The sequence below is a fragment of the Camelina sativa genome, chromosome 17 (genome assembly GCF_000633955.1).
Source record: "Camelina sativa cultivar DH55 chromosome 17, Cs, whole genome shotgun sequence".
In the NCBI taxonomy this organism is placed as follows: Eukaryota; Viridiplantae; Streptophyta; class Magnoliopsida; order Brassicales; family Brassicaceae; genus Camelina; species Camelina sativa.
The window spans coordinates 26714575-26786663 of NC_025701.1; the positions used below are offsets into that span (position 1 = coordinate 26714575).

Below are 72089 nucleotides of genomic sequence, written 5' to 3' on the forward strand. Positions count from 1 at the left end.
CATACCTTGGCCTTACCTGAGGGCTCTGGAGTGTGGATTGATGACTCTTCTGTTTGGGAACAGGTTTCTGTCTTAGAGCATCAGTTTTGGACAAGCTTTGTCGCGGTCGTGGAGGGGTGTCGATCGATACCCTCTTGGTGGCATCGATCGACACTGAGCCTGATGCTCGTGTTGCAGAAACTTTTTCAACAGAAAAAGTCTGCCCATCAATAGTAGGAGCCCTTCTCAGCTTATCCATCTCGAAATTCAAACTCAAACCATCCACATTCAGTGCTATGTGTCCCTTCTTCACATCAATGATGGCACCAGCTGTAGCCAAGAAAGATCTTCCTAAGATGAGAGGATCTTTAGGCTCTTGATCATACTTCAGCACCACAAAGTCAGTGGGAATCATGAAGTTGCCAATTTTAACTGGAATATCCTCTAAAATACCTTCAGGAGTTCTTCAGGAGCGATCAGCCAAGATAAGAGAAATCTGAGTTGGCTTGAATTCTGTCATCCCAAGTCTCACAGCAACAGAATGTGGCATCAAGTTGATGCTAGAGCCAAGGTCACAAAGTGAGTGAGAAAACCTTCCTGCTGAGATTGAGCAATCAAGTACAAAGCTTCCAGGATCTGGTAACTTCTTAGCAGTCCTACATTGAATGATTGCACTCACTTCCTTAGAGACAACCACTTCCTGCTTTCTCTCCTTCTTCCTCTGAACAGGCTGGTTCAACAGAATTGCACTGACATCTTTTGTAAGAAGTGCTCCTTCTTCAGGGCTCAAACCATTGGATACCATTCTCTTCACATACCGCTTAAGAGGTGGTGAAAGCTTTACTGCATCAATTAAAGGCATCTCAATCATCACCTTGTCCATCATTGCTTTGCATCTAGCTTCCTCCATCTCTTGCTTAGACTTTCTTGGCTTGGGAAAAGGAACCTTAGGCTTGTAGACCCTTTCAGCAGCTGGAACCTGAGATTTTGCAGTTTATGGGTTCGTCTAAGAGGAGTGTCGACCGACACCCAGGTGGTGTCAATCGACACCATCATCTGAAACCGAGAGATTGGTCGATTTCTCTTCTTTTTCTGCAGAAGCAAGTTCACCATCATCTTCATCTCGCACTGATATGGCATTGCAAGCATGTTTGGGGTTTGACTCAGTTCTTGCTAGAAGAACACTCTCTTGTCGTTTAACAGACCCAGCAGTCTGTGCAACTTGAATCTCCAGCTTCTTAACATGAACATTCAATGCATCAATCTTCCCATTCAGCTCAGTGTAGACATTGTCAATCTTCCCATTGAATGTCACTGTCAATTGCTCCTGTCCTTGCAAAAGCTGCTCAAGCATGGCTTCCATTCTACTCTCTGAAGAATTCTTAGGAGGTGGAGACTGATAAGATGAGTTCCCATATGTCCTTCCAAAAAGGTCTTGTTGCCGACAAAAGTGAGTTCTTGCAAGCTAATCTGCTGACTCTCCCCAGACTTTCATCAACATGCAACAACATCTAGTTCAGCTGACTCTCCCCTCATCTTTTTATCGCTTTGATGTAGCATAGTGAAAGTAACTTAACATGAATATATGGTTATATATATATATCATTGGAGTTAACTCTGCTTCTCATATTTTTTTATTTTTATGAAGAGGATAACATCCCAATCAAACACATATAAACCTTATAAGAAGATAAAATCAAAGCAACATTCTCACAACGGCTCTAGTCACACTAGAGATGTTTTGCATTGATTTGGTTAAACTAGTCAACGGAGATTTCCCTTGAAACCCTTCTTCACAAACAGAAGCTTCTACCCCGGCGTCGATCACACCATCTTCGCCAAATTTAGGGACTCCTTTAGAGATAGCTTCGATGGCTTCGGGAACATCAGCATTTAAGATCGTTTTGTATCTTCGACTACATTGGTCTAAAGCCTGTTTTAGTTCCGGTCTCTTTTTATATAGACCGTTGATTTCGTTTAAGGTCTTTGTCGCCAGAACCTACAAAAAAAAATTTATAAGATAACCCCATACGTTTATATTTCAACAGAAATTACCTCACATTTTTTATTTGTAGTTAAACTCTCCCCTTAATTCAGATAATTCTGGAAAAATAAAGCTACATAATTGGTGGGATAGAAACGACAAACGAGCTTTATATACACTATACTGAAATTGAAAACAATATTACTACGACATGAAAACACAAAAAAAAATAACACCCTTAGGCTTAGGTATGTGTTCTAAACAAAAGTAATCAAAAACTTCTTATTTATCAAAAACAACCCCTTGTGTTACTTATAGTCTTATAGACAAAAACGTCTTAGTGATAATTACTTTTTCGTAGAATAACGAAACTTATGAGCCTTTTTATAAAAATTTAAGAGATCAAAGTTATAGAATAGAATAAAATTAAATATTACATCTAATAATATAGAAAAAATATCATAATTTAAAAAACAACCACAAAACCTTTAGTCAAGATTTGATTCTTATAATAAGACTTGAAAATAATCTGAGATAATTGGTAATATCTATATAGAAGAAACTAGATGAGAAAAGGAATTGAAAAATACCTTGATTTTATCGATGAGGATGAGAGCGAGGCCAGAGATGTCGGCAGAAGAGCCACGTGGGTCGGAGTTGAGTAGAGAGACACAGAGATTGAAGTCTGGTGTCTGTTTACATGTTTGATCTATCATACTTCCTTCACTCATCATCATCATCATCATAACCATCACGATCATCTTCATCTTCTTCTTGTTGGATGATGATCTTTATATGTAAAAAGATGGAGGTTTCGCTTTTTGTTTATTTATAAGTGTGTGTGTCTTGTCTGTGTAGTGCCCGTCTCCAGTATATATATAATTGAATTGGTGGTGTGCCTTTACCAAAATCTCTTAATAAGGATAAAAAAGCTATATATCATTTCTGATATTTTCAGGTAATATACTTTTATTTTAGTATATACCACCAAATTGATATTGTCCAATCAAAATTTAATTTGAATGTTTTTAGATTTCTTTAGTTTGGGTTATTAATCTTTTTAGTTTCTATAGTATCCAAGAACAAATTTGGCAAAAACACTAATATAAATTATATATACATTATATAATGTCTAATATTATGACCAGACTGAAATAAGATCTTACTATGAAATTATAAATATGCCAAATTAATATTAGTCAAGTGATCATGATATGGAAAGTGTATTTATGCCTAAAACCATATATGTATTTAATTTCCTGCAATGATTTGAATTTCAAAATTACTATACATTTTTTTGGTTTTCAAAATTTCAATATTGCTTTTTAATTAAATATATACTATTTATTAAAGTTCATTTAAAGAATTTTTAACGTTAATTTTTGAGACCGAAAAGTAACTAATAGAATAAACTTGTAGAACATATATTGGTTCAGTCTTTATGATTCTAACTTACAAAGCATGCTGCATGCTAAAACGTACAAACTAGAGACAGTAACGTAAAAACCTTTTTCTTATTAATTAAAAATAACTAATAGAATAAACTAGAGATGTTGCAATCACGTAAAAACCTTTTTCTTATTAACCTTTTTCTTACAGATGTTGCATGGGATTTGGGAAGCCTATTTTTTGGGGGTCTTCTTTTGAATATTATGTCATTCTGCTTCACGATTATACGCTTCTCTTGACTATTGGGTATTTTTTGGGTTTTTTTTTTTCTTTTTTTCTCTGGACATACGCTTTACGGCTTCTTGGTGGTATTATGGTTTTCTTAGGAAGGTTTGTAATATCGTTTACTTTTCAATTTTATATTTTCTCCAGGGTGGGAGGAGATGTATTTGGGTGCTTTTATCCCCATAAATCTTTATTTATTTCATGAATATTGTGAGTTGGAATTGTCAAGGCCTGGATAATAAGGCTACAATTGGTAATCTTAGGGATTTATGGTCCAAACATCGGCCAGATTTTTTGTTCCTTATGGAAACCAAACAACCTACTTCTATTCTAGAAAAGTTTGTTGGTCATTTCGGATATAAGAATCTGAAAACAATTGATCCTATTGGTTATAGTGGTGGTATGGCTCTTTTTTATAATCAAGATGATTTTCAGGTATCGATTTTATTTGAATCTAACAGATTAATCGATATTGAAGCGGTTTTCAAAGGCCGGATAATCTATTTAACTTTCGTTTATGGGGATCCCGTCCCTAAGAATCGGGATATGGTGTGGGAACGCCTTCTCAGAATTAGCTCTAATCGGTCCACCCCATGGTTTTTGGTAGGGGATTTTAATAAGCTGACAGGGAACCATGAAAAACAGGGGGGGAAGCTACATCATCCTTCCTCTTTTCTTTCCTTTAATGGGATGATTCGGGATTGTGGCTTTTTGGAGTTTCCTTACATTGGTGATTGTTTGTCTTGGAGGGGTTGGCGGGACAAAAAACCTATACGTTGTCGGTTAGACAGAGCTTTAGGGAATGAGGATTGGCATGATTTGTTCCCGGATACGGTGACGGAGTATTTACCAATGATAGCCTCTGATCATAAGCCTCTAGTGGTTAATATTGGGGCTAAAAGGCTGCGGGGGAAGAGGAGTTTTATGTTTGACCGCCGCTGGATTGGTAAGGCGGGGCTGATGGATGCAATAGCATCGGGGTGGGACAGGGATTTGGATCAGGACCCAGATAACTTCGTGCAAAAAGTTGTGAATTGTCGGAAGGCAATTTCTCAGTGGCGTAAATCACAAGTCCCATACGGTAGGGAAACTATTGAGGATTTAAAGCGGCAGTTGGAGGTGGCTCTGGCAGATGACTCAATTCCTCCTTCTACAATCTCGGAATTGCAGAATCGTTTACGCCAAGCGTATGGGGATGAAGAGATTTACTGGTATCAAAAGAGTCGGAGTAAATGGATGAAATTGGGGGATAAGAATTCCAAATATTTTCATGCCTTAACAAAGCAGAGACGGGCGCGTAATCGGATTACTTGTTTGTTTAATAAGGACGGCATCTGGTCCACTGAGGATGTTGATATCTGTCACACGGCAGTCTCATATTTTGAAGATTTGTTCACTTCAACAAATCCGGAAAATTTTGAGGAGGTCCTAAGGGAGGTCAATACGGTGATTACTGCCGAGGATAATGAGAGGCTCACAGGACCCGCTACGGAGGCTGAGGTCAAATCTGCTTTATTTACGATGCATCCAGATAAAGCCCCAGGTCCAGACGGGATGACAGCTTTATTTTTCCAAAAAGCATGGGGTATGGTTAAGACGGACCTTGTGGACTTGGTTAATAGGTTTTTAGTGGAGAGAGTTTTTGACAAGGACCTCAATCGTACTCACATTTTCCTTATTCCGAAGGTGGCTAAGCCAACTCGAATGGTAGAATTACGTCCGATTAGCCTGTGTAACGTTGGGTATAAGATCATTTCAAAGATTTTATGTCAGCGACTAAAGAGGGTTTTACCTGGTCTTATCTCCGAGACTCAATCGGCTTTTGTTCCGGGTCGGCTGATCTCAGATAATATCCTTATTGCTCAAGAGATGTTTCATGGCTTGCGTACGAACCCCTCTTGCAAAGGGAAATTTATGGCCATCAAAACAGACATGAGCAAGGCATATTATAGGGTTGAGTGGGATTTTGTGGCAGCTTTGTTACAGAAGATGGGGTTTGCAGAGTCATGGGTTTCATGGATAATGTTTTGTGTCACTTCAGTAGAGTATAGGATTCTTATTAATGGCCAGCCGAATGGTTTGATAGTGCCGCAGAGGGGGTTGCGACAAGGTGATCCTTTATCTCCTTATTTGTTTATCTTATGCACAGAGGTGTTAATTGCTAATCTACGGAAAGCAGAGAGGGAGAAGCTTATTACAGGGATAAAGGTGGCGAACAAATGTCCGCCAATTACGCTTTTGTTGTTTGCCGATGATAGTCTTTTCTTCTATAAGGCGGACAGAGGACAATGTCAGGTTATTTTAGATATTCTAAAACAATATGAGTCTGTTTCGGGCCAGCAAATAAATTTTAACAAATCCTCGGTACAATTTGGACACAAGATTGATGAGCAGACAAAAACCAAGCTCCAGGATGTTCTCGGGATCACGACTTTGGGTGGTATGGGGTCCTATCTAGGTTTACCAGAAAGTTTGGGTGGGGCTAAGACCAAGGTTTTCTCCTTTGTTCGGGAGCGGATTCAAAGTCGGACGAATGGATGGACGGCAAATTTGCTTTCAAAAGGGGGAAGGGAAGTGATGATTAAATCTGTTGCAACTGCTGTTCCAACGTTTGTGATGTCTTGTTTTAGGTTACCAAAAACAATTACATCCAAGCCTACCAGTGCGGTGGCAAATTTTTGGTGGAGTACAAATGGTCAGACAGGGGGCATGCATTGGCTTGCCTGGGAGAAATTATGTGTTAGCAAACAGTTGGGTGGCCTTGGTTTTAGGAATGTGGATGACTTTAATTCGACATTATTGGCCAAGCAACTATGGCGTCTGATAGATGTTCCAGAGTCTTTGTTTGCCAGGGTTTTCAAAAGTAGGTATTATAGGAATACGCATCCGTTGGATCCAATTAGGTCATACTCTCCCTCCTATGGATGGAGGAGTATATGTTCTGCTCGCTCTCTGGTTAATAAAGGGCTTATTAAACGGGTTGGCTCTGGGGACACCATTTCTATATGGTCAGATCCTTGGGTACCAGCTCAATTCCCGAGACCAGCTTCCAGCAAGGGGCCGTTAAAGGACCCTTCTCTTCAAATGAATCAATTAATTGATCGACAAAATAATTCTTGGCGTCTGGATATGCTCAATGAGCATTTTGATCCACTTGATGTTGCATTAATCAGGGCTATTCCGTTGGGTGGTAACCAAAGGGACGATCCTTCCGGTTGGCACTTCACGAAAACTGGAAAGTATACAGTCAAATCAGGCTATCATACTGCACGTCATGACGTGATTCGGACTTTTGCGGCCACTGGTTCAGGCCCGGAAATTACCCCGCTACTCGCTAGTGTGTGGAGGGCTCGTTGCCCACCTAAGATCCAGCATTTTATGTGGCAGGTCTTATCTGGTTGTATTTTGGTTTCGGCAAATTTGGGACGACGGGGTATTGCTTGTGATGTACGGTGCGTACGATGCGGCGCGGATTCAGAGACAATAAATCATGCCATCTTTGTGTGTCCTCCGGCCCGTCAGTTTTGGGCACTAGCAAATGTGCCGGTGGGACCTAACTCCTTCCCGACGGAATCAGTATATGCAAATGTTGATCACTTTTTAGGGCAGCAGAATCCGGGAGCCCATATTGCAGCTTTTCCTTGGCTTATGTGGTTTATTTGGAAAGCACGGAATGCACGTGTCTTTGAAAATATTGCCGAAAGGCCAGAGGACATTGTCAGGGTAGCAGAGGGTGAAGCTGCAGCATGGCAGCAGGCTCAGATAGAGGATGATCTAGTGACTAGTCCCACCTTTCCAGAAGTTTCGGAGTTGCCAGTTAGGGTGCCTACGGTTTCCCTTCCTTCGGTCTTTTCAGGATATCGATGCTTCATAGATGGATCTTGGAAAGCAGGGGATTTGTATGCAGGTGCTGGTTGGTGTTGTACCTCGATCCAGCCAACGTTGCCGTTTTTGGGGGCCAAGAATTTCCGGCGAAGTCTATCTCCATTACATACTGAAGTTGAAGCTTTCCTTTGGGCGATGTGCTGCATGATCGGCCATGACTTCAGAGAGATGGCTTTTTATACTGACTGCTCAGACTTGGTGAAGATGGTGTCTTCTCCTTCCGACTGGCCAGCGTTCTCGGCGTACCTTGACGACATCAAGACTGATAGGGAGGAATTCTCTTCCTTTTCTTTATCTTTAATTCCTAGAAATGCTAATGTAAGGGCGGATTCTTTGGCACGCCAAGCGTGTACATTTCCGCACCAAGTTTTGTTTGTAAACGATTTTCCTGCCAATTGGCTCGTTTAAACTGATCTGTTGTTGACAAAAAAAAAAAAAAAAAAAAAAAAAAAAAAAAAAAAAAAAAAAAAAAAANTTACAAACCTTTTTCTTTTTTGTTATACAAAAATAAATAAATAAAAAATAACTAATAGTCATGACAAAAAAAAAATCACAGCTCAATATGCTGCTACCAATGTGAACCCCGATATACAACACTACAAACTTTTCAACCGAAACACATCCATAACTTTTCTGGTATGAATATAATAAGACCAATTTTTTTTTACGAATATTATATGGTACATAAGCAGTAGATAAAAAACAACAGACATAAGCAGTTTTGTTATTAATGTTGGGCCAAGTATTAAAGTTCCATAACTTTCCAACAAGAAAATGTATGAGATGTCGCCATGTGGATCCAATAGTCCCCTTTAACGTGCTACACTGCATCGTAAACAAGAATATGCTTCAATCTATACTAATCAAGGGGCTAACTTTTCCTTAGCCGTAGTTTCGCCATTGGTAATGCTAACATTTGCGAGTTATTGAGGTACATAGTGGAGCCATTACATCATCTATACGGAGTATAAAATAAGATAAAGTTTAAAGTTATATAAAGCAAACAATTATTTGAGTTATTTTAAACGTTTCATTTGACAACATATGACCGACTTAGGCAATTGTTTTGACAAAAAAAATATAATCATATCATCTTCTTCTTCTTTTTTTTTTTGTCAACATATCATCTTCTTCCTTTATTTATTTTTCGTGCTTTTGGGGTTTGGCCAAACGCTGAAAGATAAGTTCAATACGAGAAGTCCTTTTCCTATATTGATATACATACTCAATCATTCAACTTCTGCTAATTATATAATTGTTTTCAACCATACATAGAGCAAAAGGTGCATATACGGCTATAGAAACTTCGAGTGATAGAAGCTTTGTATAAAGGAAAATGTTTATTTTTCCAGACGTATGCTCACTAGATTTAATATTTTAACTTTGTCAAAAATTGGGTATGTATTTGGTGTCTTGGACTTTTCAGAATACGTACTAGCGGACAATTTAACTTGTAACAAAACATTTTGTCCATAACTGATCTGTTCAGTAACAAATATCTAGAAAAAAAGCATCAAGTTATCCCAATCTATCAAAAACAACGTGTTCATCAATTAATAAAACGGTTCCATAGCTTTAATAAGTAGTAAATGATCCGAATCTATCAGAAAAAAACATATGTTCATAAATTAACTTACATTCACTCCCAAGTCCTTCACATACATATATATATATATATATATATATATATATTCATATATAAAACAATGCTTCTAATGTATATGAATATTGAGTTTAGTTTAAACTACAAAACTTTAATATATTTTTTTATTGTTAGGGATAGATCCCTACCCTAACAAGAATCCTAGCCCAGGAAAATCCCAATATAAACCTCCTAAAGAAGGAGGGGTATTATGGTCTTTTAAATAGACGAACCGACACGATTCCCTATAAGTACAAGCGTACGGCTTTTGGAGGAGGAGATCGCGGAAAAAGGTAGAGAATTGGTACAGTAAGTACAAGGTTTCAACCCGTCTAGCAAGAGTCGACGAGCTTGTAGCTCGTCCATTGTTCCCGTTCATTCTTGTAACTCGTCTAAGTTGTGTTGTAACCCGTCTTTTGTGCCTCGGCACCGATTAAATAGAAGAGAACTTCGACCTCCTTTAACCGAATTAAAATATTCTAATTGTGACCGATCTGGACATCAACAATTTGGCGCGCCAGGTAGGGGGAATCAAGTCGAATTTCTCTGACAAGAATTGAAGAACGGACCTACGACGACTAGACGAGATGACAATAGCCAATAAAGAAGGAAGCAAGGAAGCTGGTTCGTTGGGGGGAACGACAACTCCAGCAATGGATCAAACGGAGCAAACAGTCCTCCCAACACCGGACGCTCCAAGGAAGGTCGTGACAGTAGAAAGCCGGGAGACGTTCGTCATAGCAACCAACTTAACGACCCCGATGACCATAGAACCAACACCGGTTCCTACGCAACTCACTTTGCTCAACAGCCAGCCCGTCTCCAGTATCGACGAGCTATTCCGCGGAATCTTAACACGTTTTGACCAACAAGAAGAACGAACCAACAGCCGGTTGGACGCACTCACCGCAGCCCAGGCCAGTTCCCAAGACGACATCAATCACCTTCATGCTACTCGGTAGAACCCAACGGCCTTCCTCCTAAACGAATCAGCAATAAGGCCACAGGTGCGAGTCAGCGGGCTCGAACAAGGACCTACCATGCGAGTCAACGAACAGGGTAGCGGAGCGTCGAGCGAGGAACTGAAAGAGATCAGAAAGAAGATGTGCGAAATGGAGACGATATTCCACAAAGCAACAAGCAAAGCACCAGAGGTCGACCTCGTACTCGAAGCGACTCAGCGAACACCATTTTCCTGAAGACTCGCGGCTACACCAGTGCGACAAGCAGTTAAACCAAAGCTAGGCTATTATGATGGTACTGTTGACCCACGCGACTTTCTGCTGACCTTTGGAGTAGCTCTTGGCCCCTTACAGTTCAGCCCGGCAGAGTATGACGCCGGAGCATGTCAAGTTTTCGCCGAGCATTTGACGGGAACCGCCCTGAGTTGGTTCTCGTGACTTCCATCCGGGTCCATCGACAGCGTTAAAGATCTCATCACAGAATTTCTGAAACAGTTTTCTGTGCTAATAGAAAATAAGAATTCGCACGCCGATCTATACGCCTCGACTCAGGGACGCAATGAGTCACTCCGGTCATTTATCACACGTTTTAAGGACATCATCGTCAATGTCTCAATCCATGGCACAACAGCCATCGTCGCACTTAGAAACGCGCTGTGGTACGAGTCCCGATTCAAGGAAGAATTATGAAACAATCCTTCCCGTTTTTTTTTTTTTTTTAATACCTTAATTTACTAGTGGTCCCATACCCACTAACATCCTAACATCAATCAATAACCGCGGATAATCAAATAAAACAAATTCCATTAAACCAAAAGAATTCCAACATTCAAATCCAATAACCAATAACATCAATCAAATAAAGAGATAACCAACAACTAACATCCTACAATGTTCCTTTGACTTAATCTAGCAACCTAACAACAGCTAGACCACAATCAATCAAGTCTCTAGAACATCCTCCTCCTCATAGCCCTTGATTCCACGATCACACTTTTCCTTTACCTGCACACCACAAACAACAATTGAGATGCGTAAGTATTATCATAAATACTTAGTGAGGCCATCCTCCCATCTACTGGGTTATACACACAAGCAGATGAGACCCTCAAGTTCAAGCAAAACAAACAACACACAACAATACATCAAACCAGAAAAACAAGTCTCGGATAAGACTAGTGTCGACCGATGCCAAACGGTGTCGATCGATGCTACAACAAGGTGTCGACCGATGCCAAACAGTGTCGACCGATGCCCATCAAATTGGTGTCGACCGATGCTCCTGAGTGTCGATCGATGCCTCCTCTGCAGACACGATCTGCGCGAATCCCAGCGACGAACTCCGACTCCAATCAACCCAAAATCGACTCCAATCAAGTCTATCCATCTCGGAATTCACTAGAAATCACACAAACAACGAACCCAAGCAACAAAACAACACAAACCACAAAGAAAACACACAAACAAGAGAGATCTCATGCTTAGATCAACCATGGTCAAGCACTCACCTCAAGAACAAGAAGTTTGGATTGAGAAACGTGGAAAACAACACCTCCAGAAGCTTCCCCTTCGATTCCAGCAACAGCTAACCCTCCTACAGCCTCAGATCTCTCCAAAATCACCAAGAACAAGCCCAGAAATCTCAGAAAACGTTTTTCTCTCTTTTCTCTCTTTCTTTTCACTCAACGGCGACAAAATGAGACTCTGAAACCCTAAAATTCGTCCTAAGACACTTATAACTCGACTTAGGGATTTTAATTGAACCAAACCGAACCAATTCGGCAATTAAATCAAACCGGTCGAACCCAGAAATTAGTGGTGTCGATCGATGCCACTAGGGTGTCGATCGACACTCCTTCCAAAATCCCAAATTCTGGTTCGCGGATGTTACAATTCTCCCCCACCAATACGGATTCGTCCCCGAATCCCGCAATACCGTCCATCTGCCAAGGACCTCCGTGCCACCGTCATCACGGCCCGCACGTCCCCAGACCGGACTAAACACCATCAGTCAAGGTTTCCCGTGCCACTGTCGCAACAGCCCGCACACCTCCGACTGACCCTCGAGGTCTCCCTCTAGCCAATATACTCGCATCATAACACTATTTGCTCACAACTCAGTGCTTCCCCCGTCCGTGGTCGCAACCAACGAATCATGCCGGCTCGCTATCAGGCCAACCGCCTTAAGCTACGGCATCCAGGAAGTCACACACACACACTCCCCCCGCTCTCGGGTCGCAACCCTCGAGACATACCGGCTCACTGCCGAGCCTCGGCTCACAGCTACGGTATCCAGGGAGCCTCACATATCCCGCTCTTGGGTCGTCACCCTCAAGCGCGCTCTCGGATCGTCATCCGAAGCAACATACCACTCCCACTCTCTGGCCACAAAGTCCATCGAGCTATCGGTATCACGTGAGTTGGGCCCACACGGCCTAGAGCAAAACAAATACTGATGCTAACGAGTATCTCCCGGCTAGATCTACCTCACATTTCCACAAAACATTCCCATTTTAGAAACTTCCTATTTATGGAAACCTTCCTTTTGTGGAAACTTTCTATTTATGGAAACTTTCCAAAAATAGAAACCCGAGCTATTTCTCTTTTCCCATGACAACAACAGTCAAACATAAAGAAAAATACTCATCGTATTAATCTCAAAATGCCATAATCGTTACAATCTCAACGAAATTACATCAGAAAAACCAAAAATACAACAACCGGAGCCAACAACCCGCATCCCGAGCACCACCTCATCTTGATACTTAGTCGCACAACCAACCACCCCTAAGCGACCAAATATCAAGAGAGATGGGCTGGAATACTCCGTACCCGCTCCAGCCACGGACTACAACTCGGACCCGGCTAGACAAGCTCAAGCGGTCTGCTTCTCAAACCACTTCTTAAACCTTGCCTTCATCCTCGCCTCGGGCTCCCAAGTCTGCTCCTCTACTCCGTCACAGTCCCACAGGACTCTCATCAAAGGAATCTTCTTCTTCCGAAGTTCCTTGACTCTCCTCTCGAGCACCCTCACTGGTCTCGCCTCTAAAGTCATGTTAGGCTGAAGATCCTCAGGAATCTTAGCCAACAACTGATCACCCTCGTGAAGACACTTCCTCAGCATCGACACATGAAATACCTTGTGGAACGCACGCATAACCTCAGGCAACTCCAGCCGGTATGCCACTGGTCCCACCCGCTCAACCACTCTGAACGGACCCATGTACCTCGGACTCAACTTAGTCTCTGTCAATGACCTGTTCGGACCCCGCAACATGGCCATCTTGAGGTACACTCTATCACCAACCTGAAACTCAAGATCCTTTCTCCTCTTATCAGCATAGCTCTTCTGCCGATCCTGAGCCTCCTTCATGTTCAGCCTCAAAACCCGAATCTTCTCCGAGGTCTCCTGAACAAAATCTGCACCAAATATGCTCCTCTCCCCCACCTGAGTCCAACATAAAGGTGTACGACACGGCCTCCCATACAGGGCCTCATAAGGAGCCATCCCAATACTAGCCTGGTAGCTGTTGTTATAAGCAAACTCCACCAAGCTCAAGTGATCTGCCCAATGACCACCCCAATCCAGCACACACATCCTCAATAAATCCTCCAAAATCTGGATCGTCCTCTCTGACTGACCGTCCGTCTGAGGATGATAGGCTGTACTCATATGCACCTTCGTGCCCATCTCTGCCTGAAACGCCCTCCAGAACACCGAAGTGAACTTGGAATCTCTATCAGACACAATACTAGCAGGCACACCATGCAATCTGACTATCTCCCTCACATACTTCTTGGCCAAAACCGCTGCTCCATCAGTTTTCTTGATGGCCAGAAAATGTGCAGACTTAGTCAAACGGTCCACAATGACCCAAATAGCATCAAACGTCCTCGACACAGGCAAACCTACCACGAAGTCCATCGTGATCAAATCCCACTTCCACTCTGGAATGGGTAAACTCTGTAACAAACCACCAGGAACCTGATGCTCCGCCTTCACCAGCTGGCAAGTATCACACTTCGCCACCCAGTCAGCTACGTCCTTCTTCATCCCGACCCAGTGATAATACCGCTTGAGATCACGGTACATCTTGGTCGCCCCTGGATGAATAGAGAACTTGCTCGAATGAGCCTCTCTCAGTATCTCCTGCCTCAAATCCTCACCCTTGGGCACACAGATCCGACCATGCACAAGGATAGTACCATTAGCAGAAACCTGATACTCTGCACCCGCAGCCTTAGAGGCATTCACCAGCCCCTCATCACTCTCCTGAGCTAACCTCACTCTGCTCAACAAATCTGCTCTATCAACTGCCTCCAAACCCAAAGGTTCTTGTGAGATAGCACACAAACTCAATGCACTAATCTCACCTACCAACACCTCCATATCCTGCTCCTGAGCCGAAGCCACCCGCTTCCGACTCAAGGCATCTGCAACCAGATTAGCTTTACCAGGATGGTAAGCTATGTCCAAATCATAATCCGCTACTAACTCCATCCAACGCCTCTGCCTCAAATTCAGCTCAGGCTGAGTAAAAATGTACTTCAGACTCTTGTGATCTGTAAATACCTGTACCTTCCCACCATACAGATAGGATCTCCAAATCTTAAGAGCAAAGATCACTGCTGCCATCTCCAAATCATGAGTAGGATAATTAGCTTCATGCTTCCGCAACTGCCGCGAAGCATAAGCTATAACCTTCCCCTGCTGCATAAGTACACAACCCAACCCCACTCTAGAAGCATCTGTATACACAACATAAGGCTCGTCCTGCTCAGGCAATGCTAACACCGGCGTGGTAGTCAACATCTGCTTGAGACTTGCAAAACTTGCCTCACACTCTGGTGACCACACAAACGGGACATCCTTCCCTGTAAGCTTAGTCATCGGCTGAGCCATACTCGCAAAACCCCGAACAAACCTCCTGTAGTAACCTGCTAACCCCAGGAAACTCCGAATCTCAGTGGCACTCTGCGGCCTCGGCCACTCCCTGATGGACTGAATCTTCTCTGGATCCACTGAAACTCCCTCAGCTGAAACAATATGACCCAAGAACCCCATCTCACGCTGCCAGAAACTGCACTTACTCAGCTTAGCAAACAACTTCTGCTCCCGCAGCTTCTCCAACACTGCTCTCAGATGTACTGCATGCTCCTCAGGACTCTTAGAATATACCAGGATGTCGTCGATGAAAATGATGACTGACACGTCCAGAAACTCCTGGAACACGCTGTTCATCAATCTCATAAACGCAGCTGGCGCGTTTGTCAACCCAAACGGCATCACCACAAACTCATAGTGCCCATATCTCGTCCTGAAGGCTGTCTTCCTCACATCTGCCTCATGAATAGGGATCTGATGATAACCTGAAGCCAAGTCGATCTTGGAGAACCAAGTAGCACCCCTCAACTGATCCAACAACTCATCAATCCTCGGGAGAGGGTACTTGTTCTTCACAGTAACTCGGTTCAAACCCCGGTAGTCAATACACAACCGAAAACTCCCATCCTTCTTCTTAACAAACAACACCGGAGCTCCCCACGGTGAACAACTAGGACGGATAAAACCCTTGCCCAACAAATCCTCCAGCTGCTTCTTCAGCTCTGCCATCTCTGCTGGAGCCATCCTGTAAGGAGCCTTGGATAACGGCATCGTCCCCGGTTCCAGCTCAATGGTAAAAGGATCCGACCGAGATGGTGGTAATCCCTGCAATGACTGGAACACATCCTCAAAGTCCTCCACAACCGGAATACCGCTAACCGTAGACTTCCCCACTGACTCTGGCATAGATATAGTAACCAGATAGGCCTCACGGCCCTTCTCGATCATCTTCCCTGCCTGAACGGCTGAGATCACGAGACTCCCCGAAGTCGGTCTAATACCCTGAAAAACCAACTTCCCTCCTGGACGCTCAAACTCCACTCTACCCCGATAGCAATCCAAATGCACCTTATACCGATGCAACCAATCCATACCAAGAATGACGTCATACAACTCCACTGGACTGATAAGCAAATCCGCTGGCCACGACTCTCCTGCGATCTGAATATCAACTCCTCCAGCTCGTCCAATAACCCTCAGAAACTTGCCTCCAGCAACTCTGACAACTCCTGAACGCTCTCCAGAATCCCCTCTGATCCCCGCACTCACGGCACACTCCGGAGTAATGAAGCTATGAGAAGCTCCAGAATCAAACATAACATGGGACTTAAACCCGCCCACCAACAAGGTCCCTACACAAATCTCATGTGTTGAGAACCTAACACTTGACCACAAGCAAAAACAAATATAATCTGAACTATTGAATTGACTAAGTTCGAATCTCAGAAGTTATACCTGTGATCGCTCCTGCACTAGTGCCACCGGGCTCCTGGGTCGAGTACACCTGAGTCGTCGGCTCAATCCAACCCACCGGCTGCACACCGTGCTGCACACCCTGCTGCACCCCTGGCTGAGCTCCAGCCTGCAACACTGCTACTGCCCTCTGCTGCAACTTGGGACAACGAGGCTTGATATGCCCCGTCTCTCTGCAGTAGTAACACACTCGAGTATCGGTCCGCGGCTCCGTCACCGCCCGCTGCTCTGTCACTGCCCGCTGCTCACCTCTCTGTGGACAGCTAGTCACCTTGTGGTCCCTACTACCACACCCAAAGCATCTCGCACCCCTGTTCCTCGACCTCTGCATAGCATCAAACTTCTGCTTCTGCCCTTGCGCAGGCTTGCCGCCCTTGCTAGGAACAGAAGACGGCTGAGACTGCTGTGGCTGCACTGAAGAACCGACCACAACCACCTGTGACCTCAAGTCATCCTCTATCCCAGCTGCAACCTCAACCAACTCCGCTCTCGTAGCATAACTCCTCACTCTACACCGAGTCCTCAAATCATCCCGCAGAGCCAACAAAAACCTCCGCACCTGAGCCGCCTCTGGCTCCCATGCCCTGCCTGCATACCCTACAAGCCGACTGAACTCTGCATCCAGCTCCCGCACTGTACGGTTCCCCTGAGTCAGACCCAAGAACCGTGCCTCCATACGATCAAGAGCCTCCTGAGGAAAATACTTGGAGTTAAACTCCCCCACAAAATCTCCCCAAGACATACCCCTCTGCACCCTCCGTGCTGTCACCGACCTCCACCACACACGAGCATCTCCTGACAAGTAAAACACTGCCAGATCCACCCTGTACCGGTCGGGACACCTAAGCGAAAGGAAAATATCCTCCATCCGCTCTCTCCACTCATCCGCTACACTCGGATCGGTACTTCCTGAGAAATACCCTGCTCCCACATGCCGCAGCTGCTCCATCATCCGAACATACTGAGCATCCACTACCTCGGCCCCCGGCTGCACACCTGCCTGCAAACCCGCTGCAGGCTGCACCACTGGAACCTGTCCACCACCCACTGGCGGCACTACTGGATCCTGCCCACCAACCACTGGCGGCACAACTGCTGGAAGTCGCTGCAAAGCCTGAGCTACCTGAGCTAGCAAGTCCATCAAGACATCCTCCCTGCCTGGAGCACCTCCCGCTGCAACCCCCACACCCGGGGCAACACCGTGACCGACACCGGGCCCATCCGCCCTGCCGTCACCCAAACCAGCCTGGTCTCCAGACACACTAGGATGAACCTGTGACTCCGCCACCTCCTCACTGGCCATGCTCTGGGTCACACTCACACTGGCCTCAGGAACCTGACCTCGTCCCCGACCCCGACCACGACCACGCCCACGACCACGACCGCGACCAACAGCATCCTCACCCCTAACCATCTGTATCATCCAAGAACAGAAGGCTAAGCAAACAATAATTCTAATACACAAGAAACACAACTTACCGTGGAATCACAATACAGGCTCGAAGAGGATGTTCTAGGACTTCATGCCACACTCAATTGACCGACTCACACAATCAATCATAGCATGGAATCCTAAACATCAACAGCAAAAGCACAATGAACCCTAGTCCTAGAACCGTAAGGGCTCTGATACCAAAATGAAACAACCCTTCCCGTTTTTTTTTTTTTTATACCTCAATTTACTAGTGGTCCCATACCCACTAACATCCTAACATCAATCAATAACCGCGGATAATCAAATAAAACAAATTCCATTAAACCAAAAGAATTCCAACATTCAAATCCAATAACCAATAACATCAATCAAATAAAGAGATAACCAACAACTAACATCCTACAATGTTCCTTTGACTTAATCTAGCAACCTAACAACAGCTAGACCACAATCAATCAAGTCTCTAGAACATCCTCCTCCTCATAGCCCTTGATTCCACGATCACACTTTTCCTTTACCTGCACACCACAAACAACAATTGAGATGCGTAAGTATTATCATAAATACTTAGTGAGGCCATCCTCCCATCTACTGGGTTATACACACAAGCAGATGAGACCCTCAAGTTCAAGCAAAACAAACAACACACAACAATACATCAAACCAGAAAAACAAGTCTCGGATAAGACTAGTGTCGACCGATGCCAAACGGTGTCGATCGATGCTACAACAAGGTGTCGACCGATGCCAAACAGTGTCGACCGATGCCCATCAAATTGGTGTCGACCGATGCTCCTGAGTGTCGATCGATGCCTCCTCTGCAGACACGATCTGCGCGAATCCCAGCGACGAACTCCGACTCCAATCAACCCAAAATCGACTCCAATCAAGTCTATCCATCTCGGAATTCACTAGAAATCACACAAACAACGAACCCAAGCAACAAAACAACACAAACAGCAAGGAAAACACTCAAACAAGAGAGATCTCATGCTTAGATCAACCATGGTCAAGCACTCACCTCAAGAACAAGAAGTTTGGATTGAGAAACGTGGAAAACAACACCTCCAGAAGCTTCCCCTTCGATTCCAGCAACAGCTAACCCTCCTACAGCCTCAGATCTCTCCAAAATCACCAAGAACAAGCCCAGAAATCTCAGAAAACGTTTTTCTCTCTTTTCTCTCTTTCTTTTCACTCAACGGCGACAAAATGAGACTCTGAAACCCTAAAATTCGTCCTAAGACACTTATAACTCGATTTAGGGATTTTAATTGAACCAAACCGAACCAATTCGGCAATTAAATCAAACCGGTCGAACCCAGAAATTAGTGGTGTCGATCGATGCCACTAGGGTGTCGATCGACACTCCTTCCAAAATCCCAAATTCTGGTTCGCGGATGTTACAAATTATCTCTGTCGCACGTAGCAACCATCGCCGACGCACTACTACGAGCCGCGAAGCTTATCGAATTGGAAGAAAAAAGGCCGTCAACGCCAAGAAACATGCGGCCGACAAAAACATCGTCACCAAAGGCCAGCAGTCGTAGCAACAAAGGTCAACCATATTGAGCCACGACAGCACTTCACCAAAAATCAAGATCGAACTCGTCGAACCTTTGCGATCAGCGAAAATAAGTACATCTGAAAGGAAGGAGGTGAGAATAGTACGACCCGATATTACGATTACCACCAGAGTGCCACACACTTGACCGAAGAATGCCATTACCTTTAGAAGGTCTTGATGGAACGATACAAGAAAGGCGCGATAGTTGTTGAGCCCGGTAGAAGCAAAACGGCTCGGCCTGGACGCAGCGACGCTAAAGGTACCGAAAGTATCGCTCGCAAATTCGTCAAGGACTCTAAGATACTCGCCGACCAAAGCGACGACGAGATGGAAATCCAGGACGACACCGGTCATGAAAAACGACCGCACACAGATCGTAAGCCTGATCAACGCCCTTCAATGATAAGACGAATAAACATGATTATGGGCGGACTAGCAGGATACAACGACTCGGTCCGATCGATCAGAGATTTCACCAAGAAAGCCAAAATGAAGAAATCCTAGCCTGCAAGAGCCGAATTTGACGGCATGCCCATTTCTTTCGACAACAGCGACCTTGAGGGTTTGGGTTTGCCGCACAACGATCCACTGGTTGTCGAGCTCCTGATCGACGAAAGCGAAGTGACAAGAATACTGGTCGACACTGGAAGCTCGGTCAACGTCATTTTTAGAGACGTCCTAGCAAAGATGGAGGTCGATGAAAGTGACATCATGCCAGAATGCCACTCTCTAACTGGCTTTGACGGAGATCACCTGATGTTAGTTGGCACCATCACCCTGCCAATCTTCGTGGGGGGGGGGGAATAGCTAGATACTTTAGGTACGCAGTTATTGACAAACCAACGATCTATAACGTTATCCTTGGAACCCCATGGCTCCACAAGATGAAAGCAGTCCCGTCGACGTACCATCAATGCGTCAAATTCCAGACCTCAAAAAGAGTATACACGTTGCGTGGTAACCAGCAAAGCGCAAGGGCCTGTTTCCTGACCGAGCATAAGATTCGTACCGGAAAGAAGTTATAGCAATCAAAGCAACGAGTCGGCGATGGCAGCACGTCGCCAATAGACGGAAAGCCAACCCCGTCCAACAGGGCGTTGCCGCGGTAGAAGAAGTAAATCTTGACGAGAATGATAAGAAGCGATGCGTGAATATCGGCACAGAGATAACTTCAGCTATGCGCAATTAGTTAGTACTTTTTCTCAAAACCAACATCTCGATGTTTGCATGGAGCGTGACCGACATGAAAGGGATTGATCCAAATGTCACAACCCACGAACTCAATGCCGATCTAATGCATAAGCCGGTCAAACAGAAGCGACGCAAGTTAGGTCCCGAGCGATCACAAGCAGTAAACGACGAAGTTGAAAAGCTCCTCAGTGCCGAATCGATCATAGCAGTGAAATATCCCGAGTGGTTAGCTAACCCGGTAGTCGTCAAAAAGAAAAACGGAAAGTGGCGAGTTTGTGTAGATTTTACCGATCTTAATAAGGCCTGCCCAAAGGATAGTTTCCGATTACCAAGGATTGATCAACTCGTCAAGGCAACCGCAGGCAACGAGCTGTTAACCTTTATAGACGCCTTCTCCGGGTACAACCAGATTCTAATGCACAAGGACGACCAGGAAAAGACATCGTTCATCACGGACGCGACGCTCGTTGCGCGAGGTTAAGTGATTGGTTCGGGCAATAAGCTATTTCTTAAAAAAAGGAAGGGGGGATGAGAACAAAAAAAAATGAGCGAAAAAGGGCTAAGGACCGAATCGGCTGAACGAACGAACCTCAAAGGAGGCCTGAGCAACGTCAACAATCGCATGAGCTTCCTTCATCTTCTCAGCAGGAAGAATGCGACCGGCTCCGAAATGAATCTTCTGAAAAAGCTCGGCGCAAGCTGAAGAGTCGTCCGGGAAAGGACGAGCCCCAGAAGTGTGGGAAAAACTCCAGCTGAAATCAGACGTCTTCAGTTTCTTTGGCGGGTCAGATCGCTCTTGGTCTGCGCCCTCCTTCCTCTTCTGAGGACCTTTTGTAACCTCAGTATCACGGCCAGAAGCCTCGTCCACCTTCCTCCTCGGAAGTGTCTCGGCAGACCCAATGTGGCGATTTGAGGGAAGAGGGTTAGAGAGCTGTTTCGATGGAGTATCAGACGACTGATGAGATCGAGAAGGAACCTTCTTGGTCGAACTGGCGCCTGAGTAAGAGGCAGCAGGACGAGCATCTGGTTAGGGAGTCGAACGAGGAAGAGAGGACGGTTCTGACGCTCGGCGGTAACGAGCAGATGCGTTGGGGACATTCATATTCAGTTTGCCCATTGTTCCGGCTAAAGTAAGGGACGACAAAAACAGTGTCAGATCAAAAGCATAAAAAAAGGTAAGATAAATCGCACACAAGGACTACCTTTCTTTCTCGAGAGAGCTGGTGCTTTTCTCGGACGACCTCTCTTTGATTCGGTACCCGGCCAAACGTAAGGGCAGAAGACCTTGATCGCGTCGATCTCAGCTTGGAAAGAAGAAGGATATGGAAGCAAACACCTTGGAATAACAACTACAAAAAAAAAAAGAGAAGGGTTAACTGAAACCAAATACCAGCAAAAGACAGAAGTAATCAAGCAGGAACGGTCGGCTACCGGGTGAAGGGTTCCACCCAGAAAACAAAGGAATGGACGGATCCTCAAGAACCCCCAGGACAACTTCTAGAAAGAAATACGAGCCTTTCAAATTATACGTTTTTCCTTTGGCACCTTCGACCAGAGTCATCTTCTTCGACGAAGCCAGATAATAAAGCCCAAGAGTTTTTGTCCGATTCGACGGGTTCAGACTTGTCAGCTCCTCCAAATGATCACAAGTGAGCTTGATTCCTGCGGCTTCGGCCATAATCAAAAGACCCATGGCGTTTCGAAAGGTTGCTGAGGCAAATTGAGAAATGGCCGCCTTACGACGAGCGAAATACGTCATCAGAAAAGAAGGGTCCCAGGGACGTTGAGCTGGAGTCAGGATCAAAATATTAGGTTTAACGGTTAACTTCCCAATACGAACCGCTTCAACGGCCTCGTCAATATCCAGCGTCGATCGACGCATGTGAGAGAAAATATTCTCAGTCGGCAGAGGGACGTCGCTCATTTTGGGAGAAGACGGGTCATCGGTTAATGGCTTGTCGATTAGAGAGGGGATCCTGCAGGGGAGTCCCGACGAGCTGGAAACGGCCGTCTCAGAAAAAAGACGATGCTGGGTTTCTTCATACAGAGCTATGTCAGAACCCGCCGACGACGAATCAGAAGAACTCCGAGAACGAGCCCTACGACGAGCAGGCCTAGCGGAACCATCGGATTCAGAAGAAGTGGCTTGCCGAAGATGACTCTCGGCGGAAGGGTCGGGAGACATGGATCGGGGGGAATTCATAACGAAAAGTGCGAAACACTAACAAGCAAAATAACGACGAGATAATAAGAAGGGAGAGTACCTGAACGATGAGAGCACCAAAAACTTGATAAGATGATAATGAAAGAAGAGGAGGGGTGGTATTTATAGGAGAAGAAGGAAGGATCTAGAGACGCAATCATTACAGCACGCGCTCGATGACGATACAACTTCCAGACTTCACGCGCGTCAAGCGCCGCGCATAATGATTCGACCTCAAACATCGAAAACTGTTTTCTCACGCGCGACCTTTCGTTTTCTCAATCCTTGTCCGAAGATTCACCACCTCGGAAGCGACCCTTCGTCTTCTCACAAACGGTCCTTCGCCTAAAGACTGCGAACTAAAGGCGAAGGGGGGGGACTACTGTTAGGGGTAGATCCTCACCCTAACAAGAAACCTGGTCCAGGAAAAGCCCAATATAAACCTCCTAAGGAAGGAGGGATATTATGGTCTTTTAAATAGAGGAACCGACATGATTCCCTATAAGTACAAGCGTACGGCCTTTGGAGAAGAGGATTGCAGAAAAAGGCAGAGAATTGGTACAGCAAGTACAAAGTTTTAACCCGTCTAGCAAGAGTCGACGAGCTTGTAGCTCGTCCATTATTCCCGTTCATTCTTGTAACTCGTCTAAGTTGTGTTGTAACCCATTTTTTGTGATTCGGCACCGATTAAATAGAAAAGAACTTCGACCTCTTTTAACCGAACTAAAACATTCTAATTGTGACCGATCTGGACATCAACACTTATTCAAGCTGTTTTCCATAAATAATTCGTTGAATTGAAATGGACATCTTTTAGTCCATATCGAGAGATATGTAGTACTCCTTAGTTTGCCAACTTTTGTTTTTGGATTTAACGAAACAGTTAAAGTAACATAGTATACAAATACATCACAATTTATAGTGCAGACTCAACATTTCCAGGTGTCTGGTGAAGTAAAGAGATATTTGTAGCTCAAGGTTTTATTTATTTTTTAAATCAACGGATGCAAATGTTAGCCCTTTCCTTTAAATAAATGAGTGGAAAATAAGCTGAAGGAAATGTAATTGAGTGTATCAATCAACTCATGTCCACTATTTTTCCCCTAAATGAAATATAGCTGATGCATTGATGGTGGGGAATGGATTTAGATAGAGATTTTTTTTAGAATACCCTAGTACTGTGTTTGTTTTTTTATTTATTTATTTTTTAAAAAAATCTGTTATTATTTCTAATTTTTTACTTTAATCATGGAGTTTTATTTTAATTAATGTGTCATTGCCAAAAATAAAATACTCTAAATTTGTAAATTTATGATGGAGACTCTTTTTAAAGTAGAGAATTTGTAAGGGTTTATAAGATTTTATAAGGTTTTACAAAGATTTTAAAAAGTATTACAAAATATTTATAAAGTTTTTAAGAAATATTTATACACTACTTATAATATTATATTCATATATAAATGTAAACTGTGCATTTTTTATGATTTTTATATTGTTACATATCTATTTAAATAGATATCAAAATTTTAGAAACATTTTCGATAATATTTGTAGAAAATTTATTTAAAAAAAAATAGTTTGTGAAAAGGGCATTTTTTTAACTTCTCAATTTAGATAACATAAAACATCCATTGGATAATTTTCCTTTTTGGCTAAAAATTTCATAATAGCTATTAGTTTCAAAAAATGTAAAGAACTAGATTTATATCCGCGGTACACCGCGGATCAATTTTTTCTGTTTAAAAACACATAAAATAAATGAATAATTTATTTGTCTATATATGTAAATAATTTGTTTTATATTTTTAAGTTTTAAAATTTATAAAATCTAATATATTGTGTAATTTTGATTGTCTGTATCGATTTTGCGACCGCAGGTTAATGGGTGAATATAATATTGTTGGTCATATGATTCCATTGGATTAACTATTAGTTTAATTTTGATTNTTTGGGAAACCATTTCAATAAAATAGCTAAGAAATATATTGAGAGATATAATAAAGCAGACTTGAAATTTGGATGGAATAAAATATACTGTAACTATAATTCTAAATAGAGTTGAGCAATGAAAACGTTAGGCCAAAATTGCGTTAGCTATATAAGTTCTATAACATATTGTGAGCTAGCGTTTATAACGGCATTTGTTATTAATTAGACTCCCTTCTGAGCGTTGTTTTTCACTTTTTAACTTCCCATTTTCAATTATGAACTATATTTATACCTGCGGTACACCGCGGATCAATTTTTTCTGTTTAAAAACACATAAAATAAATGAATAATTTATTTGTCTATATATGTAAATAATTTGTTTTATATTTTTAAGTTTTAAAATTTATAAAATCTAATATATTGTGTAATTTTGATTGTCTGTATCGATTTTGCGACCGCAGGTTAATGGGTGAATATAATATTGTTGGTCATATGATTCCATTGGATTAACTATTAGTTTAATTTTGATTTTTTTGTATTTTGTATTTGTATTTATAATGTATATTAAATATAATTTTGATACTGTTGTTTAAAATAAATAGATGAGTTGACCTTAATTTGACATCCAATTTTTATTTGTGGGAATTATTTTTTTTTGTTCATATAAATATCTGTTATATTTTGCAATATTTGTTGAATTGTTTTTTGTCAATCATTAAAGAAAATAATAATGGACCAGAATACTTTAATCCAAACAATTAAACTTGATGGGTTTTATTAATGTCCAGGCCCATTCAGAGATTGTAAACATTTACCGACAACAATTTATTATGGCCAGAAAAAAAAAAAGGCAACAACAAAAGAAAAACGTAAAACAAAAAAAAAATGGTTGTCTCGAGAGAAAAGTCGATTTGACAACATAGATCAGATTCAGAAGATGATGGATCAGACAACATATATTTTCCAATTATGAAAACCCAGAGTAAGATCCATCATTTATCGAGATTAATCGACTTACCGATGTCTTCTTCAATTGATAAGTGAGGTAATCTCGTAAACAATGTTTAGATTCTGATCAATTATTTCTATTTCTGATAATAGCTCAAAAATTGTTACGATTCCTGCTAATCTTCTTCTTTTATGTCTGATTCCAGCGTTTTAGTAGAGCTTGAAAATCTACAAACGAATATGGGTCTTCTATATGTAGGTTAGAATCTGAATCTGAATCTAAATCGTTTTTGATTTTTTTTTTCAATTCATGTTTACATAGTCAAATATTGAGGTTTATATTGAAATTTATGTTTGTCCTAATTTTGTGATTTTTTTTGGTGAATATGAGGAACTCGAATGACGACCCACTCATAACATTCAAAGGCTTGCACCAAATTTACATCTTGGTGTTCTTCTTCGCCATCTCTCATATCTTCTATAGTTTAATCACCATGATGCTTAGCAGACTCAAGGTATGCGATAAAATCTATTTCTGATATGCAAATGTGTTTGATTGAGTGAATTAAACAATATTTTGGATTGGCTGTTGTGGCAGATTCGTGGATGTTCTGACTGTGGGAGAAAGAAATATTATGTCACGCATTATTGACTATGAGTTTTCTATTGGTACTTTGTTTCATAAGATTCTCTTTTGAATGATTTGCTCAAAAAAAAAAAAAAAAAAAAGATTCTCTTTTGAATGTTTTGTTCTAATTTTACAGACTGGCATTTGTTTTGTGTGGTGTAGATCATTCAAGACTTAGACTCACTCATGAGACTTCTTTTGTGAGAGAACATATAAGTTTCTGGACAACCATTACTTTCTTCTTTTACGTCGTAAAGATACCATTTCTCTCAATCTTCATCTCTTATAAAAATGCATCAAAACTTTCCTCATTTGATTGATTTTTGCTCTTTTGGTTACAGGGATGCTTACTAAGGCAGTTATTTGTATATGTGAGAAGAACCGAGTACTTCACTCTGCGTCATGGATTCATCTCTGTGAGTTTGATAGTTTTGTATCTTTCCATTTTCTTCTCTCACAATCTTGATATGTGATACTACTAATACTGTTTTGATTCAGGCTCATTTGGCCCTACTGTTAAAGTTCAACTTCCAGAGTTATATCTAACGATCTCTCGAGGACGATTTCAAGTTGGTAGTTGGAATAAGGTTAGAGCAAAAATCAAGTTAAAACAAAAACTGTGCTTCTTTATCTGATCTTATATAACTGTTTCTTTTGCTCCGGTTTGACCCACCTTATTTATATTCATCATTTATTTGATCTTAGTTAAGGTAAGGAAGCTAGCATCAGAAACAGGGTCACTGTCCATGACCATAGTTCCATTGGTAAATGACATCTTGTACAGATGCGTGGTTGGTCTGAATTGACCAGTTGCATAGCTGAGTGCAAATGTCTCAATGAAAACCCAGTTACCAATAGGAAGTCTATTGACATATTTGTTTAGCAATTCCTTCTTCACAGATGCATGAATCTTTTTACTCTGCATCAATGAAAGACATAAGATGCATTAGTAATAAAAAATAATTGTATGTTTCGAAAACGTAAACAGTAGACCTTACCATCGAGTCTGACAACACCAACTCAAGTGTTTCACCACCATTTAGACGCCATGAATGGATGACCTTGACTTGAGCCCTCCATGAGGTTTTGTAGGGGCGAACGTCTTTCAAGAAAGCAAAGGTAGCAGCCATAATGTGAGTGATGTTTTGATGTGTTTGCTTATGTTTAATTTTCGTTTAGGTGGGTATTATTTATAAAGAACCGATTAGGTCATAGAATAATTTTTGTGAAGATATCAAGAAGATATGATGAGACGATAATTAGAGAGAAAATCTTGTTTTCTGGTTTTTTATGGAATCTTTAGGGGATATGTTATATTTTAAATTTAATTTTGTTTAGGTTGATTGATATATGAGTAGCGTAATTGTTGGAGCAGATTTTTGGAAATCAAGCAGTTTAAACAGAATTCTTGGAGAAGATTGTAAGGCAAGAAAATCTTTCTCATTTAATTGTTAAGAATAAACGGGTGAGAGGAGAAGGTATAATCGTGTTCTGTATAGTGTTACAACTTTCGATAGAGGCTGGGCTTGGCCCAATTGTTTTTTGTAATCAACAAATCATGTGACCCAAGAAGAATAATTGTAATAGAAGGTATTAAAGACAGTGGCAGGGTTATAAATAAGTTGGAAATCCAGGATTTATTCTATAAATGTTTCTGAAAATGTATATATAGATACTGTCGTTATGTCATTAAACTGTGGTGCTCAAGTGTTTGAAGTAGTTAAAGCTACAACTCTCCAGGTCAAGCATTCATAGTTGTACTTGTACCGATTTTATATTTTCTCTCTTTCTCACACACGACAACATTCCTAACAAAAAAACAAAAAGAAGAGAATGTGATCCGTATATTACCTTCTTTTGTTCTTTATAAATTGATGTTTTAGAGTTTAACTTTTAAACCAATTACATTCAGCAAAATCAGTTTTTCCATTACTCCATTAGTATTGTTTAAAGTTACGAAAGAAACTATCCAAATTATAATTTATGCCTTTTAACAAAAAAAAAACTATCCAAATTATAAAAATGTGTTTTAAAGAAAGTTTTGTGTTTTTTACATTTTGTATCAAACCCAATATCCAAATTATCAAATCTATTGTTTAAGTATATGATATTGGGCCTTAATTATACAGCATATTGGGTCTCATTTAATTTACCTACGTTTAGAAACTAGAATATTCGATTGAGAGAGAAAATAAAAAATAAAAGTGGTTTTAATTAATTATTCGCACAAGCCGCACGTGTGAGTGATCCTAAAAAAGAAATAATGAATTATTTTATTTTAATTCAGGTTTGGCCCGCCGCTGTGGTTCTTGAGGCATCTTTTTACCCTTACTCATCAAAACCACATTGTTCTCTCATCTAAACCGTCGGATCACAATCCACGTCATCAATCCTCGTGAAATTAACATTCAACGGTTCAGATCTAATCTCAAAGACGGTACTGCTTCAAGCTCATGAGTCGAACCTTCTCTAACCCTTTCTCTTTCTTCTCCTTCTCTAAAAATTCTCCAGGAAAATCGAATTATTTTCTCGGGAAAAATCTTGTAAACTTCGCTTCTTCGTAGAAAGATGACTGATGGTAAGGACTTCAAAGACAAAGAAGAGCCTGAGATTCAAGTTCTAAGCGACGACGATAGTGATGAAGAAGAACAAGTTAAAGCCGGTGGTGAAGGAGGTAGCGACGACGACGAAGGTGAAGAAGATGGAAGTGAAGGAGATGATGACGACGATGATGATGATGATGAGGAAGAAGATGAGGATGACGATGATGATATTCAGGTTTTGCAGTCTTTAGCTGGTCCTCCTGTACAATCAGCGGAAGATGAAGATGAGGAAGGTGATGAAGATGGAAACGGAGATGACGATGATGATGATGATGATGATGATGATGATGATGACGATGATGATGATGAGGATGAAGATGCTGAAGATGAGGTATCAATTTTTGAAAAATTTTAATCAATTTTATTGGATTTGTTTCAATTGATTAAGGGTTTTTGTCTCTGAGATGAAAATTGTAGATCTAGGGTTTTATATATATGCTTCAATAGTTTTGAATCCTCTGTTTGAAGGCTGGATCTGTTTAACCTAGACACCTATTAACAGAATCTTTGAACTTTTCCTGCAAATTTTTTATCTCACTGTAATTAGAAATTGTTCTGTTTTATCCCCAAATTAGGGTTTATGCTTTCTTACCCTGAATAAAAAAGTGGGTTTTGATTATAGTTTATGTTTTGTTTCTTTCTCTTTACTCAAATCAGATTAGAAAGTGTTAAGAATTTAGGTTTCCATGTTCATCTTTCTAAGTCTATACCTTTGTGGTACTGATCTGAGTTCTTCTTGTTTCTGATAGTAGAAACTGTTGTTTGATTTAGTAAAGTTTGGTTTTAAGGTTTGAAACTGAGATGGTGTTTATGTTTTGGTTTTGTCTTATGGGATTTGTGTAGGCGGATCTTGGAACAGAGTACTTAGTGAGGCCAGTTGGTAGAGCTGAAGATGAGGAGGATGCAAGTGATTTTGAGCCAGAAGAGAATGGTGTTGAAGAGGATATTGATGAAGGAGATGACGATGAGAACGATCATTCGGGTGGTGCTGGGAAATCAGAGGCTGCTCCTCCAAAGCGGAAGAGAGGTCCTGAAGAAGATGAAGATGATAGTAGTGATGACGATGATGAGAGACCTCCAAAGAGGTAGTATTCAAATCTGATAAAGACAACACAATGAAACCAGAGAGAGCTTTTATGTTTTCTTTTTAAAAAAAATTTGGGTGTTGTGAGATTTGAATCATTGGTTGAGGTTTATGTAAGTTTATTATGGAGCAACGAGAGTAGTTTTTAAGTTTTAAGTAGGGCTCTTTTTTTTTTTTTTATGCATTGCTGTTTTTTCTTTTTCTTTTTTGTACCTTTTTTTAGTGAATCAATAACCAATGAATGTTTCTCCAACAATTTACCTGTAGTTTCTAATGCTCTTTCTTTAGAGCTTTCTTTTACATTTTGTGTATCTCTTCTAATTTAGAGTAGAGTTCAAAACACTAAGGTATTCAAATCTTTTCATAATAAGATCATCTCAACCAGACTTAATTCTATGTGAAGAGCAATGGTCATCGTGTTTAGAACGTAGGAATCGCAAGAAGTCTACGTTACATGGCAAAAGTAGAGTAAGATATTAGTACCATACACAAGTTCTCGAAGTGGCATGATTTGCTTTTTGTTGTTGCCGACAATTACATGGATGGATATACAAAAAGTCATGTTCACATATGAATATCATGTAGATTCCTACCACACCTTGTTTATGTGGATATAGGTCCCCTTAAGTTATATATAATTGATTAATTTGGATTTGGATTTCAGATCAAGTTCACAACCGTGAAGTAATATGCAATCACTATAAACATTAGTTGACATGTGTGTATGTACTATTGAAAAGTATTAGAGACTTGAACATCTTCAAAAATGATAATAACACTAACAGACTGAATTTTTCAAACATTTTAATTTTGAAAATTTTATTCTCACATGTATTAAATTAATACGACCACTATTATTTTGTAATCTTTCCTATAATTCCAAAGGAAATTAAACTCCAGCTACCAAGGCCCGGCTTAGCACATGTGCTGGAGGTGCAAGAGCACAGAGTCCAGGATCCAAAAAAAAAATTTTGCATGTTAATTTTTTTTTTATATATATTTGGGTGTATTTCATAAAATAGCACTGGGTCTACATAAACTTTGAGCCGGCCCTCCATCAGTAATACAACTTAGCTATATCTCCATTAGCTCCTTTAGGATAAAATCCACCAGGAATACTCTCATTTCCACTTCCATACACAATTCGTAGAATCTCCTCAGGTGTTCTATCGTAAGAGAGAGATGACTCATCACCCGCCAATACATTTCCAATCACTTTTCCTTCTGCGCCATCGGCCTTACGCACCATCAATCCCTCATCTTTTAGTCCTGTTTTTCCCAATTTGTTCCTTAACTCTGAGATCTTATTCGTGAAGGCTGCGACCGTGATATTATAAGGATGTACTATTTTTGAAGCCCGAGCATTTAACATTGCTCTTATCACTGCGTCCTGGCCTGATTCTACTCCCAAAAGTCCTGCTACTAACTGAAATAGAGGTTGCGAAATATGATGTATACATGATGATATTTTTTTAAAAATCAATTAAGAATGAACTTATCTCTACTGTAAACTGTGGTTCTATTACTTTGTTTTTTCAATATAACAATTTGAATTATTAACATCTTTTGTAATTAGATGAAATTATAGTCATAACTCGTAAAGAGAACTTTCACTGTAAAAATAAAAAAAAATAACTCAGAATTAAAGATAATAATGTGTATTTTATGAAATCTTTACCTCAAAATCGATAGAATATCTCTAAACACATACTGATGTAATAACACGTTAGTCAATTTTATAAAAGCCTAAACTATGAAAGAATATACAATAATGATGTATTTGGCGAATCAAATATCATGGTCTAATAAAGAATCATTCTGATTAGTTGATAATTTTGTGAAAGATTCCTATGAAAAAGGTTATTTAAATCTATTCCTAATTTATGTCGAGTAGACCTTGTTGTCTTGTTTACTTTACAATGTGGTTTTTTAAATATATTCCAAAAACCTTAGTTTGTTGTTGTAAGATGAGATTATACCAATTAATAAAAGATTTTTTTTTTTGTCTAGATTTGTTACCTTTCTTGAGGATGGACATTTCAGTTTAGGGTTAGCGCCAACGTAGCCGGTGAGACCAACATAAGGGACCAAATATGAAGCAATGAGGTAATTGTAAGAATTGGCATAAGGATTGAATGGTGGCACAAATTTTTTTCCAAATGCTTTATCCATCACATTAGCAAATGATTCTTTACTCAAATCAAGTTGTGGTCTGGCAAATCCTTTCACCCTTTTCTTGATTGCCCTGCCAAGTTTAAGTTTTTTTGGAGATGATGTCAATGCGATATATATACATGATAAATTAAATTAAAGAATCTCAATTCTCAAATCTATGAAAACAACACTGTACAGTCATAATTAACTACACTATATATACAAATATAATCATTGTACCTCAAGTGGCCAACCTCTTGCCAAGCAAACTGCAAAATAACATCTCTTGTCAAAGGATCAAGATTAGCTTTCTGAGCTCCAAGAGGACTTGGCCCTCCCATCGTTAAATTAGGTGCAACTTTATCAAGGCCAAATCCCAATGCTCCGAACAAGAAAAATTCAGCTTCAAGATACTCCAAATTCAATGGAAACTCCAATAGTTTCCTATCCTTATTTGTACAGCTCTTTTCCTCCTTATGTGGAGAACTCATAACTTGAAGATGATGAACGTTGAAGAAGAACACCATCACCATCGAAACCAACAAGCTTCTTCTCACTTTGGTGATTGCCATTTTAAAAATATTTTGGTTATGTTTATTTATTTATTTTTTTTTATGATTTGATTTGGTTTTAATTTGGATTGAAGGTGAAGTATTTATAGAGTTTTAGACTTCAGGACTTGAGGTCATAGCAAAAGAAATCTGCTCTTTCCACGTGGCCGTTTAGGTGCTTGTTGAGACTAGATTAGATAGAGTCAATATTCAAATCTTATATACTGACTGAGATTAGTAGACTAAAGGGAGCTGTATTCAACAATATATTTTTAAGGGGGGTGTATACCAAAGTGATTTGTGTTAAAATAGCTTATATAAAAAAAACAAATCTTATGTTATTCAATGTTACTAAACCAGTGATTTGAAAATATATCTTAAAATCCATAATTATTGAAAACATTTTGAGGATTGCATTTTTATTGACTTCAAGGGATTGTAAAAAATCTCTTTAGTTAAAAGTACATAAATTAAAGGGGTTTTATTCCGTCAAATATTTATAATGATTTGATTTTTAATGACTTTTAAATATGTTTTTGATGATTCTAGGAAAGATGTTATGATTTATCCTTTTAAACTACCTATAACCTTAAAATTTAGATTTTTATATTTTTTTTTACTAGGGGAATCCTCTCGAATTCACTTAAGTCCTTTAAAATCATTAAAAACCAAATCGACAAAGTGTTTTAAATAAAAATAGATTTTAAAATAATTTTTCAAATCCCTAATTCAATAATATTGGATATCATTTCATTTTTTTAAATATATGATTGAATATTACATGATTTGTTATTTTTACATAAATCAGTTAAAGTGTTTGATTGAGTACATCCCATAAATCTCATAGTAGTAGGTGAGAATTGGGATGGTTTTACAAGAAATCATTAAAACCAATATCACTGAAAATCATAATAAAATTCAAATCATTTAAGATTTATTAGTATTTCATATTTTCTGAAAGAAGCTTGCATGCTCGACTCTAAGTCGTAACTATTATTAATATCTTCCTTTTTGAATTTAAATTTTGAGATATACAAATGTGACAACCCTTCACGTTTTGAAGTAGAAATAATGTATTAATGATATTTCTAAAATTTTTATTTTTCATTGTGGTACAGTCTTCAAGACAAATTGTTTCTTCTATCCAACCATTGAAAGTTAAAAACAAAAATGTAGCCTGGTGTAGTTATTAGGTATACAAGTATAAATTTAACTAGTAAAGTTTTTTTTTTTTTTTTTTTTTTTTTTTTAAATTTTGANAACCCTTTGCTTCATTCAATCAAAATGTAAAGTCGTTACAAGTGCAGAGAAGGAGCAAGAGCCAAAATTTGAAACAAAACAAGAACAATACAAGAGGCATTCCGAAGATGGCGGAGAAGGCAACTCCGGTGAGTGAGAGGTCGGTAGGAGCAGCCGGTGGTCTCGGTTTGAGTTGACGAAGAAATCTAGGTCCACTGGGGAAAATCCTAGTTTCATAAGAGATTGTCAAAGTAAGAGGTGGTTAACCATGTTCCCTGAGATTTGCGAAGAGATACTCTTCTGTACGTGATAGATCAGTGGGAGAATACGGTGGTCTTGGTGTAGATCAGAGATAAATTTTATTGGGTTTTGAAAAGAGTTAAAAAGGGGAAACAAATGGGGAAAAAGCTTAAAAAAGATCGGACTAAAGAGAACAAGGAATTGTCGAGCAGGAGAGAGGCGAGCAGATCCCGACGCCGGCGAGCAGAAGCCTCACCGGCGCCGGAAAACTTAGATGGAAAAGTCTCCTCGATAGTCGTGTCTGGGAGCGATTGTTAGTTTACTTTTTTTTTTAATTTAACTAGTAAAGTATATATGATAAAATACTAATTTTTGACTCCAGTTCGTGCTCTAGCAAAGCGGAAAATAATATCTTTTTTCAAAGGATCAAGATTAGCTATCTTGCTGAGTTCCAAAAAGACTTAACCCTCATTTTCATTGTTAAGGAGTCTTGCATTTCTATGGATTAGTAGTATTCTATTTTTCTTTGTTTTAAGGAAAGAGAAAAGACTCCTTAGAAATGCAAAATGGAATTCCTAAAGAGTTTTTTTTTAGTGTTTTCCTATTATTTATTACTAGATGTTGGCTCACGCAATACATGGGTTGTGGAGTATTTGGCACTCTTTTTTTTTTGTCTTCCCCATTTTCTCTTTGGTAATTTTTTTGTTTTAAGTAGGAATAAAAGCATATCGAGGCTATAAAGTCTCATGTATATATATACCATATCTTAATACCATTTAAAACCATAATCTTAAAAATAAATTGTCCAATCCATACAATGTTATTGTCCAAGCATTGTTAATTTATAGAGGTTTTACTTTATTTGTAGCTCTTAACTATATAATATGGGTAAGCCTAATCGTTTTTTTTTTTGGGTCAAAATACGAAATACTTAATTGAAACTTAAGGTAGCGTACAAGGAAGGTGAAAATCCTTCTTAATCATAGCATCTGCTTGAAGATTCTGATTGCGAAAAAATATAAGTGAAAGAGCAGAAATCAAATTTTGCAAATAGAACAAGGACATCATGGAGAGTTCCGTGAAGTTCATTTAACCGGATCTTCTGGTTTAGGGCTTGGACTAGAGATTGCGAGTCGGAAGCGAAAGAGATAGATCTGATGTTCGATTCGATTGCAACTCCAACAACAGCAAGAGTTGTCAACGCTTCGTCCATCAGCGGTGAGCCAACATGATTAGCAGTTGTTGCCCCTCAGATTTTGATTAGGTCGTACGGATCTTTGAGAACACAGCCGAGACCCGATGTTCCATTGTCCTTCAAGGAGGCATCTGTGGAGCACTTAAAGGTATCACGTGGGATTCGGTAAGGGGCAGCGGGTTTGGAAGGTCGATCAGATTTTGAGCTGGGAGACTATGCATTCTGCCATTCTTTGGCCCTTGCCATGGCGAGATGCAGGGATTCCTCAGCCGTGATTCGTTTTTATTGAAAATAAGTTGGTTACGGGAGGTCCATATCGACCAGAGGATCCATGGGGATAAAGGACCTAGTCTGATGCTTGTTGGAGGTAGGCTGATGAGTCTATTTGTCTTTGTAATTCCATCCTCCATGGAGGTGAACTCTTCCGCGGATACTTGAAGGTTAAAAGGTGCACGAGACCAGATAAGCTTCGCATAAGGGCACTTGAAGAATATATGGAGGGTAGATTCCTCCTCGTTACAATGTGGACATCTGGCTGAATCAGTGATGTTGCGATGTTGGAGATTCGCCCCCACCGGGAGAGCATTCTGGGCAGCTTTCTAGAGAAGAAGTTTTTTTTTCGGGGAGGTCTTGAGAGACCAGACGTTTCTCTGCCAGTTAAAAGCTGCAGTCACCTTGTGCTTGACCATTACCTTGCACTACTCCTGCAGATGATTTACTTCTTTTCTTCTGGTTTGACTTTGAGGGGTCAGATTTGGAGGTACTAGTTGGTGTGGGGGACTTACGTGGAGAGCTTTCAGTAAAGTTTCTTTTCTGTGTGTTTTGCGCCACGAAGAATTTGGTTCGGTTTCCCGGTTTGTTTTTGGTTGGGAGGTCGGCCTCGTCCTCGCTTGCTGGCTTCACATGTGGCCTTTGGTTGGATTGTAGATACTATTGGAGGGGTGTTTGTATGAGTAAACTCCTCTTGAGTATCTGGGGAGGGTAATTTCAGTTGAGATGCAGACTTCCAGTTTGAGGCTAGTTTAGAGTTGGCAGTATGTTCCATGAGATTTTCTGAATCACTTTGCATGACTCTCAACCTCCTAGCAGCACTTTCGACTAGGTCTAGGCAAGAGATATATTGGATGGTTACCTCTTGGAGATCATTCATAATTTGGTCCCTGGATGGTTGTTCCGTATCAGTTAGTAGGCAGACAGGATTTTGAAGGGGTCCGTCTTTGCCTTGATCCTTAGTGGGAGGAGGGGTAGCAGGGTCCAGACTTTCATATCTCTCTCCAATGGGGGTCGACGTGCTCTGGAAGAAACCGAGGGTTCACCATTTAAGTCTGTTGTGGATATGGTTTTTTCTCTCCATTGATAGTTGCTGATCGGATTATCAGAGGAACGAGGGCATCTATGGTGAGACGCCTCCTCCCGGCTATAGGAGGGTCAAGGTAGGTGCCTTGGTTTGAAGGTTCATTCATTGTGATATCTCTGGTTACAGGACAGTGTTCTTTGATCTAAGAATATCTGTATTTTGGATTCATGTCTTCATAGGTCCTCTTTCTTGAAGTTGAAATGGAGCGGGGTTGATTAGTTCTCTCGGAGGTTTGGGGTTGTCCTTTCAGATGTAAGAAGTTATCTTGGGGAGTGTAATAGATTCTGGACACAGATTTTTGCAAAGACTGGGGTAAGGTTTGAGTTGGTGTTGGACTGTTCTTTTGCCTTTGGTTTTGTAGACCTGGACAAAGGCTCTTATCATGGGTAAGACCTGGAGCAATGATTTTTGAGTTTTTTATATTCTAGACATATAAGAGCTTCACTGCCATCCGTGAACTCAATGATTGTTTCCTTCATGATAGGTTCCAGACCATTCAGGAGGATTTTAAGGAGGACAGTGGAGGGGATAATTTCCCAGTCTAGAATTTTGCCTAGTGCTTCACCGATTGAGTGGACGATTTCCTTCTTCCAGTAATGCTTTGGTAAGCTTTTGATCTCGAGCCAGAAGGGTATTAATGACGGGAAGGAGGGAGAGATAACCGGTTTCCATCGTTGGAGGATGAGCATCTAGTAGTCAAAGTGATAAGGTCTGTTTGCTAGAACTTGATGAATGTCCTCCTCTGTTTCGAAGGTGAACTGGTAAATACCTTGTCCTAGATCTGCTCCTGATGCCTTACCATGCAGGTTCCAGCGGTTGAGGAGAAAAGGGAAGAGAGCCCACATTCTTTGGACAGTAGGGTTTGTGAGTCGTCCAATGAGGGTAAGGGAGTTCTCATGGATCAGATCTGAGGTGTCCAGGTCATGGGCTCTGATTCTCTTACGTGGTGGTGGGGAGAATCCGGCCACATACAGTTTTACCATTTTAATGGAAAGCTTTTGCGTGCCATTTATGGAAAAGCCGGCCACACACAGTTTGAGGCAGACGCCCAAGTTGAAGGTCCTTCAATGGAATTATATTCATATTAGTTAATGGAGGTTAGGAGAGTTGGAAGGTGTTTAGAATGAAATATGGAAATATTGACAATATATAGAAGGAGCTGATTTTGAATTATATGAATATGGGAGTAACATATGAATTAATAAATGCGGTGTCAATAAATTTTGGTAGTACTGATTTTCGAATATAATGAGTAATGTTTTTGCAATAAAGGGGGTCAATGAGGTTTTGCGAAATAAAAAATTGTGGAGTATATTCTCTAAGGCAATCGTGAGGAGAAATTTTGTTTTTGGATTTTAATGAGTTATGGTTTCATAGCTTTTTTTAAGTTAGTCGTCGAGTAATATTATATGGAGCAATTAAGGAATAAAATTAAGAGAGGGCGTTGACTAATTAAGAGGATTCTATGGAGAAATTGTAAAAGAGAGCGTGAACTAATTGATAGGATTCTATGGAGCTAATACGCTCAAATTAACTTTAGAGCTACTCTCTCAAATTAAGAGATCACTACAGTACTTAGGGATCAAATCTACAAGTACCTCTAGACTCACACAATAGATTTCATAATCTTTTAATTATGCTAAACAAAAATATTAATTTAAATAGCAATGCAAAAACATAAAGTAAAAGAGTTGTAAATTCATATGGATTAAACGCTAGGCCTAGGGAAAATCTAAAGAAATCATGGAAAATCAGATCAATTTAATTAATCAAGCAGGATTCAACAATTAAACACTGTTTTTGAACTCTAAACACAATTATAAAATAAATCACTTCTTACTGCAAATATTATCTAAGTTTTAAAACCCAAATATTCAAATCTCTTTGCAAAATTCAAGTTAAAAACCAGCAGTAAAATCAAGTTTAGATAAAGTTCACAAAATCACTAATTCAAATCTCTTTGCAAAAAGTAATTTTGCTCACCAAAGGTTTTTATCAGAAAAATCAATTATATTCTCATATCAATCAATAATCCTAAGATCTAAATCCAGATGACTAATCAAAGATCTAGCATTAAGAACAACCTACGGTGAAGAACAATAAATATAATGAATCCAAATAATCAATCAATCTAACAATCCATGAAATCCCTAATGAGAAATCCTAAACCTAACAAACAGATCTACTCAAACATAATCAATGAAGAACACATCATAGACTCAATAAATTGCATTAAGAAATCAAAAGAAGAAGTAAAGGAGTTCTGAATCTTCTCTGCAGGAGTCTTGACTCTTGATTCTTCTCTCCAAAATCTCTCTAAAAATCTCTAAGGGTTTTGCAAAAAAAAAAGTTTGGTTTAAACAATGACCTAGAAAACCTATTTATGGAAAAAAACGTTTGTTTCCAGTAGTGTTCGCCCTAGCCGCACTCTCTCTGGCACAACCACCGAGGTTCGCTTCCCCGGCGACGCTGAGTCCGATCGGCGTCGCTGGGGCTTTTGTTCTGCTTCCTCTTTGCCCCCTCTGTCTTCTTAGCTCCGTAGATCTCGTTTTTAGTCCTCCCGGAGTCCTTTGCAGATCCCAGATCTCGACTCTGAGCATGCGTAAGCTTCGTCCGCCCCCTCCCTTCCCTCGGTATCTGGTGTTTTCTCTCGCTGCTCTTGCCCCGCTGAGTTCCCAGTCACCGCCTTCCCGGTTTGAGATTTTCAAACGCCCTAACAGACTCAGATTCCGCTCCTCTCACCGCCTCCTCTCGCTGTCAACATCGACATCTCTTCGCTCCTCGGATTTATTTCCTCTCCCCCAATGTGCTATTTGGATGGAGCTGGACGGGAGCTCTGTCTTGACGCTGGAAACGGTGAATTGGACGCAGATATCTCCATCCCCGGCGTTCCCTGTTTCACCCGTGATATTGCTTCGACCCAGGTTTGTGCTTCATTCTGTTCTTGGAACCCTGGCAATTAGGTTGCTCTGTTTAATACATGGATTATACATGATTTGGAAGCTACTTCGTCCCTCTAAAACTGGAATGAACCCAACCCCTTTAGACCCTGGTGTCTATGTTGTGTTTGGCCAAGCTCGACAGGATATCTCTGATTGTAGAACTTGCCTACCCAGAGCTGCACTTAACAAGTCTCTACCAAGCCCTAAATCGATAGTACCAGCCGTTTCTGCTTGGTCAAGTCGAGTTTCACTCGAAAGCAGAACACTGGTAACATCTGATTTGCTTGAAACCCAATTGTGTCGAGACCAGTACTTTAGTTTGGTTTTAAGGATTGCAATGCTGATCTCCTTTAATGACTCCAACCCGCCAATGGGGCAGTTTTCAACGCTTGCTTCCTCTGTCCCTATTTGTCACCTATCACCAAATGGTCGACACTCTCAGCCTCATCGTGTACCCAGGTTTGAATCATCTCGGTGTGTCACTCTTGAAGGAGACAGCTTGGAGAAACTGGGCATTATGATCCCACCTCTATGGAGTGGGGATTACCCATGTTTCACTAGCCTCTCCTCTCTATCTCGACCATGCTCAAAGCTTTCCAGAGTGCAAAGCAACCGCTTCTTGAAGCCTTCGCCTTTAAACTTGAAGACTAGCGGCATTATGATCACCATCCCAAGTGGTTACCGCAACCTCTTCAAGCTCTTTCCACCAAATCACAGAACCACCACCACCATGGCTTTGACCAATAACCAGAGCACTCCTATCCTTGCTCTCATCCCTGGCAAAGCTTCTAATCAAGTTGTAGCCTTTTACACTTCGCCACTCAGTCTTCGACTCAAGACAGTGGTCATTGTCTTTTCCACTGATTTATTCATGGAAACCGCTTCGATATGCTTTGATCTCACATGTTCCATTATGCTTTATTGTATTTGGCGCATAGCTCTCAAGCTTTTAGTATCGCTTGCATCTATCTACCTATGTACTTTTATTGTCTTTATCTTTGGAGTGTGTCCTCCTTTGCATTTGTGTAACCCAACCAACTCTATTTGTATGTTGATTTCTATCTAATAGAATGAGATATATGTTTGTCAAAAAAAAAAATTATAGTAATATTTTTGTTTGATTAAAGTGATTTCAACTNTGTAAAACACGAATTGGACTTTAATTGCAAATAAGGAAAACTTATGGACCAAATTTGGAAATCTTCTGACCCTCAGAATACCGTGTCGCTCGATGTAAGAGCTCCATCGATCGATGCACTACACCAATTCTGCTCTCCGAATTTGTTTCCTCGGCTTAACTTCTCAACATTCTCCAAAAGTACTCCTAAATCTACAAATAAGTCCAAGATGTACATAAACCTTCAATGACTCAAAAAGACTCTAAAAACATCTAAAATACTCTATAAATAAAACTTATATCATGGCTAAAAACATCTAAAAACCATGATATATCATGAGCAATCGTCGAGCAAATCATACATTTAAAAGAGACAATTAATTTTGAAACCAATTTATGAGCTTGGACTAATTAAGAGGATTTTATGGAACAATCTCGAGCAAATCATACATTTAAGAGAGACAATTAATTTAGAACCAATTAAATGCTAAACAACCAATAAGGAGAGAACAGAAGTCTACTTCTATGTATATGATTGTTCAACGAATTCATTTCAAATAACCATTAACTCCATAAAATTCTCTTAATTAGTTACTAGATTGTTTCCATATATATGGTGATTATGTATTGCCAAAGTACTAGTATTCTTTCATAATTAATGAAGGCTAAAAACACTAAAAATATAAGGGAAAATTAGAAAAAAATGATATTTTTTAAAAACTTTGTCCATCTACACTTTTTAAAAAAAAAGTTTGGTTAAATAGGTTTTAGGGTGTAATTAAAAGCCAATAATACCCTCAATTATATATTCAGATTAAATTTGTATATCAATTACAAATTCAGATTTAATTTGTAGATTTTAATTAAATTAAATTAGGAAAGTATCAATTTCAATGGGATATTGGGTGCAAAATGGGACATTTATTTTTACTATGTTTATGAAAAATATTAAAAAATTTGGGTAGGCAAAAAAATAAAAGAAATCGAAACCCTTAACTTTTCACCGTCGTCTCTTTCTTCCATCTTTGACCTCACCGCCGTTTCTCTCCATCTTCTCCTTAGCCACTGGCGTCTTTCTCCATCATCACCATCTTCCGTCGTCTCTCCATCTTCACCATATTCCGTCGTGTCTCTCCATCACCATCTTCCGCCGTCTCTCCTTCTTCACCATCTCACCACATCTCCATCTTCACCATTGCTCCATCTCTCCATGATTTAGGTATGTAGATTTCTGGATTTTTTTTGCATGTTGATTGTTATGTTGTTTTCGTTTCTTGAGATTATGTCAATTTATTCACTTTATTTCAACCCAGATTTCAACCCAATGTTTTCTTATTCGATTTCATTTTTTTGCATGTTGATTATTATAATTTCGTGATTAAAAGAGCTGTTAAACCCCATTGATCTCTGATTTCTAATTGATTCCTTTGAGATGAGGAAAAATTTAACCATCCCCTCAATATATATGGACTACCATCTAAATTTCAAACTTAGATCCATCCTATGTTTCTTGACACTATGGAACCAGTATTCTTTTGTTTTCTTTTGACGTAGACAATTAAAAAATTAAAGTGTTCACCAGTATTCTTTTGTTTTCTTGTGTATTCCTTCGTTTTGTTATGAAACTATTTCTGGATATTTTAAAACTAACAAAGAGCTATATTACAAAAAAAGCTGATTAACAATGGGTTTGGTTTGGTATTTGACATACGTCTCTACTTAATTTTTTAAGCCAAAACAAGTGTATATCGTATATTAAAGGTTGGAAGTTTAAACTAAGATCCTTAACTATAATGTTGTTTAATTTTCAATTCGTTATTGGTTCCTTTTGGTTCCTTTTTAGTATCATCTCTCCGTTTATTTTCTCCATTTGGTTCCTTTTGGTTCCTTTTTTAGTATCATCTTTGATTCTAATCTCTGTTTGATGTATTGGCTTTGTGTGCGTGTGAAATTGGATTCATAAGTATATTGTGATTGGTCATACGTATATTGTGATTGCTAATTCACACTAACTCATGTTTTATTTTATTCTGCAGGAATGGAAAACAAGTATCCTAAGCGGCTTATGGAAGTTGGAAATGAGCCACAAGTTAGCCAGATAAATAACTCATGTCGAATGTCTATTTTACACAAGATCAAGAGCGCATTACCAGTGTAGTATGAGATTGTGAAGGGTGATCCAGTTTTCGCACAAATATTTGCATTGTATGAGAATGGTCTTGGGTACTCAGCTCGGTTGATACACATCATGATGTGTAGGCAGTTGGTGACTAAGAGAAGACATGAGCTGTGGTTTGTGTTTGGTAAGAAGCCGCTTAGATTCTCGACGCAAGAATTTCATGCAGCTACTGGGCTCAAGTACAATGATGATTTTAGTGGTGATTCAGAGGGATGGACAGATGATAATAGGTTTTGGAGTAAATTGTTAAGGAGAGGTGGTATCATTACCATTCAAAGTTTGATGAAGACCCACCTTGAAGCAGTTCCATCGTGGGGGAAACAAGAAGATAGAATTCGGTTTGTGTATGTTTGTGTAATTGCTGGTATCATCACATGTTGTTCTGTTATGCCCTTCTTTGCCACAGCGCCTACACTTATGTCTCTTTGACCCTTGTGAGTTTTGTGTTGAGTTTATCTTGTCTTCAGCTGATTCATATCTTCTTTATCTTCGCCGTCCAGGATGTCTTCTTGTTTCAGGTGGTCAAACTTTTGCATCTTCAATATTTTGTGGGACTCGCCATTCTTCTTCAGAAACACCTATTGGATTAATAGTTTCCTCATATTGCGATCTCCATGCGGTAGTGGTATATACATCATCAGCATAAGGATATAGATTCCTTTTATAGCATGTCTACAAGGGAGTTTTTGGATGTTGAACTTTCCACATGAACAAGTCCTTCTTTCTAAGTCAACAATGTAGTCNCGCAAGAATTTCATGCAGCTACTGGGCTCAAGTACAATGATGATTTTAGTGGTGATTCAGAGGGATGGACAGATGATAATAGGTTTTGGAGTAAATTGTTAAGGAGAGGTGGTATCATTACCATTCAAAGTTTGATGAAGACCCACCTTGAAGCAGTTCCATCGTGGGGGAAACAAGAAGATAGAATTCGGTTTGTGTATGTTTGTGTAATTGCTGGTATCATCACATGTTGTTCTGTTATGCCCTTCTTTGCCACAGCGCCTACACTTATGTCTCTTTGACCCTTGTGAGTTTTGTGTTGAGTTTATCTTGTCTTCAGCTGATTCATATCTTCTTTATCTTCGCCGTCCAGGATGTCTTCTTGTTTCAGGTGGTCAAACTTTTGCATCTTCAATATTTTGTGGGACTCGCCATTCTTCTTCAGAAACACCTATTGGATTAATAGTTTCCTCATATTGCGATCTCCATGCGGTAGTGGTATATACATCATCAGCATAAGGATATAGATTCCTTTTATAGCATGTCTACAAGGGAGTTTTTGGATGTTGAACTTTCCACATGAACAAGTCCTTCTTTCTAAGTCAACAATGTAGTCTACTCCATTACCTTTAACCTGCAACATGGATCTGCTCATCTGATAACCGTTCATGAATTTACCTTTCTCTATTCTTNTAATCTCTGTTTGATGTATTGGCTTTGTGTGCGTGTGAAATTGGATTCATAAGTATATTGTGATTGGTCATACGTATATTGTGATTGCTAATTCACACTAACTCATGTTTTATTTTATTCTGCAGGAATGGAAAACAAGTATCCTAAGCGGCTTATGGAAGTTGGAAATGAGCCACAAGTTAGCCAGATAAATAACTCATGTCGAATGTCTATTTTACACAAGATCAAGAGCGCATTACCAGTGTAGTATGAGATTGTGAAGGGTGATCCAGTTTTCGCACAAATATTTGCATTGTATGAGAATGGTCTTGGGTACTCAGCTCGGTTGATACACATCATGATGTGTAGGCAGTTGGTGACTAAGAGAAGACATGAGCTGTGGTTTGTGTTTGGTAAGAAGCCGCTTAGATTCTCGACGCAAGAATTTCATGCAGCTACTGGGCTCAAGTACAATGATGATTTTAGTGGTGATTCAGAGGGATGGACAGATGATAATAGGTTTTGGAGTAAATTGTTAAGGAGAGGTGGTATCATTACCATTCAAAGTTTGATGAAGACCCACCTTGAAGCAGTTCCATCGTGGGGGAAACAAGAAGATAGAATTCGGTTTGTGTATGTTTGTGTAATTGCTGGTATCATCACATGTTGTTCTGTTATGCCCTTCTTTGCCACAGCGCCTACACTTATGTCTCTTTGACCCTTGTGAGTTTTGTGTTGAGTTTATCTTGTCTTCAGCTGATTCATATCTTCTTTATCTTCGCCGTCCAGGATGTCTTCTTGTTTCAGGTGGTCAAACTTTTGCATCTTCAATATTTTGTGGGACTCGCCATTCTTCTTCAGAAACACCTATTGGATTAATAGTTTCCTCATATTGCGATCTCCATGCGGTAGTGGTATATACATCATCAGCATAAGGATATAGATTCCTTTTATAGCATGTCTACAAGGGAGTTTTTGGATGTTGAACTTTCCACATGAACAAGTCCTTCTTTCTAAGTCAACAATGTAGTCTACTCCATTACCTTTAACCTGCAACATGGATCTGCTCATCTGATAACCGTTCATGAATTTACCTTTCTCTATTCTTCTTGAAATCTTATTCTCCACCTCAACAGTTAAAGGATCTTTTTGCTTTGCACTTAACTCTTTACTCTCATAAAACCAGCGGGTCATCATTTCTCTGATGCTGTCTAACAAAGGAATTATTGGATACTCTCTGGGTGACCTCAAAGCTGCATTGATTGACTCAGCCGCATTGTTGGTGTTAATGTCATATCTATAACCCGGAAAATGACAGCGAGCCCATTTTGTCACATCGGCTTACTCTAGATAACTTCTAATAGCAGGACTAATATTGTTAATTCGCGCGAACTCTTTCTCAAACTCAGCAACTCTATAAGCTTTTGACGCTTTTGCAANTATTTTGTGGGACTCGCCATTCTTCTTCAGAAACACCTATTGGATTAATAGTTTCCTCATATTGCGATCTCCATGCGGTAGTGGTATATACATCATCAGCATAAGGATATAGATTCCTTTTATAGCATGTCTACAAGGGAGTTTTTGGATGTTGAACTTTCCACATGAACAAGTCCTTCTTTCTAAGTCAACAATGTAGTCTACTCCATTACCTTTAACCTGCAACATGGATCTGCTCATCTGATAACCGTTCATGAATTTACCTTTCTCTATTCTTCTTGAAATCTTATTCTCCACCTCAACAGTTAAAGGATCTTTTTGCTTTGCACTTAACTCTTTACTCTCATAAAACCAGCGGGTCATCATTTCTCTGATGCTGTCTAACAAAGGAATTATTGGATACTCTCTGGGTGACCTCAAAGCTGCATTGATTGACTCAGCCGCATTGTTGGTGTTAATGTCATATCTATAACCCGGAAAATGACAGCGAGCCCATTTTGTCACATCGGCTTACTCTAGATAACTTCTAATAGCAGGACTAATATTGTTAATTCGCGCGAACTCTTTCTCAAACTCAGCAACTCTATAAGCTTTTGACGCTTTTGCAACCATACCAGCGACACCTCTTCCCTTATTATATGTTATCACATTACTAATCAAGTGGTGGATGCAAATACCATGTTTAGCCAATGGGTAGATGTTTCCAATTGATTTAGCAATCGATGTATGTCTATCTGACACAAATGATAAACCTTCTTCATCAGCTATAACCATCTTAAGTTGCATAAAAAACCACTCCCATGAACAATCATTCTCAGAATCAGCAATTCCAAATGCGATTGGATACAAATTGGAGTTACCATCTACAGCTGTAGCAACTAGTAGAACTCCTTTGTATTTATTCTTCAAAAATGTTCCATCAACTACTATCACTTTCTGCATTGCCTTGTAGAACCCTCTTCTTGATTGACCAAAAGAAATAAATAGATATTTGAATCTTCCATCACAGTCAACTTCATAATTTGTGAACGTACCAGGATTCGCTTCTTGTAGCATGTGCAAGTATTTTGGTATCTTAGCATAAATTTTCTCAGGAATACCTCTAACTTCGTTAACTGCATACTCCCGAGACTCCCAAGCTTGGGAATATGTTAGCTCGCAGCCAAACCTTGTACGAATGATATTAATTATATCATTCGGTTTAGGACCTTCCTTCACACCCTCATAGTTTTGCTTAATGAGATGTCCAACTGTTCTTGCAGATGGAGTCCTACAAAATGAGATTTTTTTTAAGGAGCACATGTATGGTTACCCACAAATTTGTTGATTTTGAAATATGTAGACGGTTGTAAACACTCAGCCCGGAGACTCCAATTACAAGCACTATCAATGCAGCGTATACACCACCAACTCTTATCAGATTTTGTAATCCTGTAGTCGCAGTTATACTTCATTGCATATATTTCCATAGTAGCCTGTAAAGCTTCCTTACTGCTAAAATAGTCGCCCTTTTTTACCATTGAATCTTCCACCTTTGAACCAGCAGCATCACCAAGATTAGCATCAGTAGGCTTTTCTAATAAATCATCATTCGGCTTATGTGAATTCCTTGAAATAATAGCTACTGAATTTCCCAGATCAACTCCCACATAATCACCATCACTTGTATCATGTGGGTCCTTATTCAAATCGAACTGGACTTTACTTCTATGATCATCAACTATTTCTTTGAATATAACACATAACCGAATCATGTTTTTCCTTTTCAGATATGCAAGAAAGTTTTTCATTCTCTTATCATTTGTCAATACAACAGGAGGAGAATCAACTTTAACCTCTGAGGGTAAATAACTGAATTCCACATCAAACATACTTTGCTCTATTTCATAGTCTTCTGAAACCATCACCTTCTCTTCAAGAGACGTTGTGGGTTGCAAAGTCAGTAATCTCACACGTTTTTCTTCGTCATCAATAAATCTCCACTCCTTGTTGGCATCCAATCTCCATACACCACAAGTAACATAGATTTGCATCATAATCAGTAAATGAAAATTTCGTGGAAGGTGAAAGATAGTGAAAACAACCGATCACGATATCATAAGTTATGTCGAATGTTGATTTTTTCTGTTTTTGTCTTTCTTCTAAATAATTTAGAATACACATTCTAAAATATATTAGAACATATCTAAACAATAAATATAGAATCGTAACCATAAATTAAGATTATTCAAAAAATAAATACAGAATCGTAACCATAAATTAAGATTATTCAAAAAAATTCACTTTCCTTATTTAGTTTATTTTCTTTCTATTTCTATGGTATTCTAAGTTCTACAGATTATAAATTCGAAAATGTTTATGATATATCTTCTACTTCTTTTAGTATACAGAGTAAAACGTGGAAAACATATTCTGAATTGATGTAGAATGAAAAAAAATGTAGATACATATTTTTAATTTGGTAGAACATACAAAATTCTGTTTCTGAAGTTTTTAGAACAAATTTTTCGTCTAAACTTTGTAGAACATGTACAAACTGTAGAATGAATAATCTAAATGTTTCAGAACTTGAAAAAATCATAGAAAGAACAATTTAGACCAGAAATCATCAATTTACAAACTGATTTTTGACATCCAAAACATTTTTTTTTCAAAATATTTTTTACACAGTTGTATACCAACATGAGTTTACTGTTTGTTTTTTGGTTTAAAGTCCTAAAAACTTCACTATATCTATTGGTAGGGACATTTTGTCACAATTGACAATCTTAAAAAAAAATATAAATGGACAAATGTTTGGAAAAAGCTCTTTTTCTAATTTTCCCAAAATATAATTTTCATACATCTTTGAACTTTTGTCGATTATGAAAATTTCGCTCTCACAACATTTATTAATAACACGATGATTATTAGGTTTAGTCTCCTACATATAACCAAAAACCTAAGAACTACAAATAAAATTAAACTCCAACTGAAACTAGACCTCGGTACTCCCAGTAGTAACCAAATATGACCTAGCAATTTCCCCATCAGCTCCTTTAGGGTAAAATCCACCGGGAACACTTTCATTTCCACTTCCATACACAATCCGGAGAATCTCCTCAGGTGTTCTATCATACGAAAGAGACAACTCATTACCGACCAAAACATTCCCAACCACTTGTCCTTCAGCACCCATGGCTTTAGGTACGACCAATCCCTCATCTTTCACTCCCGCTTTTCCCAATTTGTTCCTTAAATCCGAGATCTTATCCGTGAAAGCCGCAACCGTGATACAATAAGGATATACAACATGTGCTGCTCGAGCATATAACATCGTTCTTATCACTGCGTCTTGACCCGATTCTACTCCCAAAAGTCCTGCTACTAACTGAAAATAGTGTTTGCATAAGTGTAACATATATAATGCAAATATGTTTTATAAAAAAAACAATAGAGAACAATCATCTCTCTCGTAAACCTTGTTTAAATTACTTTTCTTTTCAATTTAACATTTTGAAACATATCTAACGTTCTTTTTAATTCCTAACATTCTTTTCAATTAGGTGAAGTTTTAGATATAACTCGTAAAGCGTGTGTATTTTATTATATTTATGATATGCAATGAAATATCATCTTAACCCATTGATCGTGGATGAAAAGTAATTCATGATTTTTATAAAGCTTAATTAGACTCCTTTATTTTAATAATAAAGCTTAATATAATTATATAAAACCTTATTATGTGGTTATAAGAAGAGATCATTGAAAAAAAAAAAAAAAGAAGAGACCAATATACCGAATCAAAGGAATTGGATATGTTACCTTTCTTGAGGCTGGACATTGCAGTTTAGGGTTAGCGCCAACGTATCCAGTGAGACCAACATAAGGGACCAAATACGAAGCAATGAGGTAATTATAAGAATTGGCATAAGGATTGAATGGTGGCACAAATTTTACTCCAAAAGCTTTATCCATCACTTTCGCAAATGCTTTTTTACTCAAATCAAGTTGTGGCCTTGCAAACCCGTTCACCGTTTTCTTGATTGCCCTGTCATTTTTAATAAAAATCATATTAATGCGAATTACATTTACTCTTTATAATTAAAGAATCTCAAAGCTACGTCATTTTACTCGTTAAGTGGTAAATTAATACCCATATATAGCGATGTATAAGAAACGATGTATTCGTTTTTTTTCATCTTTTATACATATGATATGTACAAAGCTAGAAAATATTGTCTAATTAAATATATACACCGAACCAATCATTTAATTTTTATTTTGGATGGATTCTTGAGAGTTTAATGTTTACGATGTACAAATGTAACAAATATCCTACACGTTTTTCAGTTATAAAGAATATATGATTGAAGACATTTCGTCTTGGGTAGAAAAATTACTTTTCCAAGCCAGCAATTAAAAAAAATATTCCTAGCGTAACTACATAGCTATAATGAAAAAAAATTGTGTGTTTTCATATTTAAACACTAATGAACCCATAACTCCTATACAGATGATATAATCACAATAATAAACTATAAAGCACTATATGTATGACTTAAAAAGAAACGTTTTACCTCAAGTGGCCAACCTCTTGCCAAGCAAACTGCAAAACAACATCTCTTGTCAAAGGATCAAGATTAGCTTTCTGAGCTCCAAGAGGACTTGGCCCTCCCATTGTTAGGTTTGGTGCGACTGTATCAAGACCAAACCCTAACGCTCCGAACAAGAAAAACTCAGCTTCAAGGTACTCCAAATTCAACGGAAACTCCAATAATTTCCTGTCCTGATCGGTGCAGTTGGTCGCCTGATTGCCCTGATCATTGGGACAACTCATGACTTGAAGAAGTTGAGCGTTGAAGAGGAATAACAACACCATCACCATCACCATTGTAACCAACAAGCTTTTTCTCTCTTTGGTGACTGCCATGTCTAAAAGTATTTTGGCTTTTGTTTATTCTTTTGGTTTGGTTCTTTAATGATCTGATTTTGTTTTGGGTTTGAATGTAATTTATTTATAGGGTTTTAGGACTGGAGTGAGCAAAAGAAGTCTCTCCTCTTTGCCGGAAAGGATTTCGTAGATAATGCCACGTGGCTTTGTAACTGGTAGATGAGTTCCACGTGGATATTTGACGATTTCAGTTACTATTCTTAGGAGGACACATCTTTGGATTCATGAGAAATGAACGGAAAAGTCTTCTTGTCTTTTTGAGTTTATTTGAGAAGTGTTAGGTTGAATTGAATATTCTTTGTTTTTTAGTATCTACTAAATAACCAAACGATAAATGTTATAAACTAATCATACACGTACGTTTTTTTCTAATTGATTCAAATATTATATTTGCTCTTAAAACTAACTAAGTTTAGTTATCATTTTTGTAGGATACATCATACATATCCTATACTATGATAAACAAACAGACAAGCCTTTTGTCTATTTGAGTTTATGTGATACGGGTTAGGTTGAACAATTCAAGGTTAACGTATGAGTTATGACACCTTTGTTATACACGATACAGTATATCTTATTATTATAATTTATCAGATATACAAGAAAGTATATATCTTATCTAATATGCATTTAGCTCCTGATTAAAAAAGAATGTCAAAATCATATTAACAGATAAAATAAAGTCAATTTATAAAACTCACAGTATTTTAGATAATTATCCCTGTGTTTCGAACAATGAAGCAATCTTTATCTGATGCCAAGAAGTTATCGTATATAAAAAAATCTGGGTTTCTTTGCGTGCTTCATTATAATTTCATTGGCCGTTAAAATCTATGTTCATGCAATGTATGTTCTCTCTTCTTCTTCTGTTTGTTAGGAAAACGATATGTTCACATGGACTTCGGCTGGGTGGAATGGTCTACAAATTTTATTAAATGGGCTGACATAAACTTGTTTATCACTTTGTGGGCTGAAAGGGACCTGTTTATCACTTTGTACATATTTAATATAGTTGCACAAATCATCAAGGGCTTAGTAAACTTTTATTTATTTATGTTTCGAAATCACTATAGCCGAAAAGAAATAGAGAAAACTATGATATAGTGGTCCCAAAAAAAACATCAGTTATGTTCGATATGAAAAGACGACGTTGCATTGTATTGTATTTCCAGTTTTGAGACGAGACGCTTCTAATTTTGACAACTTCGACTGAATTGTGTCTTTGAAAATGTAAGTAGAGTTTGTTTTATGTTCAGTTCAATAGCTTTACTTTATAGATAAAACATATGCAAGACGAGTAAGTTGATAAGAGACAAGCTCGTGGGTTAAATTTTCCAACGAGATAAATGGTTAGAAACGTGCTTCTCATGGTGCAAAAATAAGAATGGAAGAACGAAAGCTTCTTCAAGTATCTCCAGAAAAACATGGTAACTATGTGCTAAAGTACATTAAAAATTTTGAAGTAAACTTTCCAAAGTCCTAAGATCACGATTAACGAATATCTAATTTTACACATTTAAAAAATGATTTATTGATAAATTATAATAATTCAATCATTTTCTATTTCATATCCAAAGGTGAAACTAGATTTTTCTATTAACCTACGCTTTTATTATTGTTTTTTAATCCGATCTTTGCAACAAAGGTCGTATAATATACAATTTTGGCTCCATTTGGGACACATATGGATATGGTGCATCTTCCTCGACAGTTCCTCTTCTACCACATCTTGACGATCCAGATGAAGGAACAACTAGAAGCAACTAACCCCAAGATCCATGACCTTCCAAGAAACATAAGGGGTACGATGCACTATTCTCCATCTTGATGAGAGGGGCGGGCCGGATATGATGATATCACATCACCCATCATTCAACATTAAATATCTGATAATAATTAAATTTAATAATATCTGTTTCAAACATTAAAATGATGATTGCAAAATTCAAATGGTTGTGATTTTAGAAAAATAATATTAGCTTGATGTCTTAGAAAAATGCAAATGGTTGTGCGATTGGTTTACTATTAATTTTATATCATTCATCATCTTTCTGTGTGAAGAACGTAAATGGAAGGAGTCACCAACGTGCTTATAATTAGATTGGATAGCTAGATTACTATTCTTCTCAATATTTCTGGTTCGACACTCTATATTCTTTTTATTTTATTTCATTTAGTGGTTGACTCTATCAGCTTCATTATATAACGTTTCATGTTGATTGTTGTGTCGTAATTCTAATATATTTTTTTTGAAAAAGGTGGATATCTTCATTATTAAATCTTACTAATATGTATCGCTTCTAGGTAGGTAGGCAATATTTTATATATTAATGTGTATATTTTAAAGAGAAAATTCATCACCATTTAATTGTTAACTTTTATTATTATTGTAACTTATGCTATATGATTGATTGATTATATACTGTGGCAAAAGTAAATACTATTTCAACTCCCTGTTTAATTTATTGTATTGAAAAACCCTACATACATTATAATGGCTTTGATACTTGATTAGAAGAACTTGTACCAATCAAACAAACGGAAGATTTTTTTTTAAAGAAAACAAATTTTTAACATTCAATTGCTTGTAATCATTTAACCGCTTTTAATTTCAGTGAAAATTTGAACTATTGTTATCTTTTGTCTTCTTTAACCACATTATTAGTAATTACCTTCTTTGTAGTAAAATTGCAACTTATAGTTATGTGTGTTAGTTTGTAATATGTTTTAGTTATATGCAATAGGGCACTTTAAAAAGCCATGTAGTAGTTGTTTACAGTTATGATACACTCAACTATTCAGTTTCTTTGACTGGTCAAAATCAAAATCTCATTTTTTACTACAAATAAACTATGGCAACGTAACTCCATGTGCAACTGCTATGTGTAACGTGTCTATATGTTCTCTCTTTTTTTTTTGGGTATGAAAAGTTATATATATATATATATATATATATGTTCTTCTACGAATAATATGTGGATTTGACGTGAGAGTGAATCGAATAATTGTTGGGAAAGTGAAGTGTAATGTGATTTTAACATCTAACCTCTTCACCTCTCCTGCAGAATCAGATTTAGACTCCCAACGTTTCATACTTTATTTATAAGCATTTCCCATTTATAGTATATATGGATTCTTAGGTGCTCCTCAAAATAATTATAATTATTTCTTACATTTTGGAAAAATGGGAATAAATGTTCCAGAAAATATATAATGAATCAACTGACAGAGTCCTATGACATTCAAGTTACAACACATTCAATATACATACATTCATAAATTTGAACTTGTACATTTAATGGTAACAAAAAAAAGGTCGTTTAATTGGATGGGTTTTTGCAGAGAATTATAACTCGTGCATTAATGGTGACAGGATTATACGTAGGATGTTTGGGTGCATTAAAAAGATTATAGGATGTATTTTTGCAGAATCTACTACAGTTTGTCTATATGCTAATTGTAGTGAAGGGTAAGCTTTAAAATTCAGATCCTATCATGATATCCAGTTCATTTTGCTATATATCTTACTACCATATAATAATTAAGCAATTCTATTATTGATTTTTTCTTCTTTTAACATTAGAATATGAACAAAGCCAAAGTATCTGTTCTTGAGGAAAAATATAAATTTTGGAGAAAACGATCATTAAAAAGAGCCTGAACATGTAGGCCCTTACTTAGGGATGGTATGCGAAAGCTTGGATTTTGACAGTGGGATATTAATATATAGCAATCGATAACTAAAATATATTTTTGATAAAGGAGATAACTAAATAAATATATGTAACAGAGAAATGTTAATATATTTTTCTTGTTCTTTTATTTTATTTTTCTTTCATTTTTAGTCATTTCACTAATTTAATTTCTTTTTATTAAAATATAATTTAATTTATTTATAAATTAATTGTTATAATGCATTTACCTCATAACGATCACATAGGTTCCATGCCGATCTCATCTTTTAAATCGACTACTTCCATTCCATCCGAACAATTATAAATGGACTATACTTTGAAATTAATATAATACGAGTCAATGAAGCTATCTATAAAAGTCTGGCTACAAAGCTGAACCCAATGTATATAAATGTAGCAGTTGGTGGTCAATAAATTTGTATAATAAAAAAAAAAAACACCACATATTCGATCCATATATAGGAATGTACCACTGGTTTCCATTAACTTCATCCGACCACATTCAAACCCATCGTATTATTTTTATCTAGTTTGCATTTGACTTTCTTTTATAAAATCTTGGTTATATAAAGAATCACCAATATCTTTGCAGTTTCAAGAAACCCACGGGATATAAAATGATCCATAATCGAATATATCATTGTCATAAGATATCACCGCCAATATCTACTTTTTTGAGTTGTAAATCATTCAAGGATTTTGTTGGGAATAATATTATATCGGCCGGCCGGTCGTTTATTATATTATCTGACATAGGTTGTCGTCTGTTATAAATTCAACTAGAGGAAAGTATGACTCCGAAAAGAAAACTATAAAAATGTATTATGGATATTGAAATAGTAAAGAAGTCAAACTTCTTTTTGCAAATTGGGAATTTGTGGGTTCTACTTTAGCCAAGAAGTCTTCGATCAACTGAATATCCCGAGGAATACAAATTAATATATGTGAAAGAGGTTTACGACGAATATTTTGGAGAATAGTATCCATTCTTACATGAAAAGGCGTGGGAAAAATATTAACATGTTAGGTGAGAAGAAAACAATATTTACTACTTACTAGAATGTTCTAATATACGATCTCGAGTTTTAAGTTAGATGTAAATTTAGGGGTTCATATTGAGCATAACATATGAGATAAGTCATTGAGAAGACACATTACATATGAGATAAGTCTTTAAATGTATTTGAATAAGTCTAATATATATACATACTACATGCAAGTAAAAAGGATTCAACTAAACAACAGATGAAGGTTTCCTCTCTAACAACAAAAGAAAGGTAAATTTTGTTCTGTAAAGTTCTAGCAGTAGTGAAATAATTTGTACATGAAAAAGAGAAAGCAACCAAATTCAAAAGATCATCAGTAAAAAAAAAGAAGCAAAAGCTAATTTAAGTCTTAGTATCGTAACAAAGCATCAGCATTTTCCTCTTTTCCTTTAACTATCTACCTTAGACCTTATTCCATAAGAAAGTAGTATATATAACCCGCTGGTGCCTAATACATGCACGTTCGCCAAAAAATTCTCTCTCTCTCTCTTTCTCATGTGTGAATATAAATAAATCTACACATACATACACTAAACTCTTCCTTATCATCTTCCCTCATACAATCTCTCTCTCTCTCTATCTCTTTTTCTCTCTAAAAATGGTGAAAGGGTCCCAGAAAATCGTGGCCGTAGATCAAAACATACCAATAATAGACATGTCGCAGGAGAGATCACGAGTGTCGATGCAAATAGTCAAAGCCTGTGAGACTCTCGGCTTCTTCAAAGTGGTCAACCACGGTGTAGACCAAACTATCATCTCAAGGATGGAGCAAGAGTCTATAAACTTCTTCGCTAAGCCGGCTCACGAGAAGAAATCGGCCCGACCGGTTAACCAGCCTTTCCAGTATGGATTTAGGGACATCGGGCTTAATGGGGACACTGGTGAGGTCGAGTATTTGCTTCTTCACACTAACGACCCTGCCTTTCGCTCTCAGCTCTCCTTCAGGTATACGTATATAATATCTATACTTGTAGGTATATACGGTTCGAGTTTGATCTCATGTACACCTAACGACTAATATTCTAATGAAACAATATAGTTGCATTTTCATGTCAATATATAATTGCATGTATAGCTGGATACATTCAAAAGTTAGTATAGTAGTATATCTAAGAAACTTTGAAAAATATTAATGTGATATATGCACATGATTATTATGATAAAACAAATGTAGGCAAAATGCATGTTTATGTAATTATGTTAATTAATTCTTAATGCATGCTTATATATATTTATAACAGTATAATTGTAGGGATATAGTTTAACTGTTAATTAACTTGTAGGTCTACATCTTGTGCACACAAAAAAAAAACAAAACAAAAAAATCCTTGTAGGTCTACATCTATGCAAAAGAGGACAGTTACCTCATGCCAGCATTGATTTTTGATACTATAAACAAACAGTCCACTTTTATTTATTTTAATTAGTTATAGGTTTATATTCATATATTTTGGGAGGCTTTTAAACCAGAACTAGAAGTCTGGAGAAACCAAAAGTAACAGAGTTAATAAACTAAAAAATGTAATAGTCTTAGCTCTGGGTCTTAGCCTGTCTCAATAACAGTGTATGGATAAGAATTGTGTATCTACTAAGTGCTAATCAACATGATATACATGACATGAAGTATTTATATAATATTCAAACTATTAGATAAAAATAAAATATACACCGTACCATATCTGAAATTATCTGTAACGATATTAAAATAACATGTTCGTAGTCGTACTAATATTTCAACAGGATATGTATTCGTACTTAATTAACTCAATAATGATTCATTCTTGTCTATTCAATTATTTTCTTTGAAAAAAAAAACTTCTTTCTGAAAGTAGAAATATTAAGGTAACGTGGATATATTTCGTATATGTCTATAAGTAACCAAAAAATAATGAGTCTCGTGCTGATGTGTGACGTATATGTTTGACAGCTCGGCAGTGAATTGTTACATAGAAGCAGTTAAGCAGTTGGCTCGTGAGATTTTAGATCTGACGGCTGAGGGACTTCGTGTCCCATCTCACACCTTCAGTAGGTTAATCAGCTCCGTCGATAGTGACTCCGTTTTAAGGGTGAATCATTATCCACCGTCGGATCAGTTCTTTGGTGGAGCCACACTCTCTGATAAATCTGTGTCACTGACCAGAGTTGGCTTCGGTGAACACACCGACCCTCAGATATTAACAGTTCTTAGATCTAACGATGTAGGAGGACTCCAGGTGTCCAATTCAGATGGCATGTGGGTTCCTGTCTCCCCTGACCCTTCAGCTTTCTGCGTCAATGTAGGAGACTTGTTACAGGTCGGTGTCTTCTTTTTCTTTGAGTCTTCTCCATTACATTTTCTTCTTATTTATTACATCATTTTTATATGTGGTGGTTAAAGAAATTGTTATGGCCATGGGGAAAAACTAAAACCATTACTTTATATACAATTAATAATTTCAGTTATGTATGGACTAGTCTAAACCCAACCATTGAACCATAACCATTTTACTTATAAATCAACAAACGAGAAACCCGAACCTAAACTAAACAGCAAGCATGTTTTTATTTTCTCACATAATAATTAAATATTCTTTTCAGTCATTTACTTATTTTAGTTGGTTTGTGAATGTTAAGGTGATGACGAACGGAAGATTTATAAGTGTACGGCATAGAGCATTGACCTCCGGAGAAGAAAGCCGGCTCTCAACGGCGTACTTTGCCGGACCACCGCTTCAAACGAAGATTGGGCCTCTTCCGGCGATGGTTACTATGATGAATCAACCACGGTTGTACCAAACGTTTACTTGGGGAGAGTACAAGAAACTCGCGTATTCGCTTCGACTTGAAGATAGCCGTTTAGACATGTTTCGTACATGTAAGGACTAGGATTAAGTTTGATTAAAAAGCTAAGTGATATCTATTTAGTGTTCCGTCTAAGTATGTTACCTAGAAAAAGTTTTGGCTAAAAGTAGACATGTTAGATTTGTGTAACTAGAAGTCTAGAACTAGGAGTTGAAAGTTTTGTAATATGTGTTTCGTTAACTCTGTGGAGGTGAAATGTGGTTTCCCTTTTGATTTGATTTATTATGGAGATACCAATCGTTTAGTTTGGGCTGTTATTGGTACCGTTTATAAACTGGCATTTTGGGCCTATTGATTTTGGACAATCTTTTAAGAAAAAACTCAATTGTACAATCAAATAGTTCATAGTGTAGTATCTACATAGTTTGTGAGAATTTTATTGTGTGTGTGTTGCTTGCTACGAGGCATTTGATATATCTACATTTTATATATGTTCAACTATTAATGTTCTATGCTAGGTGCTAGTCGGGCGGTGCACCACCGCGTATAGCTGTATACGCGACTGTATATTTAAGATATATTCAGTACATATATTTTAATAAAAATATATATAGATATGATAAATTATAAATATATTACATATAAATAATTAAAATATATAATAAAAAAATAAAAAATATCAATATCCTTGCAAAAATACTCATGAAATTATCAAACCAATAGTATCAACCTTATATTGTAACCCCAAGTAGTCTAAATAATTGAAATAGGAAAAAACGAAAACAGAAAAATAAACCAATTTTAAACTTCAAGTTCTTCTTCTTCTTCGTCAACTTGTAGAATCTGGTCATTGTCAGACTCGCAATCAATATCAGAAAGTTCTTCTTCATTATCAGATATGAAATCATTTTCATCATCTAACTCTCTAATTTGATCTGCATCATCAATTGTTGATTGAAATGGTTCTTCTTCACCTATATCACCTTGTAAATCGAATTGTGAGTCCTCTCCATCATTGGAAATCCCATCAACCAACCATGATTGAGCATTAGTAGCATGATTCGCAACCAATATATCAACAATATTCTTCTTTTGTCTCTTCCTTTGGTTCATCAATCTTAAACTGAATTGGACATACACAAGATTGTTCATTCGACTTACAGCAAGTTTCTTTCGTTTCTTTGTATGTACCTACATATAATAATAGGTAGCAATATAAATTAAATGAAATATTGAACTATATGCATAAAAATCAAGGTAATTGAAAATTATAGTATAACCCCTTCAAATGTACTCCAGTTTTGTTTACATCCGGATGAACTTGTAGTCAAAGCCAAAATTCTCTTAGCCATTTTTGCTAAATTAGGAACAACATTTCCATATGTTTCCCACCAATAAACTAAAATAGTAAAAATATAAACCAATGTAAATGAGCTAGAGTGAATGAAGTCATCAGTGGAGAGACAAAATCACGTCAATAGATTATTAGCAATGAAGTCATCGTGAACAATCTTGTGTATGAGTGTAGTTAACATGATGAGGAGATCGATAATAACAGATTAGCAAGATAACACTCATAATAGATTAGCAATGTAGTTAACGTGATGAGGAGATCAATAATAGATTAGCGAAAATCAGAAAAACATGCTCTTGCTCTGTTTGAACTACATGCTCTGTTTCTCCTCAAAGTAGGAACATTATTTGATAGGAAAAATAAGTGAAAAAGAATACCTGGATCATAATCCTCTTTCTGGAAGCCCAGGATGGCCCATGGTTTTCTGAAGTTCCCTTTTTGTTTTTGTAAATCTCCAGTCAGAATTGATGACTTGAAATTGTGTGATGACATCATTTGGGAAAAATGCAGAGACACACTTAAAGACTGCATTTAATATCTCATCACTGGAGGCTTGGCTTGAATCTTTATAGAAGTAGTATGGGTTCAACAAATAACCTGTCAAATGCAAAGGATTGTCAAGTCGACCCTTAATTCTTTCTTCAATGATACTCAATATCGGCTTCACATTTTTTTCCACATGTTTTAATCATCACTAATCTGTTTCTTTGCTTCTATTAGTTCTCCGTGCAAAATTCCCATTGTAGGCATTTTATCTCCATCAACAAGTCGAAGCACTTTGACCAATGGTTCAAAAACTTTCAAGACATTATCACCCCATTCCAAAATTTAACACTCATCACTGTGTTAAATGCAACCATTCCTTTGGAATGTTTCTACCATTTGCAGTTTCTCCACTCACCGCTAGAAAACATGGCTGCTAGTTGATCCCTCTTTTCAAAGAGACTTTGCAAAGTAAGAAATGATGATGCAAATCTAGTAACACCAAGTCTGACAATGTATGTCCTATTTGTGAATCTTTTCATCAATGCCAATGTCTTATGATGAGCATATATGAAGATTGTGAATTCTTTCGCCATCTGAATTGTACCTTTGAACCTTGTGAGTTTCGAAAGGCTTTCAAGCATCAAATTGATGGAGTAAGTCGCACATGATGTCCAAAATATACTCGGCTTGATCTCTTTCATCATTTTTGCCGCAACCATATTGTTAGCGGCATTATCAGTAACCAGTTGAACTACATTCTCTACACCAATTTCCTCAATGCAGCCTTTGACATACTCAAAAATATATCCACCTGTATGAGCCTCATCTGAACTATCTTTAGAAGAGCCAAACATTGTACCTCCTTTGCAAAGTTAACACACAGATTCATGATACTTCTCCTCTTTCGATCAGACCAAACATCTGTCATAACCGTGCACCCATTCTTCTTCCACTCTTCTTCTTGTGGTTTCAGAAAACCATGAACTCTGTCAACCTCTTCCTTAAGTAAAGGCTCTCGAAGTTGGTGTTGACTTGGTGGTGTGACTCATGGACCAAATTTTCCTATAGCTTCAGCCATTAGCTTAAACTCATCGTTTGCGATAGTACTAAAAGGAACACCTGAAGCATACACCCACCTAGCAATATATTGCTGAGTGTAGCTTCTCTTTCCAAAGAGCATCATTGATATTTTGTTGCCTAGTTGGAAGAGGTCTAGATTCGGGATTGTTGTTTGTTGCAAACTTATCCATTGGACCTAGTGTCCTTTGCATCTTTCTTGAACCCATTTCTTCAAGTTCAATCACATCATCCATATCTCCACTGCCATGAACATTAACTGTCTGCCGCAGCTCATCATCTAGAGTTACCTTCTTCTTCTTCTTCTTCTTCTTCTTCTTCTTCTTATTTGCTTCCTCGATAGAATTCTTGCACTTCTCTTGATCATCCTTTGATAATCTTCGACAAGCAAAAACGTTTCCAGGAATTTTGGCAATGTGTTCTTTTATCCTGTAAGCACCTCCTGAAAATTCTTTCCCACAAAATTTTCATTTAACTTTGTCAAGATTCTTCAAATCAGACAACATTCCATATTCCCAAGCAACATCTTTCGAGTTTCTCTTCAAAACTGTTGAAATTGATGCTCCACTAGGTTCCTCATTCAAACCAGAATCCATTGGAACTTAAATAATTTATGCAAAAAATTTACAAAAGACAAATATGCAGTGAGATTCCAACTAAAACGATTTGTAACACTGCTTGACGAGATCAAAACAGAGTTTTACGATTTCAAAACAGAGGAGTTTTGATATCAAAACAGAGTTTTGCGATATCAAAACTCAAACTCAAACATAGTTTTACGATATTAAGAATTATAGTTCTCTAATCAACAAGACAATAATGATAGATGGTAAAGCCAAAAAAGAAAGATCATATAATCAAAATCAGAACAAGAGAAGGAGAGTAAATCAAACCTGAATACTCTCTGTAAATAGAATGAAGTTTGAGAAACAACCTAAGTGTCACGGCAGTAAAAAAAAACGATAACAAAGCTGAAGGTTTTATCAATTTACAGGTTTATAGTTTGAATGAAGGTTAAAAAAAAAGTACCATATATATGATAACCGAATAGTCGCACGTATATACGCCGTATAAGCAACCGTATTCAACCAAGCCGTATTTGATAAACGCTTCGTCTAGAAACGATACAATGGGTCACCGTATACCATATAATAACAGTATATACGGCCGCATAGGCCGTATTTTAGAACATTGTCAACTATTAAAATATTTTTATTACATAATCATTATTGCTATTTTGAAAAGATTACGATGTTAAAAATTACACTTATCTACTAGTGATGCATATCTATTAGTGATACATATCTCTTTATTTTTTACTTCCTCTTTAAGTAATTGTCACCTATATATATATGTATTTGTTTTGCTCATTGTAATAATAACACAACAAGAAGAAGCAATAAAACTCTTGCACACAAAAAAAAAAAAAAAAAAAAAAAAANAGAAGCAATAAAACTACTTTACTCTCGCGTCTCCTCTCTTTACTATTTTCATAATCTAATAATATTATCTTATATATAGGGGTGTCAAAATGGTTCCAAATTTATGGATCAACCCAAACCAAACCAATCCAAAAACTTATTGAGTTGATAATTTGAGTTTTATTGGGTTCATGGGTCAAAATGGTTTATGGGTGTAATGGATTGAGTTGAAATGGATTAAGGATAAAATGGTTATAAGTTGACCAAAACCAAACCAAACATAGTTGAATTAGTTTTGAATACCAAATTAAACCGATTTTCTCTTAATTAAATGAGTAAACCGAATTGAACTAACCAAAATGAATAAAACCAAACCAAGCTCTCTCTCCCACTTCTTCTTCTTCGACTCAACTTTTTTTTTTCCTTGTTAAAATCGACTCAACTTCTTTCTTCCTTGTTCTACTTGATCAACTCAAGGAGAACATAAACCCATTTGAAAAATTATGGGTTTGGAAGGTCGATTTTGAAATATGTATTATTGTTACGAAGAAGAAGCTTCTAGAATCGAAACTCTTTTGTCTCTAATACTTCTTCCACTAAATTTCTCCGGTTTAGTTTTCCCGGTTTACTGTGTAACTGAATTCAACAATTTGAACATTTAAAAAAACGGAAACCAGATGAAGATGACAATAAAATCTCAGATTTGAAATTTTGGAATTTACGGTTCAGAGAGAGAGAAAGAGAGAGAGAGATAATTTTGAAAATTTGAATTTGAAGAAGATGAAGAAGCTTACTTTGTTGTTTCAATATAGTGTTTAAGAGATTGGTTTTTTTGGTTTGATATTGAATAGGTCAACTCATTTAACCAATTAATCCATTATCTAATTGAGTTGTGAGTTGATCCAAACCAGTTGCTAAATGAGTTGGATTAACTCATTATCCATTAAACACTAAATCTAAATGGTCATGGGTTGGTTTGGTTTGGTTTATCCAACTTGACAACCCTAATATAACCATATATTTATGTTAAGTTATTTTCACTCTGCTATACCAAGGCGATAAAAAGATGAGGGGAGAAAAAGGTTAGCTGAACTGGATGTTGCATTATGATGAAAGTCAGGGGAGAGTCAGCAGATTAGCTTGCAAGAACTCACTTTTGTCGGCAACAAGACCAACTTTCATAGTTTGAAGACACTCCAACTTGTCCAAGAAATGTCTCATCTGTTTCAGCTCTTGAAAAGAACCTCCAACTAGAATTCGAAAGAAAGAATTTCACATACAATCTCAATAAGAACTCTCTTCTTACTTTAGGAAAAAATAACTCAAAAACCTAAAGTTTTCTCTCTCACAATTCTTAATTAAAGATGTCACAACTTGACAACTTTTTATAGAAGGAATTTCTCAACTCAATTTCCTATTTTCTCTAAGAAAGACAATTTTTTTATTTCTCATAGCTTCCTAAACTACTAATCCTAATTTCTTTAGACTTGCTTGTGCTTCAAGCTTATCCCAACATTCTCTTCCTTAAGCTTGAAACTCTTCTTCTCTAAGTCTTGAACTCCCTCATCTCCTTGAATCTCATCTTCCTCAACGGCTTAGTAAGAATATCTGCCTTTTGCTCAACTCCAGGAACATGCTCAACGACAATCTCTTCATTCTCAACACATTCTCTGATGAAATGGTATCGTCTCTGTATATGCTTGCTTCTGCAATGAAAAATAGGACTTTTTGTGAGAGCTATCACAGATTTATTATCAATACGAATGATAGCCTTCTTGGCTTCAACTCTCGTGATCTCACTAGGTAAATCTTGCAACCAAATAGCTTGTTTAGTTGCTTCGATTCCAGCCATAAATTCACACACGAAGATAAGGCCACTACATCCTGTTTTTGTGAGCACCAGGAAATAGGACTGTTTCCTAAGTAGAAAATATGACATGTTGTGCTTCTACCATCGTCTGGATCAATGCGAAGACTGCTGTCACCATACCCAACTAGCCTTGGTATCTTCGCACTTCTTTCAAAAGTTAAACCAAGAGATGTTGTTCCCTTGGTATCTTCGCATTTCTTTCAAAAGTTAAATATACAATATATATTTAAAATATATATTATATAATAGTTTTATAACACGTTATCAATATGAGCGACTCCCAATCTATCATCAATTCAAGTTATCGTATCAAACATGGCAAAGCTTGAAATCGCTGCATTTGATGTCTCTGAAAATACTATATGATATGAGCATTAGATATAAAAATGTATCTAAAAGGAAATGGGTTTCTTAAAACCTTTGATCCATTAAAAAAAAAGAGTTCAAAGAGGAAAAAGGAAAAACCATGATGTTTTTGCGTCACAATCTCAACGACACGAGAGAAAATCTCGTAGACCTCTGGATCTCTCTCAAAGATAGGTTTAATCACCAAAAATATTTGATAATACCAAAAGCCAAACATGGATAGTTAAATCTGCGGTTCCATGATTACAAAACTGTACGTGAATACAGTTCCCCTACGTTATGAATCAGATCTTGGATGATTATATGCGGAGAGAATGTTTTCGATATGATATGATCGAGAAAACATTTTAAACATTCTACAAATATAATCCTACATCAACAATATTGAGAGAGAGAGAGGAGATACTCGATATTCTGAATTAATGCAAGTTCTTCTTGTTGCTGAACAAAATAATGAACTCGTGATGATGAATCATCAAACTCGTCCAATTGGATCAGCTACACTTTCAGAAGTGAATGAGGCTACATCCAGCCATAATAATTGGCAAGGACGAGGACACAGACGCGGTCGAGGACGTGGTTGCAATCGTAGACAAGAAAAAGGAAGGGTTCTCTCTTCTAATAACTTCAACATAAGAAAAACCAACAAAAGTCTACAAGTAAATGATGTTGCTAGAGTTTTGAGCAAACAAGATGAGAGTACTTGTCAAAGATGCAACATGAAAGGACATTAGTTCCAAATATATCGTATACTAACACTTTTGGCTGATCTATAAGCATCTCAAAAGGCAAAAGAAAGGGATGTTGAGGCCAACCTCATCTCTGAAGCTGGACCTTCCTTTCATGGCCTAAATGATGAAACTCATTTTGATATCGCAGATTTTCTCGTTGATCATGAAAACGGGACATCATGCGAATAAGATCAATTTGACATGTTATGCTTGTAATATTTTTACTAGGTAACAACCCACATTATGTGCGTAACAACCCACATTATGTGCGGGATAAATCAATTTAAAGAAAATTATTATAAGTAAAATTGTTATTCTAAAACCAATATTTGTTTGTGTCAAACATAATATGTAACTAAAGTTTTTTATTTATTTATTCAAAGCTACGTTTTTTCGTGTAAAAAATATGTTTCACTTGTGAAATCTTTAAATGTGGAAGATAAAATATTGATAAAATATTATTATTTATTGCAACATGTCTTTTGTGTGGTTTAAAAATCAAATTCATATCTTTTATGTTTTATTTTGTAATTTATAACAATGTTGCATGTTTCTTATGTAACCATAACAACATATACTAAATTATTCGGCAGTTTAATTAATTAATTTTATTATATGTTAGTAACAATCGGATTCTAAACTAAATTTTCTGAAGATAATATAATTTATTGATTTAATATGTGTGATTAGGCTATTTAAATATTTTGAGTTAGTCGGGTTGTTAATATTTTCTATAAATAACGGATTATTACCAATAAAAACCATTATAAAAAAATTAATGAAAAATCACAGTCAACGTATTCGTGTAAGAATACATTTCACCCGTGAATTATGTGAACGTGGTAAAGAAAATATTTATAAAATGTTACAATTTATGGAAATATATATTTTTTGTGTGCTTTAAAAATCAAATTTTTATATTTATGGTTAATCGAGTAACTATAACAATTTTCAGAATCTAATAATCACTCATTTTAAATATATTATAATTTTTTTGGGTACTAAGTTTATTTATAGTGATAAGGGATATTGTCTCATTCTTTTTTAATAGCACATTGATTAATGTACAATTAAAATGTATATTCTTATTTGGTTATCAATATTTCCATTTTTAATGAATAATCACACTAAATGTTGAGATTAATTAGTTTACATACTTAGATATTTATAAATAATCACACATCATGATATCCCCTAATTTGTTGTCATTTTTATATTTATATATATATATATATATATCTATATTTATTGGGAGTTAAGTTTCCTTTAATGAGTTGGAGATAATTCAGGGGTAATATATTTATTTTTATAATCAATTATAATAACTATTAAAAGCTTGTTATTTAAATTAGGGCAATTGTCATAAATACCACTAAAATATGTTTTTGTTCCTAAAATACCACAATTTAATTTTTTTCCCAAAAATACCACTAAAATATATTTTTTTCCAAAAACACCACATAATTGAACTAAAGTTCTAATACTAAAAACTAATTTCTAAATTTTAAGTACTAAACCCTACCCCTAAAAACTATACCCTAAAACTAAATGTGTCAACCCAAACCTAAAAAAAAAAATCTACATCCTTAAAAATCAATTTTTGTGTTTATGGTAATTTTGGAAAAAAAATCTTTTGTGGTATTTTTGGGAAAAAAAACTACAATGTGGTACTGTTGGAAAAAAACTTTTTTAGTGGTATTTAAAGGAATTTCTCTTTAAATTATTATGGTAATAATACTAACATAAAAAAATAACATTTTTATATGATTTTGTTAATAAGTTATATGTTTAATAAGTTATATGTTCTTAATTTTTGTTAACTTTATATGTTTTTATAGCTTTTTTAGAATATTTTACTTATATTGATTTAAGAAATCAATATTTTATATTGATTTCTTAAAAATAATATAACGTTGACTTGTATATTTGTAAGTAAATTTTAGTGAAATTTTGACTTAAAATAGTATGTAATTATTTTATTAGTTTTAATATGTGATATTTAAATTTATGTGAGAATTGATGACATATCTAATTATTATTCAGTTAATTGTTTTTTTTTTTTAAATTTATAGTGGCATGTTAATGTAATTAAGTAGAAAATTTAAAGTTTTTTTTGCTAAATGTGTCTCGAGCTCTCTGGCGGCGACACATCAGCTTTTTCAAGAGAGTGTTTCTCTATTAATATATAGGAGATATGTACTTTATGTTTTTTATAAAAGTCTTTTTGAATAATGGTTTTCTTGTAATATATAATAAACCTTTGTAAGATTTTGTGTTATTTTAATAATGCATATTTTTATATAAAGGCTTTATTTCAGAAAATGTCAAATTTTGAGATAAAAGTTGGAGATATGTGTCTAGCAGATAGTGCTACAACCCACTCAATACTTCAAAATAAAAAAATTCTCCTGTTTTTAAATAAAGGACTCCGCTTGAAGCGTACGCACTATTTGTGGAATGCAAAGATCATTGTGAGCTTTGGCAAAGCCAATTTCTCAATTCCAAGGGAACAAAATTTGAAATTGATGCATTATATTCTCTTAAGTCTCATAGAAACTTAATAATTTTCAGAGATATCCGAAGAAATGGATATCACATAGAGACTCTGAATAAAAATGGCATTGAATATTTTTGCATCACATCTGAGAGGAAACATATATTGAAAGAATTACCAATATTATCCTCTAGATTATATTGCACAAAAATAAATATGATTGCATCTTATGTTACAGTAAACTCAAAGTTAACTAGTGCATTTAAGATTTGGCATGAAAGATATCGACATCATGGTTCAGTCATGATGCAAAAATTATGCAAAATTCAAATGGTCATCCATTGAAAAACCAAAATATTTTTCAATCTGGTGAGTTTACAGGTAAAGCATGTTTTCAAGAAAAAACTCATAACTCGGCCATCGCCAGCTAAAGTTGGAAATGAATCACCAATGTTCTTAGAGAGAATACATGATGATATATGTGGACCTATCCACCCTCCATATGGGTCGTCTCGTTATTTTATGGTAATAATTGACACATCTAGTAGATGATCACATATGTGTCTATTGACAACACAAAATACAATCTTCATAAAATTCATTGCCTAAATAATCAGGTTGAAAGCTTTATTTTCTGATTATGCCATAAAGAAATTCAAAATGGATAACGATGATGAATTCACTTCACAAGTTTTTAATGATTATTTCATGTCAATACAAATTGATATTGAGCATCCTGTTCCTCATGCTCATACACAAAATGACATGGCTGAATCTTTTATTAAACGGTTGCAACTCATTGCTAGACCATTAATATCGATAACAATTCTCCAAATTTATCTATGGTTATGTTATATTTCATGCTGCAGCATTGGTTCAGATACGACCAAACACATATAATAAACATTCCCCTTATTAACGTCTGGCCAAGAGCCAAACGTACCTCATCTCTGTATTTTGGTTGTGCGGTTTATTTTCCTATAGCTCCCCCACAAAGACTGAAAAATGGGGCCTCAATGGAGATTGGGTATATACGTCGATTATGCATCACCGAGTATAATTTGATATCTTGAACCACAAACTTGCGATATGTTTATGGCACATTTTGCTAATTACCATGTTAATGAAGATGAATTTCCAGCTTTAGGGGGAGGTATTAAACAAATTTTAAAAGATATTACATGGTGTACACCATCTTTGATATATCTTGATTTCCTACAAAGCAACGTGAGCTAAAAGTTCAGAAAATTGTACATTTTCAAAATGTGGCAAATCAATTAGACAATTACCATATGCGTTCATAGATACAAAAAAGGTGACAAAGTCATATATCTCCGCTGCGAATGCACCATCAAGATTTGAAATTTCTAGAGAGAAATTTCGAAAGAAGCAAAGCCAATTAACCTAAGGTTCAACTGAAGTAGGGAGGCCAATAGGCTCTAAAAAGTCCCAGAAAAAAAATGGGAGATGAAAATGAAAATGTTCAAGAAGAACCAAATAAAGAGAATGGACGATACAAAAATATGAGATTTCTATAAACTATACCCAAGATATAATATTATGGGATAGAAATAGAATCAATAATGATAATGAAATATTGTTTTTTGTATCTAAAGAGTTCAATCATAAAAAAGACGATCCAAATCCAAGGTTCATATCAGAGTGCCAGCATAGGTCTGTTAGGAAAAAATGGAAAAATGCTATTCAAATTGAGTTTATCTCCCTCAATAAAAGAAATATTTTTGGACCTCTTGTCACTACATCTAAAGATGTAAAACCTGTTCGATGCAAGTAGGTTTTCGTGTGAAACATAAAATCACACGATATAAAGCCTGCCTTGTTGCACAGGGTTCTTCTTGAGGATGCAATTACATTCAGGTACTTAATGAGCCTACCGACTTCTAAAAATTTAGAAATGTACTTAATAAATGCTGTGACAACATATTTATATGGATCATTGGATTAGGAGATATATATATGAATGTGAAATGTACTTTATGGATGTTGGCTTGCAGATGCAGGTTACTGTTTCATAATCGGAGGAATTGCAATCTCGTGGCGCTCACAAAAATAGACATTGGTCGCCACTTCCTCAAATTATGCAGAAATAATTGCAGTTCATGAAACATCCATAGAATGTGTATGGCTCATATCAATGACTAACCACATACAAGAATCGAGTGGAATAGTTATCTGTAAAGAGCCAACAACATTATTCAAAGACAATGTTGCATGCGTCGCCCAAATCAAAGAAGGTTATATCAAGAGCAACAAAACTAAGCATATACCTCCAAGATTTTTCTCCAACACTCAAGAGCTCGAGAAAAAGAAGGAAGTTGATATCCAACATATATTCTCAAATGACAACGCAGCAGAACTATTTAAAAAAGCACTTTCTACTTCAACATTCAGAAAACATATTCACAATATTAATATGCGTCATCTAAGAAATCTATAAATAAAAGATTATGCTATGGATAGAGATTATATTATTGTACTCTCTTTTTTTGTCATAGTTTTTATGCCAATGGATTTTTCTATGATAATTTTTTTAAAGAAGCAATACATAATTATGAATAATCAAGAGGAATTGTTAAAAATTAAATAATGGTTATCTATTTTACGTGTACACTTATCTACTAGTGATGCGTATCTCTTAATCTTTTACTTCCTCTTCAAGTAATTGTCACCTATGTGTTCGTTTTAGTCATTGTAAACTAACACAACACAACAAGAAGAAGCAAGCTACTGCATTCTCTCGTCTCCTCTTATTACTATTTTCATAATCTAATAATATTATTTTATATAGATATATATTATATAATAGTTTTATAACATATGTATATATATATCTCTAAATTTATCTATACTATTAAAAGAGAAGCATTTTTTATAAGTAGACATAGATTAAGAGATTATTACAATGAAATATCACTGAAAACTGAATAAAGATAAATATAATTAAGGAGCCAAACAGATTGATATTGATAGGACCCAAACAGATTGAAATTAATGGTATTAACCAAACCAAAATAAAATGATATAACCCTTCCAAATCGGATGCAATTAATACCCAACATATACATATCCCATCAAAATCGGGTGTTATTAATACCTATCATAACCATAACCAATCTAAATAAATCAACTCCCCAAAATTAGCTTAGATTATGTAAGGAAAAATCTCGGAAATTAACACCACAATATCGAATAGTTAATATAATCTTAGGATGTTAACTTATTTTAGTTTATTCCCAATAAATAATAACTGATCGAAATCACTTAAAGAATATACTATAGTATGTCTCAAAGTTCGAATTATATATACAAGATTACGTAATATGTTGTTTACTAAATTTTAGCAACTTACCAAATTTGATATTTTAAACCTAAATTTCGGATAGTTAACATATGATCAATGTAGCATATTTTGAGGAGTAGTGTATATTAAAGATTCCTTGATTGCACAATTAACATTAAAAACAATAAAATCTTATAGATATTTTAATATTAGTTTTTTAACAAAACTTGACAAACTAATGAATAACGTAACCGGCTAAATGTATCTATAAATAAGTCGTCAATTCACAGTAACTCAATACTCGAAAAAAGTCCATCACCCAAAAACAATTTATTTCCTGTAAATGCTAAGCATACATCTCACAACCAATCAAGAAAATTTTAAAAGTAAAACTACTAATTTTCTTTCTCAGATATATATTACCAAATTTTACTAACCTTTTAGGCGTATTCTTATTGTTTTTGTTTCAGAGTCAATACTTGATTACAAGTCGATTTATTGATCTATTCACAAACAAGTTTAAAATTTCATAGATGTTTTGCATTTAGTTTGTATCTGTTTTCTTTTCATATACTTTCTTATCCGATATTTTTATTTATATCCAGATTGTGAATATTGCCCAAATAGAGAAAATTTATCATCAAAACATCAAACTC

At 37.0% G+C, this 72089-nt stretch overlaps 5 protein-coding genes and 1 long non-coding RNA gene across 11 annotated transcripts; 3 read left to right on the forward strand and 3 right to left on the reverse strand.

Annotated features, from left to right (window-relative positions):
• Positions 1552-2834, reverse strand: LOC104758085 (cell wall / vacuolar inhibitor of fructosidase 1-like). The gene is made up of 2 exons (XM_010480897.2): positions 2554-2834; positions 1552-1978 (listed from the first exon to the last, which is right to left on the reverse strand). The coding sequence occupies exons 1-2, from the start codon at positions 2728-2730 to the stop codon at positions 1676-1678; spliced, it is 480 nt and encodes a 159-aa protein (XP_010479199.1). The 5' UTR covers positions 2731-2834; the 3' UTR covers positions 1552-1675.
• Positions 25648-28043, forward strand: LOC104758086. 6 transcript variants are annotated; one of them, XR_762618.2, is made up of 9 exons: positions 25648-25851; positions 25961-26013; positions 26146-26269; positions 26353-26423; positions 26545-26633; positions 26724-26798; positions 26881-26969; positions 27088-27515; positions 27721-28043. It is a non-coding gene; the product is annotated as an uncharacterized LOC104758086 (long non-coding RNA). The 6 variants fall into 6 exon arrangements; XR_762619.2 differs by having other exon boundaries at positions 27371-27515; XR_002036368.1 differs by having other exon boundaries at positions 26519-26633; positions 26881-27515.
• LOC104758087 (acidic leucine-rich nuclear phosphoprotein 32-related protein-like) lies at positions 28824-30325 on the forward strand. Its single transcript, XM_010480898.2, has 2 exons — positions 28824-29316; positions 29829-30325. Exons 1-2 carry the CDS (start codon positions 28951-28953, stop codon positions 30072-30074), a joined length of 612 nt encoding a protein of 203 aa, XP_010479200.1. The 5' UTR covers positions 28824-28950; the 3' UTR covers positions 30075-30325.
• LOC104758088 (desiccation-related protein PCC13-62-like) lies at positions 31069-32838 on the reverse strand. The gene is made up of 3 exons (XM_010480899.2): positions 32464-32838; positions 32089-32314; positions 31069-31495 (listed from the first exon to the last, which is right to left on the reverse strand). The coding sequence occupies exons 1-3, from the start codon at positions 32793-32795 to the stop codon at positions 31127-31129; spliced, it is 927 nt and encodes a 308-aa protein (XP_010479201.1). The 5' UTR covers positions 32796-32838; the 3' UTR covers positions 31069-31126.
• On the reverse strand, positions 48741-50845 carry LOC104758089 (desiccation-related protein PCC13-62-like). Its single transcript, XM_010480900.2, has 3 exons — positions 50438-50845; positions 49683-49908; positions 48741-49248 (listed from the first exon to the last, which is right to left on the reverse strand). The coding sequence occupies exons 1-3, from the start codon at positions 50788-50790 to the stop codon at positions 48856-48858; spliced, it is 972 nt and encodes a 323-aa protein (XP_010479202.1). The 5' UTR covers positions 50791-50845; the 3' UTR covers positions 48741-48855.
• On the forward strand, positions 56120-58634 carry LOC104758090 (gibberellin 2-beta-dioxygenase 4). The gene is made up of 3 exons (XM_010480901.1): positions 56120-56497; positions 57480-57846; positions 58166-58634. The coding sequence occupies exons 1-3, from the start codon at positions 56151-56153 to the stop codon at positions 58415-58417; spliced, it is 966 nt and encodes a 321-aa protein (XP_010479203.1). The 5' UTR covers positions 56120-56150; the 3' UTR covers positions 58418-58634.

Excerpts from the sequence above, each read along its gene's own strand:
- LOC104758085 (XM_010480897.2), bottom strand. The coding sequence starts at position 2,730 with ATGAAGATGATCGTGATGGTTATGATGATGATGATGATGAGTGAAGGA. Across the intron at positions 1,979-2,553 it reads TCCTCATCGATAAAATCAAG|GTTCTGGCGACAAAGACCTT; the intron begins GTATTTTTCAAT and ends TTTTTTTTGTAG.
- LOC104758087 (XM_010480898.2), top strand. The coding sequence starts at position 28,951 with ATGACTGATGGTAAGGACTTCAAAGACAAAGAAGAGCCTGAGATTCAA. Across the intron at positions 29,317-29,828 it reads ATGAAGATGCTGAAGATGAG|GCGGATCTTGGAACAGAGTA; the intron begins GTATCAATTTTT and ends GGATTTGTGTAG.
- LOC104758088 (XM_010480899.2), bottom strand. The coding sequence starts at position 32,795 with ATGGCAATCACCAAAGTGAGAAGAAGCTTGTTGGTTTCGATGGTGATG. Across the intron at positions 32,315-32,463 it reads CAAGAGGTTGGCCACTTGAG|GGCAATCAAGAAAAGGGTGA; the intron begins GTACAATGATTA and ends TAAACTTGGCAG. Across the intron at positions 31,496-32,088 it reads AATGTCCATCCTCAAGAAAG|TTAGTAGCAGGACTTTTGGG; the intron begins GTAACAAATCTA and ends CCTCTATTTCAG.
- LOC104758089 (XM_010480900.2), bottom strand. The coding sequence starts at position 50,790 with ATGGCAGTCACCAAAGAGAGAAAAAGCTTGTTGGTTACAATGGTGATG. Across the intron at positions 49,909-50,437 it reads CAAGAGGTTGGCCACTTGAG|GGCAATCAAGAAAACGGTGA; the intron begins GTAAAACGTTTC and ends TAAAAATGACAG. Across the intron at positions 49,249-49,682 it reads AATGTCCAGCCTCAAGAAAG|TTAGTAGCAGGACTTTTGGG; the intron begins GTAACATATCCA and ends CACTATTTTCAG.
- LOC104758090 (XM_010480901.1), top strand. The coding sequence starts at position 56,151 with ATGGTGAAAGGGTCCCAGAAAATCGTGGCCGTAGATCAAAACATACCA. Across the intron at positions 56,498-57,479 it reads CGCTCTCAGCTCTCCTTCAG|CTCGGCAGTGAATTGTTACA; the intron begins GTATACGTATAT and ends TATGTTTGACAG. Across the intron at positions 57,847-58,165 it reads ATGTAGGAGACTTGTTACAG|GTGATGACGAACGGAAGATT; the intron begins GTCGGTGTCTTC and ends GTGAATGTTAAG.